Below are 72,089 nucleotides of genomic sequence, written 5' to 3'. Positions count from 1 at the left end.
TAAAATCATAAACAGCACGAAGGCGCCTTCCAATGCTTGAAAGCGCCTTGGGCACTGTTCACTCGAGGTATTTTTTGCTCCTTCTACCCTGCAAGTTAGGTTAGTCCAACATGATAATATCTAACTTACAAAATAAAGTTAGCACAATAATAATATAATTAATTTATGATTTAGACCCTGTCCTCCAAACCAGAATCTAGTTAGGATCTCAATTTATGTTTTTGAAATGTACCTAAATTGGACCTACGTCTACTATCCCCTTAATCAGGGTGCGTCCTCACTTAGTCACTCTCATCCAGTGACTTACTTTCACTTACCATGTGTCAAGTTACCTTATTGACATCAATCTGACCCACCAGGTATTCCTGCCGGAATCGCACGTCCAGACTTCGCCACTCAGGAATCGCACATCCCGATCTCCTGTCGGAATCGAACATCCAAACTTCGCCACTCGGGAAGCAAACATCCCAACTAAACTTCCTGCCTGGTGTTAGGTCCTCTTGACCTGTTAAGTTAGTCAACCTCCACATTCGGTAACAAGGTTAGATTACGATAACACCTAACTTAACTCACTTGTCATTCATCAAAACCTAAGTTAGACCATTAGTACAAATTGCATCGACATGTTGAACTCAATTAAGGGTTATGTGGTGTATAAGGGATCAAGTATAACCCAAGTAAGAGATTGAATGATTAAGCCCACATGAGTGGACTTAATCTCCATAAGGTGGGCTTACACTTGATGAACACACATACAAAATTAATTGTAATTAAGAAACTAAATCTTAATTATGTGATATAATACTCTGTAGCATTAAGGAAGAGTTTAGATATTGGATGTGGATTTAACATGTAGATCCAATAATCCATTCCATTAACATTGGCAGATTGTTAATGGGTTATGGGTTTTAAAGTGGATGGTCCATGCATGATGGACTTGGTATATAAGGGAAGAAGCCCATTGACATCTTGAATCAAGAGGGTTTTGAGAGTGTCTTCTTCCTTAGACTCTTCCCTATTGAGATAAGATTCAATTGCTGCCCAGCCCCATAGAAGATCATCTGCTACACTTGCAGTAACTCCGACGACTAATAAGATCAATGACTAATGTGATGAATTCAGATTCGACCATTTGTTTGTCGTTGCTTTCAATTTATATCCAATTTAACCTTATTTATGATGATAATTAGATCCAATTGATGTATTCTTTAGTCTGATTCGAAGTATCTATTATGCATTCAAAAGCGAGAGGTCGAATAATCAATGGCTTCATCGTATTGTAGCAATTCTAGTGGTAATTTGAAAATTTTAACATTTCATCGTCAAGCAAGTAGTAAGTTGGACCATCGGTCCTATACATCTTTCTCGTCGATCTCCAACATACAAAGTAAACAAGAAGATTCAATATCATGTAGTCATTTGAGGTACCCACAAACAATATATTCATTTAATGTACATGTATATAATTATCTACATGGTTGACTATGATATAATTCAAGGGAGGCTAAGGTTAAATATACCAAATACTATTGGACAAAGACACATATTCCAAATTATAAGAAAGGAAAATCAACTAGAACATTGACATATAGTTGTCACATTGCTAAAACCCTAAGCCAGCTAGTGCGGATTTTTTGTCGAAAACTAAGACAACTTGCTTATATATATGTATCATGCATGCACACCATTGGCATTGGGGAAGATTTTTCTATGTGAAAAGCTCTTAGCCGGCTTCTTCGGGTTCCCATTTTCATAAGCATTTGCAGGGGACATAGCTCGTTTGGGTGAGTTGCTAAGATGGGCAGCGTTTACCGGCAGACAGTCAAGCTTTCCACATGCAGCCTCGACCAGTCCTGTAGAAAATTCAAGTTAAACAAGAGATGCCAAGGATACAAATTCAGCATAAAAAGTCATTAAACTACTGATTTGTCATTGAATATACTAATGATACCGCACAAAAGGTTACCTAAGAAAAGAGGAGAAGGTTTTCCGGGCCTTGATTTGAACTCTGGATGAAATTGGACACCGACGAAATATGGATGATTAGGCAATTCAACAATCTGCGCCGCCAAAAGAATATGTTATCTACCTAACCAAATTTACTACGATGCTATTAGATGTAGAGCATTGTGTACCTCCATACGTCTTCTGGTTTCATCTTTACCAACAAATTCAAGACCAGCTTTTTCAAATTCTGCAACCTTGTCAGGGTTTATCTGTGTACAAAATTATACAGAATTAGTCAATTGAGAACAAATGAAACAGATACTGGAGCAGCCAAGTAGAACATTCTACTAAAATTTTTGTATATGAACCGACCTCATATCTATGTCGATGTCTTTCATCCACAAAGTTAGGATTGCCATACCTAAATAGAAGCTATGAGTTAGTTATTTCTCTAATAAGCAGCCAAGAGAAGAGTACACACAAAAAAAGAACACTTAAATTAACTTCAACTTCTAGTTGCCTGCTTACAGTTTTGCAGATTTGGAATCTGTAACATCAAAATATGTTCTCCTTGATCCAACTCGCATTGTACCTCCCTTATGAGTTTTTGAGCCCTTCAGTTGGCATTCTCAGAGATGTAAGACAGCAGAAGCTGTGAATGAGAGAAAAAAATAAAGTGACAACTAGATTAATCACCTCCGGCATGAAAATTATGCAGGGATTTGTTGTGTGAGGATCAAATTCTGTGCTATTTGCATCCTGCAAATTCATCACAGACCGAGCAAATTCCACCACAGCAATTTGCATGCCAAGACAAATTCCAAGAAATGGAACATGGTTTTCACGGGCATATTTAGCAGCAAGAATTTTTCCTTCCACACCCCTATCTCCAAAACCTCCTGGGACTAGTACAGCATTTGCACCCTAATTCAGAGAGAATTAGATAGGTACAACTACGAATTTAAGGATTCAAACATCTAAAAGTTTGGCATTTCAAATTGTCTCATGCATCTAATATCAGATGGTAAAAACAGGAATTCTTCGCACCTTCAACTGTTTCCATGCTGCCTTGTGAAGTTCAAGTGCCTGCACGTAGCAATCATCCAGCCATGTCAAACTAACAATAACAGCAGGAAACTAATGAACATTAAACATACTTCTAGGGTAGTATTGTCTTCCAGGTCAGAAGATGGAACCCAGTCCACCACAAGTTTCTTCTTGCAAGCAGTGGAAGCATGCAAAAGTGCCTGCGAATATGTTCAAGTTAAATGCTGCAATCAAATATAATCAGAATTGAAGACACACCAACTTAGAGAAAATAAATGAAATGCACTGATAAAAATTCACAGGGTAGAGTAGCAAGAAATTGGGTTTAGTTTCTCTGTCCATTTGCGCTTTTTCTACCTTCATCTCATTAATAGATTTATTAACTTGTGGATAAACCAACTCATATGATTATTGTCACATTTGTTATCTTGGTTCATTACTTTTCCCACCAGTACTCTATCATTTTTCCTAACTTACCACCTCATTAGTTCCACATAAATACCAATATACCTGAAAAACAATTGGCCAAAGTTTAAAAAATAATAATATATAAAAAATGAAAAAAGTGAGGTGACAAAGTGGAAAACATGCGTAATTGGAGGGGGCTGACAATGAATGAATTCTTGCCTGATAACATCACTAATACAATACCATAACTTTAGATAAAATTGTGAATTCGCTTCAAGGAGTGTAGAAATTGAGAGCTTCTATTAAAAATTTAGGATCTCAGAATGCTGGGCCTGGCTCTTAGTACGCATAAGCTTTCAGGCATAGTGCAGTGCAAAATCAACCATCATTTGCTTTTGATAATGCACCATGCTTATGTATAAAGTCTATTATCCTTTCCTAGATCCTCATGACAAGTACATTGACCTTTCATCTAGCAGCGCTTGGGTATTATTTTTCGTCACTTTTGTGCTCTCAAATGAACAATATAATTATACAAATAAAAAATAAAATTCCTTAGAAGAAAAATAAATAGAAGTCAAGCCTTCCAGAAAATAGCCAGAATTTAAACTATCTTGCACAAGCCTAGGAACAAGGATATGCAAAATCAGTAACGAGAGTATTCACCTCCAACACGGAGATGTAAGAATCAGAAAGGCCAGTATATTTTCCAACTATGGCAATCCTGACCTGAAATATCAATAAATGATCAAATTACTACAAGTAAATCAGAAATTAAGCCACAGAGATAAAAGGGAATAAGAGGAAAAGCAGAAAGCAAGTGAGAGGGCCCACAGGATCATGCAAAGCATCACAAATTCTAGCATGCACAGACCATTCTTCCAACAAAGGCTCCTTAACTATCCTGCAAGTGTTAGAGTTAGTAATAAAAATAAAATAAAATCTGTTTGTATGTATCTGTTTTTAAGCAGATAAAAAAAAGGATTTCATATCATTGGAATAGACAGGATTAGTAGACCGACCCTTGAAGGTTCAATGTCTTTATTAGAGCTTCATGTGCCTTCTGCTCCTACAGGAGAAAACAGCTACATTTTAATGCAAGTTGCAAAATAGGATAATTTATCGGAGTACTAAATGAGTCAACTAAATTGTATCACGACTATAGGTCCTACCCTCAACAACAAAGGAATGTGCCAAATGTTTGTGACATCAGGGAGTGTAATAATATTTTCAAGCTGGAATACAATTTATTAACAATTAGCATTTGGAAACAATAGCATTCATCAGTTGCAAAGAAAAGTATGGTGTTGAAACTAAAGAAAGTAATACTGGAACGTGACAAAATTGTGAAAGCTTCTCTTTTATGTTGTCATCCAGAGGCTGGTAAAGCATAAAGAAAGAAGGGAACAGTTAGTGCACAAAGAAACATTAGGACAAAGGAGTCTCAGAAGGAGATGATAGATGGTGTGTTGAGTGGAAACCTTGGTAGTCCGACAGGCCAAAATATTTGGTGTCAATCCAAGACCTCTTAGGCCCCGAACACTATGTTGTGTTGGCTTAGTTTTCTACATATATAGAAACCAAGCAATCACATCAAAAAGCTACAATAACGGTAGGGACTAAGTAGAGTGGCAAGACAAAATATCGTATATACAAAACATGGAGTGAGGTCTAGACCTGCTCACCGACTACATTTAGAACCGGAACAAGACTGACATGAACTAGGTAAAAATTCCCAGATCCTGGAAAAAGAAGAATATGGAGAAACATGAAAGATGACTTGGCAAATAAGCTAATCATAAGAAATAATTTTTCTATGCAAGTGATTATGAGAAGTATTCTCACCTACTCTGTGAGAGAACTGACTCATAGCCTCTATAAATGGCATAGATTCTATGTCCCCTGCATCAAGAATGCTACTCTCATTATGCCGTGAAAAGATCGTAGCTCCTGCACCGCATACTCAACTACTATGGGTACCATCTTGAAAATTATATTTCTCCAAAAGTGCCAAGTTGCTGAGTTGCTGGCTGATATATGATAAGATTTCACCTAATTACAAGTAATAAAAATCAAGTGGCATACCTATAGTTCCACCCAATTCTATAACACAAACATCAGCAGGGCCTTCTCTTCCATCCACAGGTATCATAGCTACACGTTCAATCCACTCTTGTATAGCATCTGTAATGTGTGGAACAACCTTAAAGGAAGAAAACAGCAACATTTTCAGGAATACTAGGAAATTAGCAAGGTATGATCTAACCAACTAATCAGTGATCTAGAGAAGTCACGGAGATAACACACCTGGACTGTCTTTCCTAAATAATCTCCCTTCCTCTCCTTGTTGATGACATGCTATTACAAAATAATACAGTGTACAGGTAAGTTGATAAAGGTAGAGATGGACATCGCGATGGAGGATGGAAAACAAAGTATGACTCCGTAAAAACTTAAGTTGCAGTTTTGAATGGCAAGACAGTCACAAATAAAATACTCATAGAACCTTCAGTAGAATCACAGTTTGATTTAGTACCTGAAAGATCTTTCCAGTTGTGATGTTGTTGTCACTAGTTAATTTTATATCAAGAAATCTTTCATAGTTTCCAAGATCCAAGTCCACCTTCAATCAAAGCATCCGTTTTGCATAATACTGACGTCTCAGTTGAGAAGGGGGAAAACAAACAGAACTTACCTCGCCACCGTCATCTAAGACAAATACTTCTCCATGCTCAAATGGAGACATTGTCCCAGCATCAGTATTCAGATAAGGATCTGCAGAAACATCTCACATAAAAACATGTCATTCCCTGACTAACTGCTTCAAATTATCACCTTTAGTCTTTCTATCCCAAACAGACGTAAAAAAAAACATATGGACGGATACTTTTTCCATATCTTATTTTCTCAGTTGGATCTGTGACCTTTATGATGGGCTGAATAAGAACTTATCAAAGATAAATAGAAGATGCATTTAATACGACGTAGTATTCACATAAAAGCATTGATTCATGAGATATTGTTGCCCTATTTTTGCTATTCTCTTTTTAATAGACAACAAAACTAAACTCAAATTGAAGATAAGTAAAGAGTTTAACTACAACTCAGAACCAGATCAACGAGCTTATTCGAAGATTTCAAAACAAATAAACAAGGAGCTATAATTGCTAAGGGCTTCCACCACCGGGCCAAGGCGATCGATTTTGGGGCATATTTACGGCCTCTATAGTAATGCACGATAAAAACACCGATTTTACATGGAAGATAGGGTTGAAATAGAGCAGAAACTCACCGATCTTTATCGCCGTGATGCGGAGTCCGCATTCCTTGAGGAGGAGCCCAATGCTGCTGGCAGTGACCCCTTTCCCCAGCCCGCTGACCACCCCTCCCGTCACCAAGACATACTTCATGGCCGCAGCTCGAAGAAGAAGGAGAAGACTACGAAGGCGAGCTCAATCGAAGTAGCCCTCTAAGCTCTTCCTCAGCGCTGCTCTGCTCTGCTCGATGCCTGTTCGAGTTGGGAAGGAGCGTTCGGGTTTAAATAGCGCTAAGTTCTTAAAAAAAAAACGTAAAATAATAAATAATAAAATATTCTTTTAATATTTTTAATTAGAAAATGTATTTATGATTTTTTTTTAAATTAATAAAAAATATATTTTAAGAACTTAAAAACTTACCAAATTAGTAGAACCCTAACTCTAGGCTAATATATATATATATATATATATATATATATATATATATATATATATATATATATATATATATATATATCCCTTATTTTAATTATGTCCCATTTTTTTATTAAAATTTTTTTTAGCCCCACCCTATTATAATAAGTTTTGGATTATAAAATATTTTTAAGCACTTTTAACCAAGACTATAGTAGTTTATAATAATATTAAAATATAAAAAATAAAGGGATTTTTCCTTAATTACCTAAGGTCGTTTCATTTTAATTTTTTATTAAAAGAACGTCACATCTCATCTCATTTAAAATGAAACAAATACTCTCATGTACATTTTTAATTTCTAACACACATATTTCATCTATATTCTCACTTAAATCCTAAGTTAAGGTCGCATTATATCAGGTTTCGTAGTTGCTACGATTTCACAATTATTATCACGTGAATATTAGGTAAGATAAGCTTTGAGAGTCAATAACTTTTGATTCAAGTTGAACCACGGGACACATAATATATTAAATTAAAGCTCATTCAGAAATCTACAACTAATTATTAAGTGAAACCTATAACAACCCAGTTTCAAGTCCAAAAAATACCGTTTAAAATATTTTCAAATGCTCTGAATAATTTTAGTCCTTTATAATTTTTTCCCCTATGTTGTAGCAACTACTAAATTATAACTACTACAACTGTTATAATTGTCGTAGCTACAAAATTATAATTGCTGCAACTGTGTCGTAGCTTAGTGTTGAGGCATGTCCGATGCGGGTGCGTGCTAGAACATGTTTCATAAACATTCGCAACAAAAAAAATAAAACAATAATAATTCCTAATTATTACATCACACACACCACATGCATATAAGGATACAACTTACCAAAAATGATCGCATAATTAAAATTTTACGAAAAGTAAATTTACGCTAAGTATACTTTACAGATGACCTGTAACGAGAAGGGCATCAACCGTAATGATGTTGTCAAACCTCGCCTCTATTCGTTTCCACGCCAAGCTCTTCAACACAACTCCTTGAGTACAAGTCTCTCATTCATAAGTTACTAGCCACGAGTAAAGAAAATGAATTAAGAGGAAGAAGAAGAGAAGCACACAAGGGAGAGTTTTTATCCCTTGTGTTGGTCACGACAATAAGAGGGAACACCCGCTTGTTGGCAGCGGGAGAGAGAGGAGATGGAGAGGAGGATTGGTTTCCAAAAAATAATCAATCAAATAATTAAACTTCTATCTAATTTTTTTCCAGTTACATCTATATATAATCCTCTTTAATGAGTTGGATTAGAAAGCACAAATCCAATCCATTATCTCTTAACCAAAATTAGCCCATTAATCTCTTGGTTTGGTTCACAACTAAACCAAGTTAGTTCATGACTAATTCATGATTAAACCAAATATAGTTCACCTCTATTATAAAAGATGTAGCACATCCATGCTTCAATTATGATAAATATTTCTACATTTGTCTTATGTATGGTCCAACCAAACATTTATCTCTTGATCTAAGAATGCTATTTTTAAACTTGTTTTACGTCTTTTAGAGACTCGTTAGTGCGTGTAACCCAATAGGTTTTCAGTTTATCTTGGTCGACCATAATTAACTACTTAATTATATAACGATCATGAATGACACCTAGCAGTACATCATGATCCTCAATTAGTCGGAAAATCATAGTTGATCTTAAAACTAATTCTAAATCCTTCAGCAGCTACAGTGAGTAATGTCTTGTGTCTTTCAGTCGTCTTATACCCACTTAGTTCAGGATATAGTCTATGTGTCTGTCCCCACTAGATTGACTACGTCACACCTAGCCCAAGTAATACTTCCTCGTTCTATGGATTCAAATTACTCATACATGTGCATAGAGTCACATACTCTTAACATGTGATGCTTTGATAAAAAACTTTGAGTAATAATTCTAACGAGTGGTCATAGGGTATATGTCTCCTCGCAAGGAACGGTGAATCCTCTGTGGGGTATTCAAACATCTTTGGATATTTTGACTTATGCCCAATCATCCCGGGTCCACACTCAATGAGGTGCTTGCTTAAGATGTCAAAGTATAAGTTTTCATTACCAAGATGGCTTGTATACCTCAAGTTAAAAGAAACTTACACTCGAGCTGCAATAAGAGTTTCACAGACATATCCACATATATAGATAACCATATGAAGTCTTACAACAAGTCACTCTAATAAACTAGTTATCATAACTATTATCCATGTTTAACTCTCGACATCCTAATGTCTCTAGCCAGTGAGAAAATAGTCGCTTGCCGAACCAAGGAGTATAACCCGTGCTAATCTTACAAAATTAATGATGTCTAAATGCATCAATTTGACGACTAGAAAATTTCAATACGTTCATAATTACACATGTAGAGATAATCACTAGTTGTGATCCAATCACAATTTCTCTCATGCTATGAATTATATTACGAATATTCGATAAATGAGTTTAAGATAATTAAATATATAATATGTACTTAAATAGTGAATCTATATTTAGTAAAAATCATAAGGTGATTGCCTTATGATATCCCTTAAAATCTAACACTTAGTTGTAGTAGCTACGAAATTGTAGCTACTATAACGTGATCCTAGATCAAAATTTAGGCGGCAATATAAGTGGGAGATACATGTATAAGAAGTGAGTAGTATACAGGAAGGTATTTGTGTTATTTTACATGGAGATAGGATGCCCTATTTGTTAGGACACTTCAAGAGTTAGCGAGGGTGATTAGCTCCAATCACTTCGTCTTGTTGCAATCGCTAACACTAGAATTTACTTGGTGTCCACTTCCTTAGGGTGACTAATCTAAAGATCCACATAGTGCACACACTCCATTATGAAAAACACTCATTCTTGGACATAATCCGGAGGTGGAGAAATGTCGTACAAACTCACAATAAGAATATAATGAAAGCAAAAGGTAAATACACAATACATGTGAAAACCTTGCTTGCTTGATCTCTTATTGCTTGTAGATGACTCTTGAAACTTGGAAAGTACAATAACACTTCTCTTCCACAACCCAAACACCGACAATAAAGATCAGAGAAGAAGCAGCTCATTTGAATCTTTGTGAAAGCCTTTATATCCACGGATTAGGGATCTTAATCAATTTGGGATAAGGTCATTGATTGCCCAATCAATTGGGGAAGATCTGGATCGATTACCCAATCGATCAATACACTTTCTGTGTTATACTTCATTAACCAATTAATTATCTGATCGATTGACACCTTCCAATTAATTACCTAATCGATTGGTAAGTAGTAAAATGTGTAGAGCTCTAAACGAGCTTCATTTCACATTTAAGACCACTTCATTCTAACATTCGAGTCAAAAGTTATGGCCTTTGGAAGTTTGTTACGTTGGAACTTCCTTATTTCATGCTAACTCCCTGTTAGATTTACAATTGCCAAGTGTCCAGTCAATCTTTCACTCACTTGGATTTTCTCTTTACCAACTTTTCGTTGGACTTCTGATCACTAAGTGTGGTCCTCCTTGATCCACTTGGATATTTCTCTTGTCTAACCTCAGCTAGGACTTTCCCTTGCCAACGTGTGGTTCTGCTTGACCCATTTGGACTTTCCTTTACCAACGTGCGACCCTCCTTAATTCACTTATACTTTGTTTTGCCTAACCGCAGTTAGGACTTTCTTTACCAACGTACGGTCCTCCTTGATCGACTTGGACTTTGCTTTGTCTAACCCTTGAGTTAGAATTTTACTTTGCCTAATCTCTGGTTAGGACTTTCCTAGTGAAGTACCCGACCCTCCATGACTTATTTGACTTCTCTTTCACACACTGTTAAGTATCCAGTCAATCTTAATCTACTTGACCGCTTCTCATATATTGTCTAAAACATATTGTCAAATATTGAGACTTAAATCCAAATTCACTCTAGCAATAATCTTCCAACACTTTTAATAAAAAAAATAAAAAATGAGCCTGATGATTCCAAAAAAAAAAAAAAATTGAAAAACGTTCTTTTTATTTTTCCCAAAAATAAAAAAGTGTTCTTTTAATTTATGCCGTCGATATGGAACCATGACTCTTTTCAATGATAAAAGTTGATCGATACATACAATCCCGTACATGTGTCACAAAAGAACGTAAAAACTATATTATCATCAACTCGAAAGATAGATAGATCGCTGGATAGAGATGTTCGATCTTCAACCAATATAATATGCAAACTTTTTCCCCCTCTTGACACTTTTATCCTTTCGCTTTATTCTTTGCTTGCCCATGGATGCTTCTAACCTAATAGAGCTACACATGGATTCCAATTGCCGCCCTCGAAAAGATGGGTCCTCGCTTGCGTATCGATAATGTAGTGGCGTAGTATTTGGATGTATTAATATTGTATAAACAAAATTATCTACTTTGGACTAGCTTGCACATACTCTAATTAGGATTTAAAGGTAGCTTAAAGTATATATAAATCGAAGTTAAGTTGGTAGCATGACGTCCTCCTTTTCTACATTGTCAATTTTGTGCTAAGTATAGGAAGCTTTTCTCACCGAAAGAAGAAAAGTGTGTTGTTTCGTGCCATAACTCTCGTGTCCAGTTGGAATGTGTCATTCTTGCATGTAATGGATAGAGGATGAGTTTCTCCTTGTAAACACCGAAATGTGACTCACGCAATTACGAGAGAAATAAACTTTGAGATTTTAAAATTTTCCATTTTAGAACTTTAAGTCTTCAAATTTGACCAGGAGACCCATTGCCATTGAAGTAAATAAATAAATAAGTATATTTTATCAATGGGAAAAGCCAGGACTAGGGATGTAAATAAATATCTAAAATTATCATATTGAAACATATTAAATCATATCAAATGAACGTTATATTAAAATTTTCAATACAATATTATACCATAACAAATTTTTTAATATTTATATCTAAATTTTTAAATATAATATATCGATATCAAAATTTTATTATAATCAATATAAAATTTATATCATATCAAATTATTTATATACTAAAATTTAATACAATATCTTGATATAAATTTTTCAATACTAAAATGAGGACTACTGTACCAAACCAATTTGATTAGGGTGGCGCTCTTTTATAATGGCAGGAGGAAGACCCATCGGTCGAGGGTGGCCGTGGTTTCTTTTTTTTTTTTTTTCGAGTAGGTCCTGGGTGAGTGGACGGTGACGATGCGGCGACTCCAACGTCAAAATCACCACGTCACGATTGCGTATCAGCATGGCGAGAGGACCCCGGCGCGAACATGTGATCCACACCGTACGCTCGTACCGTCTGTGGGACCGACTAATTTAACGCCAGTTATTGAACCGGTGAGAGGGCGTGTGACGTCGGATGGGGTCGCGAGGACGACCACTTGGAGAGGAACACGATGAACGAGGTCGTCGACCGCATGATACACGAAGGAATCGTACGGCAGGTGTCTGAACGAAAACAAGATGGAAAATCATGATTATATTTTTCAATGTTTTTTTTTAAATATAAAGTTGACATCGTCAAAACACCTTTTTTAAGAAAATATTATTAATTGATGTTTTTTTTCCTTGTGTCCACTCAATCTACGTATGCTCAGCGTCTTTCTCTACCAGCATTGTACCAAGCTCCTGGATCAAGTTGAGTTAATTAATATAGAGTAAAGTTGTTATGGTAAGATAAGGATTTGAATTTTAATAAAATTGAAAAAAAATCTGGTTAATTATAATTTTCTGATTTACCTCCTAACATATGATCGTGGGGTCACTGGGATGATAGATTTCATCTTTTACTATCATTGTAACAAGCAGTTGGTATGATGACTTATCCCAAGTAATAAATATGAGGATATGTGCTGTCTAGTGATGGGGCGATATAGAGAGGCCCATTTGACACTGGGTTAACTATTAATGTGGAGGTCAAAGTCAAAATGGTTAACGCCAGAGTGTCAAAAGGTCGAATGACGTACGATTGCAAAGGCTGGTCGGGGTAATTAGTGCCCGACCGGCGGAAGACATGTCCGAGCGGACCGCCCATCCAGCTCGGGATAATATGATAAGATAATTGAATGCTCAAGATGGAACAGCAGGATGCTGAGGAGATCGGAGAGCTTGTCCGAACGGGGAGGTCACGCTACTGCACAGTCACTGTAGGGAAGAGCAACTAAGGTTAATAGAGCGGAGGGATCCCGGCCGAGCAGCTACCCCGCTCAGCCAAGCAGCGAGACTTGGCCATCAACTGAGCGGAGTTTCGGCCAAGTAGCTACCCCGCTCGGCCAAGCAGCAGGACTATGGTCGTATCACTTGATATCCTTCTAGGAGATAAGTGTCGCTGACACGAGGCATGGTCGACAGGTAGATCGTACGACGAAAGCTTTTAATGTCTTGTCAGGGATATGCATGCTCTGTTAAAGTAAGATGTCAAAGGTACTTTACTGACAGGTCCATTCATAGGACATATTGGAGAACGCACCTATACCTAGAGGAGCGTGCACGTCACCCATTAGGGCTCTATATAAAAGGGGGTCCATCACCGGCGGAGGTACGCGTTATTCACTGTTTGCGCTAGGGTTACTGTTGCTTTACTTTCTTCCACTATTCCAGTGACTCACTTGAGCGTCGGAGGACCAACGCCGGGGACCTCTTCCTTGGCTCGGCACTGACGTTACTTGTTTTGTAGAGAGAAGTGAGGTCTACAACCCGTCAACGAAACTGCCACATCCCCAACTTTCCACCTTCCTTCTTTCGGACATGATCATTTTGGCACCATCTGTGGGAACGTAACCTGCACTTGAATGAGAAGATGGAGGATGTTGGACGATTCACCACGGTGACACTGACGCAAGAGGAGCTCGACATACTAATACAAGCTCGAGCAGCAAAAATAATGAAGCAATAACAACAACAAGTGATGGTCGAGCGCCAAATGCAGGAACCAGCAACATCGACCGCAGATCGTCAGACTGAACTCGGAGATCGAGCAGACCAAATATCCGCCTGAGGAAAGAACAAGAAGTCGACCGACACATATGGGGAGGCACCCAATGCACTGATCCCCTTCCACCGAGCGTTGTTTAGGACTGCATCAGAGGAACGCGGCCGAGCTGACAAGGACTGGGGGTCTTCCTAGGATGGTGCCCGTTCAGGACGCACGAAAAGGAAAGGCACCCAAGGATGATGATTCGCCCGGGTGGATCAATGAACAATTCTCGTAGGAGATTTTGGAAGACCCTCTGTCGAGACACTACACCCCATTGGTGACCGGAGAATACAACGGAGCTACTGATCCGGACGACCACTTGGCTAAATTTGACAATGCGGGCGCACTTCATTAGTACACCGATGGAGTGAACTGTCAGGTCTTCCTCACCACCCTATCTGGATTAGCACAATGGTGGTTCAAGAGATTGCAGAACGGATCAATCCACAGCTTCAAGGACTTTCGAACGATATTCTTACACCACTTCGCCAGTAGCCGGTGCCACCAAAAGACAAACGTCAACTTATTCTCCTTGAAGTAAGGGCCCAGGGAAGCATTGAAGACTTACATACAACACTTCAACCAGGTGGCCATGGACATCCCAGTGATCTCCTCAGATGTACTGGTAAACGCCTTCACCCAGGGGCTCACCGAGGAGGAGTTCTTCCAATCGCTCATTTGGAAGTTGTCGAGGGACTTTGACCACTTGCAAATGAAGGCAACAAAATACATAAACGTAGAGGAAGTCCAAGCGGTCAGAAGAAGGGAGGTGTCGATTGAACCCGCAGCAACGCCTGAGTGGTGTCCGCCGAGCAACCATCAACCTCCTAAGGGGCCTCGATCGTGGCGAGCATAGCCACACCACGAGCCTAGGATGGATGTCATGCAGCATGTGGCAGCTAGTCGCCCAAAGACTGCAAAAGGCAAGGTGTAGACACCACTATTCTGCTCCTTCCTGTTGGGACCGGTTGGCTAGCTAGAAGGGGGGTTGAATAGCCCTGCACAAATTCAAAAACAAACCCTTCTTAGACTTAAAGAAACACTTGCATTAAATAAAATAAGAAATAAACTGAAAGACTAAGGCTCGGAGGATTTACTTGGTTACAATCAGGGAGATTGTTAATCCAAGGAAGTGAACGCGCACTAAAGATCTCCTTCAGGCGGAGAAGCCTCGTTACAACAATGAAGTACAGAAAATGAGAAGCTAAATGGAAACTAAAGCGTGTACAAGTGTTGATTCAAGAATGTTTGTTGTTGTTAAGCTTCTGGACCAAGGCTGTATTTATTGCCTTGGTTGAGGCGTTTGGAAGGGTTCTAGACGCCTGGAGTGGGATAGATTTCTATCCCCGACGCAACGATCAACGTCCACTTCGATGAGGATAAAAGTTGGGTTCTGGGCGCCTGGACCCTCAAAGTCAACCCCGTTGACTTTTTCGATCCGGACCTTCTACTCCAGTGATGCTCACCTTGGTCCGGATCTTCCGCTCCGACTCCGCTCGCTTGGGTTATTTCAGCCAACCAAAAATAAGGCTCACCCGAACCTAATTTCGACCTTCTCCTCAAGCAGACTTCCGCTCCGGCTTCTCGTCCCTCGAACGTCGTGTACGTTCTTCTCGTCCACCGGTGTACTCTTCTGCGGCACCTCGTCTCTCTGACGCATCGAGCCCGTCGACTCTCTCCCGTGTCGTCCTTCTCGCTAGCGGTGTATTCCGCTCGACTTCTATGCTCCTAAGCTACTGCACACTTAGACACAGAGATCAAAACCAACAGGACCTAACTTAACTTGTTTGATCACATCAAAACTACCTTGGGGTACCAACAATCTCCCCATTTTTGATGTGAACAACCCAAGTTAAGATAGGGTAGAAAGAACTATAAATTTAGAATAATAAGTTTTACAATAAACTGTAAAAAGTAAAAAATTTAAAAATTTAAAAATGTAAGCTACCTCCCCCTAGACATAACTAGATTTAATTCTCCACTTCTCTCCCTTTGATCACATAAAAAATGGGGCAAAAAAAAACTAAGGGTAACTTTTATAAAACTCTGAATTTCTAAAAAAAAAATTTCAAGTAGAAAAAAAATTTCTAAGTAAACTCTAACTTTTAAAATATTGATAATAATTTTGATAGCGCTAATAATGTGATAATTTTATAAACATTTTCTAAGTAAAATATGAAAAGATTTCCTGAGTTAAATAATTTTTTTTTCAATAATTAATTTTTTAGAAAGTTTAGTAAAGTAAATCTGAAAAAAAACTTAAAAAAATCTAAGTAAAAAAAAATTCTAAGGAAAATTTTCTAAGTTAAAGCATGTTTTTGGTAAAGCACAAGTAAAAAAACTTTAAGTTAAAAAAAAATAAGAAGTTAAACCATTTTTGCATAGAAAAATTTAGAATTTTTCCAAAAAATTGAATAACTATTCAAAACATTATCTAATTTCAATTTTAATGCTTTATCAGTTAGTCAATTAAATATTTTATTTCAATATTTGACTTCCAGGCTATGGTAAGGCACTAGGCGTTCTTGGTTATTGGATCATCAACCACTTCTAGGCAAAGCCTCATAAGGAAATTAAACGTCTAATTTTCTCGATGAAAGCGCTAAGTCAAATTAAAGTTCATGTTAAACAAGACTTTGAAACCCAATATAGGTTCCAGCCAACTGGATTAATTAAATATTTTTTAGAAACATATTTCTTTAAAATTTTCCTAATTTGTCCTTTGTGATATTTAAAATACCAATTCAAATTATATCTTCTAAAACTTGTACTATATTTGCATGTATGATTTTTCAAATTTTTTATTTCTTTTTGTAAATTATCATTTTCTAGCTTTAATTTATCAAAATTTTCTAATGGATAAGATTTTGCTAGAATTACTTTTAATTCTTTAATTTATTTTTCTAATTTACAACAATCTTTAGATAATAATTTTATAAATTTAAACATTTTATCGGGAGGAAGAGATCGTACCTGACTTACTTTGTCGATCTCGTTGTCCGTAGCTCCCCCTGAATTGTTGTTTTCTTCCGATGTCGCTCCCCCTTCATCGATGCTCTTGATGCTCATTTCGGAAGAGCTTTCTTCGTATTCGTCTTGATGACTTGCCATCAACGCAAGCCTGGAGAAAGCCTCAACTTCCGATTCAAACGACGTTTCATCCCACGTCGCCTCTAAAGTCTTGTACTTGTTCGTTTGGTCAGGCTTCTTTCCTTTGTCCTTATCCTTGTTCCTTAGTTTAAGGCAGTTGTCTTTAAGGTGCCCTTCTTCATTGTAGTGGTAGCATCTGATTATCCTTTTCTTTCTACCCTGTGGATGGTTAGCTTTTCTTGATTTAAATAATTTTTTAAAATGTCTTACCATCATTACCATTTCCTCATCGTCGAGAGAGGATTCTACCTCATGTTCATCTCTCATTGCCTTGAAGGCGATGTTGTGCTTCGACTCCTTCGTACCTGCACATCTTGACTCATGCACTTCAAAAGTTGAAAATAATTCTTCTAAGGTAATAGACTCTAAGGTGACATTTGGTTTAGAGGTTTAGGAATGAGTGAATGGATTCATTCCCAAACCTTATATTTGGTTGATGGGAATGGAATCAATATTTTGAAATAAAATCCAAAAACTTGGGTATGGATGAAAGTCACCCACTCCCTTGGATTTTGATAGAATGGGAATAAGAATTAAGTTTTAGATGAAAATACTCTTAGTATATTTATTCAATTTTTCTTTCATTTCACTCTCTCTCCTTATTCTCTCTCATAATACTTTCTCTCTCATAATACTTTCTCTCTCCTCATTCTATCATCACATTTTCTCGTTCAACATATTTTCTCTCTCCTCATTCTCTCTCATCACACATTCTTTACCATTTTCTCTCTATATTCTCTCTCATCACACACACTCTCTCACTATTTTCTCTCTCTTCATTCTCTCCTATTTTTTCATCATACGTTCTCTCTCATAATACTTTCTCTCTCCTTAATCTCTCTTACCATACTCTCTCTCCATATTTTATCTCATCACACTTTCTCTCTCTTCATTCTCTTCCATCACACACTCTCTCCTCATTCTCTTTCATTACACATTCTCTACCATTTTCTCTTTGTATTCTCTCTCATCACACACACACTCTCTCATTATTTTCTCTCTCTTCATTCTCTCCTCATTTTTTCATCATACTTTCTCTCTCATCATACTTTTTCTCTCCACAATCTCTCTCACCATACTCTCTCTCCATATTTTCTCTCATCACACTTTCTCTCTCTTCATTCTCTTCCATCACACTCTCTCTCCTCATTTTCTTTCATCACACTTTCCCTCTCTCATTTTTTCCCATCACACTTTGTCTCTCATCACATTTTCTCATCATACTTTCTCTCCTCAATCTCTTATTTTCTCCCATCACACTTTCTCTCTCTTCATTTTTTCCGATCACTCTTTCTCTCTCAACACACTTTCTCTCTCATCATACTTTTTCTCTTCTCAATATCTCCTATCATGCTCTCTCTCCTCATTTTCTCTCATCACACTTTCTCTCTTTTCATTTTTTTCCATCACATTTTCTTTCTCATCATATGTTTCTCTCATATTTAACTTTCTCTTTCATCTATTTTTTTTCTCTTATTTTCTTCTAAGGGTAAAAAAGAAAATTTAGGTTCATTCTGATTGAAAATATTCAACTAACCAAACATTATTTTTAAGAATGATACCCAAGCTTATACCCATTCTCATTCCACAATACTATGATACTCATTCCCATTCTGATTCCTAGGGGAGAACCAAATGTCACCTAAGTCCTTAGAGATATAGAAGGCATCTACTAGTGATGCCCATTTTGTATTTCTAGGGAAGGCATTAAGAGCGTACTTAGCAAATCTCGGTTACTTACCTTTTCTCCGAGATTCGAAAGTCCAGTGATGAGCTCCTTGATCCTCGAGTGAAGTTGTGCAATCATTTCATCTTCTTCAAATCGTAGGCTGGTGAGCTGGTTGCGAAGTAAGTCCCGTCTCGCGAGCTTGGCTTCGGACATCCCTTCATGTAGCTCAAGGAACTTCTCCCAAAACTCCTTTGCTGAGTCGTAGGTGCCGATTCGGTTGACTTCTTGTGGCGGAAGGACACTAAGCAGATGGAACTCTGCTTTGCCATTTGCCATGTAGTTGGCCTGCTCGTTCTTCGTCCATTGGTATTCTTCCTTACCCTCGGGTGCTACAAAATCAAATTTCATTATTAAAAGTTACTCAAAGTCAGTTTTAAAGAATACCTGCATTCGCTTTTTCCATCTAGTGAACTCCCTCTCGAATTTCGGTGGGTATATGCTCGGTCCGACCATTGATTCGGTGCTTCGATTGGCGGTTAGTCCTCTTGAAGCGTCTTAGCTCTGATACCACTTGTTGGGATCTATTGGCTGGCTAGAAGGGGGGTTAAATAGCCCTGCACAAATTCAAAAACAAACCCTTCTCGGACTTAAAGTAACACTTGCATTAAATAAAATAAGAAATAAACTGAAAGACTGAGGCTCAGAAGATTTACTTGGTTACAACCGGGGAGGTTGTTAATCCAAGGAAGTGAACGCGCACTACAGATCTCCTTCAAGCAGAGAAGCCCCGTTACAGCAATGAAGTACAGAAAATGAGAAGCTAAATGGAAACTAAAGCGTGTGCAAGTGTTGATTCAAGAATGTTTATTGTTGTTAAGCTTCTGGACCAAAGCTGCATTTATAACCTTGGTCGAGGCGCCTGGAAGGGCTTCAGGTGCCTGGAGTGGGATAAATTTCTATCCCTGACGCAACGGTAAATGTCCACGTCGATGATGATAAAAGTTGGGTTCCAAGCGCCCGAAAGAGTTCCGGGCGCCCGGACTTCGGGCGCCCGGAATGGGTCCGGGCACCCGAACCCTCAAAGTCAACCCCATTGACTTTTTCGGTCCAGGCCTTCTACTCCGGTGCTGCTCACCTCAATCTGGATCTTTCGCTCCGACTCCGCTCGCTTGGGTAATTTCGGCCGACCGAAATAAGGCTCACCCGAACCCAATTTCGACCTTCTCCTCGAGCAGACTTCCGCTCCGTCTTCTCGCCCCTCGAGTATCGCGTACATTCTTATTGCCCACTGATGTACTCTTCCGCAACACCTCGTCCTTCAGACGCACCAAGTTTGTCAGCTCTCTCTCGTATCGTCCTTCTCACTAGTCGCATCTTCTGCTCGACTTCTTGTACTCCTAAGCTCCTGCACACTTAGACATAGGGATCAAAACCAACATAATCTAACTTCACTTGTTTGATCACATCAAAATGACCTCGGGGTACCAACATTTCCACCAGTCGGTGACACACAACGCACGAGATTGTTATGACCTAACCTTGATAGCAGGCCGGCTCCGCAGGGATATCGCCGTCGATCACCATCTCCTGATCGACGACAAAGATGCTGATCAGCCGGGAGAAGGGAGGAAGAAAGGACGGGGGGCCGAACCATTCCCTCATCATTCTCAGAGGAGGAACAATTAGAGTCCCGCCCGAGCCTCTGCCGAGCGGAGCAGACCTTCAGCTCGAGAGGAGGAGAACAGGAGCAACACCACTCGGGGAGAAATAGGAATGATTGTCGGTGGGCCAACCAGCAATGATTCCAACCGAGCGAGGAGTCGCACGCTCGACGACTCGAGATCCACGCTGTTGGCTACAGTAAGGAGAAGGCCGAAGGACCTGAGATCAATTTTGACCTGAAAGACTTAGAAGGAGTGGACATCCCTTACGCCGACACGCTGATCATCCGAGCGGTAATCGCTAACTATATGATTTACTAAACTTTTGTTGATACAGGGAGCTTGGTGAATATCATATTCAAGAAGACGTTCAATTAGCTTCAAATCGACCGGAACAAGTTGATGCCCGTGACGACCCCACTCTACGGATTCACAAGAAACGAAGTATTGCCGATCGGCCAAGCCCGCCTGGCCATCTCACTCGGGGAGGAGCCGTTGAAGAGGACAAGGACCATAAACTTCATTGAGATGGACACGCTATCAGCCTACAGCGTCATATTGGGCCGACCAGCACTCAATGAGTTTCGAGCAGTGGTGTCCACCTTATACTAGAAGATTAAATTTTTGGTGGACAACAAGGTGGGCGAAGTCAAAGATGACTAGTTGGCCGCTCGGCGGTGTTACGTTGAGATGGTTAAATTTGAAGCAAGGGTCACTCAGAAGAACCCTCGCTTGGAGGTGCACACTATCACGGAGAAACCTCCTACACTGATCTATAAAGACAAGGTGGAGGTTCATATCCACCCAAGCCAATTGGAGGCAACTACCTTTGTCGTCGTTGAACTGGAAAGCGAGAAGAAGGTAGAGCTCATTACTGCCTTAGACAAAATCATGATGTGTTCGCCTGGTCAACACACGAGCTCCCGGGCATCTCGTCGAGCGTGGCTCAACATGAGCTTCATGTTCATTCAGACGCTCGGCCGGTGAAGTAGAAGAAAAGAGACTTCAACGCGGAACAAAACTTGATCATCCGTATGAAGATAGAACAACTACTGGAGGTCGGTCACATCTGGGAAGTCCAATTCCTGAGCTAGCTCAATAATGTCGTGTTGGTCTCCAAGCAAGGCATCAAGTGGCGGGTCTGCATCGACTTCCCCAATTTGAATAAGGCATGCTCGAAGGATTTTTATCCACTGCCTAGGATAGATCAGATGGTAGACTTAACGGCGGGCTGCGAGTTGATCTGCATGCTCGACGCGTACCAATGATATCACCAAGTGTCACTCGCTCAGGAGGATCAAGAAAAGGTCAGTTTCATCACAGCCGATGGAACGTATTGCTATAACGTCATGACATTTAGATTGAAGAACACCAGTGCCACCTACCAGAGGCTGATGAACAAGATGTTCTAATGACAGATATGTTGTAACATGGAGGTATATGTCGATGACATATTAATAAAATCCCTCTAAGCTATTAACCTTTGTGTAGACATCGAGGAGACATGCCAAACCTTAAGGGCATATGGAATAAAGTTGAACCCAAATAAATGTCTGTTCAACACAAAGAGTAGTCATTTCCTTGGATACATCATCACTGAACTGGGCATTGAGGTGAATCCGAGCAAAGTGAAGGTGCTATTGGATATGCCCCGTCCCGTAACTTGAAAGAAGCCCAACGGCTGACTGGACGGATCACCGCGCTATCAAGGTTCATTTCCAAGTCATCCGTTCTTCAAGGTAATGCGCCAAGCAACCAAATTCCAATGGGATGTAGAGTGCGACAAGGCGCTGGAAGAGCTTAAGGAGTATCTAAACTCCTTGCCTGTATTGGCCAAGCCAAGCGCTGGCGAGTCGCTCTGGATCTACCTGTCATCCATCGAGTATGTGGTTGGCTCGATATTGGTAAAGCAGAACGGTCACGAACAACAACCCGTGTATTTTTTAAGTCATATATTGAAAGATGTAGAATCTCGCTACACCTATCTTGAAAAATTAGCATACGCATTGGTGCTAGCCGCTTGGAGACTCCGCCCATACTTCCTAGTGAATCTGATCGTCGTGATAACTAACAGCGCCCTGGAAAGAGTTCTTCTTAACTAGAGACGTTCGGGCGACTGATCAAGTGGGCAATTGAGCTAAGTGAGTTTGACATCCAATATCAACCCCGAACTGCGAATAAAGGCTAGGCCTTAGCTAACTTCATCACTGAAGTCCAGAATACTGAACCAGATGAAACCTGAAAAATATACGTCGACGGTCGTCCACTTGGCAAGGCAATAGGATCGACATTTTGTTGATTTCACTGAGGGAGGATATGATGCAGTTGTCCATTCATTTGGATTATCGGGCCACCAATAATGAAGTCGGATATGAAGCATTGATAGTTGGCTTACAGGCAACTCGACACGTCGGAGCTATAAAAATCCTCATCCACTCGGATTCTCAATTAGCCACTCAGTAGCTATCAGGGACGTTTGAAATAAGCAGCTCTCGACTCAAGCTATATACAGAAGCCTTCGATAAGTTGAAGGCAAATTTCCAATAAGTTATTATACAGAAGATCCCCCGAGCAGACAACCAGGCAGCAGACGAACTGGCTAAGTTAGCTAGTTTATTATCCCCAATCGTGATAAGTTAGCTGATGAGCAAGTCTCACTAGTGGCACATATAGATTGGATGGAGGGAATCTCCTTTCTGAGCGACTGGAGGACACCGTTGATTGAATTCCTTTGATCAAGCGACACCCCGGTAGATTAGGAAGTAGCTCTTCTATTGAAAAGGAGGGTCGGACGATTACGTTGACCAGCTTTATAAGCAAGCTTTCTCGAGGCCGCTGCTTAAGTGTGTTGGATCAAAAGACATAGAGTACATCCTCCAAGAAGTACATCAAGACTCCTATGGAAGTCATCCAGGTGACGATCACTAGCCTGAAAGATCCTTCTAGCCGGATATTTTTGGCCCATTCTTCAAGAAGACGCTACTCGAACAATAGCCACGTACCTATCTTGCAAAAAATATCACAATATCCCGCACTAACCAATCGAGGAGATGAAGGCATCCACGGTGTTTTTCCCATTCGAGCAATTGGGCATGAGTATCGTTGGACCATTTCCAATGGTGACTGCTCAGCGAAAATTCCTACTCGTCGTAGTAGATTATTTTTCAAAATGGTTGGAAGCTAAGCCACTAGCGAAGATAACCAAACATATGGTCATCAAATTTGTCTAGCAGAACATCTTGTGCTGGTTTGACATCCCTCGTCGGCTCGTCTCGGACAACGGGAGGCAGTTCGTCAGATGGAGGCTAGGGAGTGGTGTGAAGGCTATGGCATTCAGCAAGCTTTCATCTCAGTGGCTTACCCCTAGAGCAACGGCCAGGCGGAAGTCACCAACCGGGAGATCCTCAGAGGTTTATGGGCTCGGCTTGACCATGCATGAGGCAGTTGGGTCGATGAACTTGCCATTGTCCTATGGGCTCTTCGTACGACATCAAAAGAGGCGACTGACATCACACCATTCCAACTGTATACGACGATGAGGTGGTGATCCCTGTCGAGGTCGGAGTAGAATCCGACCGGGTGCAACTCTACAACGAGGGGAATGTCGAGCGAATACTCATGGAGCTTGATTTGGTGGATAAAGCCCAGGATAAAGTCGTCATCCAGCTCACGCCGTACAGGCAGCGAATAAAGAAAAACTACAACCGAAAGGTGATCTCGAGGTCCTTCCAAGTCGGTGATTTGGTATAGAAAAGAATAAAGTCGATCAGCGACGTCACCAAGCTCGAAGCCTCATGGGTGGGACCTTACAAGGTCATGCAAAGCTTAGCTCGGGAGCTTACTACTTGTAGGATGAGGAAGGAAGAAAGCTCGAACAGCCTTAGAGTGCGAATCATATCCAACCATATAGGGTCGGGTGAGAGGTGCATGGATAAATTCATATGTATTTGTATAAGTGTATGTATTGTGAATATAGGAAGAGAATGAATAAAAATTTCAAGTATTCCAGACTCTTATATCGATCGACCAAGTTAAAAATCGAGCGACGACTATAAACTCTTGTCTACGCACACCAATCGTTGAGCGACGATATTAAACCCTAGTCTACACCAATAGTCGAGCGACGACCTTAAACTCATATCTTTGCTAATCATCAAGCGACGATGATAAACCCTAGTCTTTGTCAACCGTCGAGCGGTGATGTTAAACCCTGGTCTACACCAACGGTCGAGTGGCAACCTTAAACTCATGTCTTCACCAACCGTCAAGCGGCGACATTAAACCCTATTCTTCACCAACAGTCAAGCAGCGACCTTAAACTCATGTCTTTGCAAACCATCGAGAAGCGACGTTAAATCCTAGTCTTCACTAATTATCGAGCGGCAACGTTAAATCCTTATGTACATTAATGGTCGAGCGGTGACCTTAAACTCATGTCTTCGCCAACCATTGAGCGTCGACGTTAAACCCTGGTCTTTGTCAGTGGTCGAACAGTGACCTTAAAATCTTGTCTACGTATTTCAACGGTCAAGCGGCGACCTTAAACTCAGTTTTCATTAACAGTTGAGCGATGACTTTAAACCCAAGTTTGCATCTTCAACAGCCGAGCGGTGGCTAAAAATCCGAGTCTACAGTGAATAACAGTTGATCGGGCATTCTAAAACTAAGTCTATGACAAACGAAGAGGAACGACGAATATGTAAGCCAAGAGTAAGGCTGACCAGGAAACGTGCTTCTTGAAGAAGCAATAGTTTCCACTAAAGTAAAGTCATTCGACAGCTTTGGAGTGATCTCACGGGCAAGATAGCGACTAGTTACATCGACAATTGGACGGACATGGAGCCATCCTTAGAAACCTCTCGCAAAACGTAAGTGGTTCGTAGTCCCACTCGAGCCGAGCGATGATGCATGAATAGATGTGACGACTAAGAAAATAAGGAAATGTCGAATGACGATGCGTGACAATGTTTGAATAAACATATTCAAATGAACAAAGGTATGCCGAACAGGCAATCTTACATTACCACTTAGAAAATTTTTACAAGATATCAAGGGTGGCACAAAAAGAGGCAAACTTTGCAAGAGGCGAGTTCACTTGAGGTAGTCCAACACATCATCGAGCAACGACTCGGTCAGCTTGTCCCGATTGATGACCTTGTTAGTCAGTACAAATGGAATATAGCCACCGCCCATCAGTTGGTCGAGTATCCCATCAATAGCGAGGTTGAAGAGGTGGAGCACCCGGTCAGTGAGTCGATCGTTGAATGGGTCCGAGCGGAGGTAGTCTCACTTCAGTGTCTCAAATCGGCTTGACTCGGTGCCTCAATACTCCTCCAAGTATATTCGGAAAGTCTCCAGCTCAGCCTTTAAAGTAGCCAACTCGACATCCTTGGCATTGAGTTGTTCTTGTGCAGCTGCTTGTTCCGCTGATCGGCTTTCCTACTCGGAATTCTAGCTACGACCACCTCCTTCAGGTTTTGAGCTAGGATCCGAACCTCCTTGTTCTTGATCTTTAGGTCCTTAATGGCTCGGAGCTTCTTGGTATTGGCCGAAAGGATCTTCGCCTTGAAGGAGCTAGCCTTCTTATTGAGCCTCACTAGTTACGAAGCCTGCTCAACGCTTTTGCCCCTCTCTGCCTTCAACAGCTTGACACTCTTCTGTAGATCGACCTTCAATTGAGTGGCCTCGGTAGTCAGCTGCTCCAAACGCACCTCAGATGTCGCTGACTACCGCTCGGAGTGCACAGTTGCTAGACTTCGTGCTCCAAAAATGTCAACCTCTGGCTCATGGTAAGGCTCTCGACTCAGTACTACAGTAATAGAAAAATGGTAAGAGCCGAGCGAATAAAAAGAAGTAAGTACAAAGGCAACTTACATACTCCGGTGAACATCTGGGTATAGCTGTTTGCAAGCTTCCCTAGAGAAATGACTACTGTGCGGGCCAGCACATCAGCCTATATTTGCGCGAGCGACCTTTGGATCCTTATCTGGTGTTTAGGGGTGTGGCATGCGACGTCGTCTGGGTCGCGCCACTCGTATGTTGGCAAATGGATGATTACTGTTATTGGTCTATGACCACTTAGGCTAGAAGGTTCTAAGGTATCCCTGCTTACATACTGGGATGTTGGAACTGATTGGATGCGAGACACTTGGGCTGCCGACAACGATTGTGGCAGCATGAAAGTGACTGGCAGTGTATAAATGGTCCCCAGCGGTAGCCCGGACAACGATGGTGTCCGCTCGGATGAAAGGGAGGTGTGGAGCACTGCGGCTCCTTGTTCAGGAGGAGCATGTGTGGAGGTCTCATCTCGCTCAAAGGATGGTCGCGAGCCACCTTGCGCTGGAGTTTGCTGTGTGAAAGTGGCAAAACAGGAGGATGCTTCCGCATGGTGTCTCTTACGCAGTCGCAGTGGCTCGCTAGAAGTGGTCGACTCTGAAGCCACCGGGATTGGCAGCATACAAGGCCGCTCGGGAGGAAGATCTGCTTTAGCGGCCACTCCACTAGCAACCTTCTGGTTGACTCCTCATTCGCTAGTAAACGCTTGCGTTCCTTCGGCTTCACTGAGCAGATCCTCATGGGAACCGATCGGCTGCAGGCCGTGACTCTCCAGCTCGGTCACTGACACAGTGTTGATCTCCACATCTGTGAGCTTGCTCTTACCGGCCAGATACGCCCTTAACATGATACAAGCTGCAAAAAAGAAAGAAAAATCAATTAGATTCAAAGGTGAAGAGAAGAAAGAACATACCTAGGTTGGACGGAAGCTACGTGCGGATCGGGCTCAAGCCAAACACATAAAGAACGCCTTCCAGTAGCAATTAATGAATGTGGTATTTTTGATCGGCCAAACTTGAAGCTGCATGGAGATAGTAAGATCGACTTTTGTATTTCTTGAGCAAGGGGGATTCCTCACCTCTAGCTTCTAGCCGGTCGGGATGTCTGGTCGTTTGGGAAAACGAAGGAAGAAGTAGTTGCCCCTCCAATTCTTATCGGAGGATGGTATTTTATCAAAAAAGACCAAGCCCACTTGGGCTTGGAATAAGAAGGTCCCCGACTTGGACAACTTAAGGTAATAAAAATAATGGAAAAGTCGAGGAGTTAAAGGAATATCGTGCAAGTGGAACAAGACAATGACCCCACATAGCAGTCTGAAGGAGTTTAGTACTAACTGATTAAGAGAAATATGAAAACATTTGCAAACAACAGAGAAGAACAGATGAATAGGGAACCACAGACCTGCGGTAAACTGATCTTTAAAGAAACACAAAAACCTAGTGGTGGTCCATGTGGTCGGTTGAAGGCAGAAGGAATAGCAATTTTGTAGTTAGAGGGAAATTGGTAGGCAGATTTTAAACTCTCAACGGCATTCTCGTCGACCCTGAACTCGATGGAAGTATACTAGAGCCCAGGGACGGGGACGGGGGCTTGTGAGGGACTGACCATCGAAAATAGAGGAGTCGAGGAAGAACAACAAATAGATTCGAGTAAGAAAAAGGCAAAGAAGCTTACAAAAAAGATCACTGAAGAAGAAGAAAAAGTGAAGCGTCGCGGAAGAAGGAAGAAGACGAAAGCGTGAGGAAGGAAGAAGATGATGACACAAGTAAGGTTTATAAACCCTGCGGCTGATTGACCTGATCCATCCGATCCAGGGTTGTAAAAAACTAGGAGAAGAACTTACCGTTGAATTTAAAACGGGGCCATGTGCGGCGGTAGAAAGTGGGGCACATCGAGTGCAACTAGCGGAAGACATTAATGAGACTTAATTAAAAGGTATGGCAGCGTGCTCAGCCATATTTATCAAATATTTGTATGGTCTTCAAGAAATTTAGATAGCGTCAGGACGCTCAGCCGAGGGAGTGCAAGGAAAGGAGAAAATTTGCCAAGTGTTGTCGTCCATCATCCCGACCAGGCATTGATAATGGACTGTTACACAGCCGAACGACTGAGACACCATATGCTTTGGGAGTCATGCTTTGAGCGGCAGCTACGGACCTAGCATGGCGAAACGAAGCCAAACTGTGAAGACGTTTGGGCCGATCAGAAACTAGGGAGCATATGTAGGGTCCAATCGATCATGTAAGATACCAGAGGTGCTACTTGTCTAGTCAGTCGGACTTGCAGCCTCCTTCAACTAGACTTGAGGGGGAGGCTTATGATGCGGTGATATAGGGAGGCACATCTGGCACGAGGTCAACTATCAAGGTGGAGGTCAAAGTCAAGGTGGTCAACGCCAAGATGTCAAAAGGTCGAACGGTGGACGATTGCAACGGCCAGTCGGAACAATCAGTGCCCGACCAACAGGAGATATATCCGAGCAGACCACCCGTCTAGCTCGGGATAATATGATAAGATAATCTAACACTCAAGATGGAACAGTAGGATACTGAGGAGATCGGGGAGCTTGTCCAAATGGGGAGGTCACGCTATTGTACAGTCACTGCAGGAAAGAGTAACTAAGGTTGACAGAGCAGAGGGGTCCTGACCGAGCGGCTACCCCGCTTGGATAAGCAGTGGGATCTGGCCATCAACGGAGCGGAGTTTCGGTCGAGCAGCTACCCCGCTTGGCCAGACAGCAGGACTATGGTCATATCAGTTGATATCATTCTGGGAGGTAGTGTCGCTGACACGAGGCATGGTCGACAGACGGATCGTACGGCGGAAGCTTCTACTATCTTATCAAGGATATGCATGTCCTATTAAGGTATGATGTTAGAGGTACTTTCCTGATAGGTCTTTTCATAGGGCATATTAGAGAACATGCCCACACCTCAAGGAGTGTGCATGTCGCCCGCCAGGGCTCTATATATAGGGGGTCCATCACTGGCGGAGGTACGCGCTATTCACTATTTACGCTAGGGTTACTGTTGCTCCACTTTCTTCCACTATTCCGGTGACTTGAGCGTCGAAGGGCTAACACTGGTGACCCCTTTCCTGGTTCAACACTAATGTTACTTGTTTTATAGAGCGGAGAGAGATCTACAACCAATTAGCAAAACTACAACATCCCCAACTTTCCACCTTCCCGCTTTCGGATAGAATCATCTAGGTTTCGGGTTCGAGTTCCCTTAGCAATAAATAAATCCTCCTTTGAAGGGTATGTTGACTGAGGTGTTGTTTTAGCAGCAAGCTCTTATCAACACAGTGGTACTGTGCCTCCAAAAAAATCCCTTAGAGGTTTTCTGATAAAGGGTCACTTTGGTGATGGGGTTGGTCACTATAAAAAGTTTACCTGGATAGTTTTTGGTCCCCTCGGGTCGGTGCGGTGGTTAAGACATAGGGTGTTGCCACATGAGGTCTTGGGGTTGAGTCTTGGCACGTCCGAGCATGCCCTCTCCCATGCCTTGCCACTTGACTTATGGCTAGTAGTCACCCGTGATTTACCTCCTCCGTGTTGACCTAGGGACAGGTTGGCGGGGGCGCTGGGGGCGAGCGAATTACCTTTTGCCACATGCCATATTGTAACAAGAAGTTGGTCCTCTCGGAGTGGTACCATGGTTAAGACATGATATATTATCATATGAGATCTTGAGGTCGAAATTCGGCATGTCCGAGAATACCTTCCCCCATGCTTTGCCATTTGCATTAAAGGCTAGTAGCCACCCGTGATTTACCTCCTCCGTGTTGGCCTATGGACGGGTTGGCGGAGGTGCTAGGGGCGAGCGAATTGTCTTTTGCCACATTGTAACAAGCAGTTGTGTCCAAGGAGCTATGGTGTTGTGATAGGACATTCAGGTTGTCACCCAGACTCTCACGGTTTGATCGCCAACTATGGCATATTTGTAGAAATTCTTTCTCCAAATGGAGGGCATAATCAAAGGATACTGGGCTTCTAGGCTGGCTACCACGTGCACTTTCAGATTTACCCTAGTGGTCGGTGGAAAACTTTTGTGGGACCAAGCCGGTCACCCCAAGGATAGTCAATGAGGCTAACTGGGATTATCATTTGTCCCCGGGGCTATGGTGTTGTGGTAAGACATTTAAGTTGTCACCCAGGCACCCGTTGTTCAATCTCCAACTATGGCATATTTGTAGAAATTTTTTCTCCAAATGAGGGACGCAATCAAAGGATGATGGGCTTCTGAATTGACCGTCGTATGCGCTTTCCACTTTACCCTGGTAGTTGATGGAAAACTTCCATGGGATAGGCTGATCACCCCAGGGATAGTCAATGAAGCTAACAGGGATTATCATTTTTTTTATTGTAGCAAGCAGTTATTTGAGTAGATCTCCAAGTTATAGTGCCCTTACCAGACTGGGTAATGTCGAGTCTGGGATGACTCGCTTAGCCCCATGAAAGTGGGGGGCAAAGTGGTAAGGGCACCCCAGTTATTTGTCCCTCGAGGCTATGGTGTAGTGGTAAGGGCACTCAGTTGTCTCCCAGGTACTCATGGTTCGATTCCCATTTATGGCATATTTGCAAGAACTTTGCATCCAAATGGGACTTGCAACTAAGAGATGCTAGGCTTCTAGGTCGCTTGTCGTAGGTGCTTCTCGATTTACCCTAGTGGTCAGTGGGAAACTTCTGTGGGATTGAGCCAGTCACCCGAGGCTCAACGTTACCTAGCCTGGTTAATTTTTTTTTTTTTTTGCAACAAGTTGTTGTTATTATTATATGATAAATTTATAGAATTGAGTAAGGACTGAATCTTAATAAAAATTGAGGAATTATCCTTATATGTGATGGTTAACTTCGATTTCCTGATTTACTCCCTTCTAATGGTATGAGACAGTCGTGGGGGGTTGTCAAAGTGACATTTCACATTTTTAAAGAATTGTAAGAGGCAGTTGGGTAAGAGATCAATTCCTAATGGACGCATGTTCTTGGAAAAAAAAAATCCCTCCTACCCCCTATCCAACTTGACGGTTGACTATAAGCTGACCTTATGATTTATCTCTCTTTATATAATCTGAGGACGGATTGTAAGGGGCACCTGGGGTGAGTGTAATCACCTTTTGCTATAATTGTAAAGGCAGTTGTTTGGAATGTCTGGTGGGAGCGTTATCATCTTTTGCTCCAATTGTAAGAGGCAGTTACTATAGGGATTGATGCGGTTGATATTTATATGAGTGGTTACTTTAATAGGTTTTAAGCTCAATTATCAGTAGATACAAAATGTCTTGTTGGATGACCAATCTCTCCATACAAAGGGTTATTGTACTAAGACAAATGCCCCCTCCCCCCATGATTTACCCCTTTCCGCAGAGTGTGGAACCATCTTTGAGGGGCCACCAAGGTAACGACTTCACCTTTTTATTCTAATTGTAAGAGCCAGTTGATATCTATATGAGTGTTTACTTCAATATATCTTGGGGTCAATTCTTAGTGGTGTAAAATGCTTCGTTGGGTGTCTGAATTCTCCTATGTAAAGGGTCACTAAGCTAGGGTAAAATGCCCCCTATGATTTATCTGTCTATATCTTAACGTGGGATCGATGATATTAGGTCGCTTGGGGTGAGCGATAACACATTTTTACTCTAATTGTAAGAGGCAGTGCAATGTCAGGGTGTTCATGTAGTCTCCCAAATATTCACAATTTGATTTCTAGTTATAGTATATTATATGATATTTTCTTTTAGTGGGATGACAAACTTAGAATGTTGGGCTGGTAAATCACCTATTGTGAGCACTTCTGTATTTACTATGATTGTCAGTGAGAAACTTCCATGAGACGAGGTCGTTAGAGACTATTTTATAGAATATTTCCTTAGTGAATATATTTTAGAATATTTCTTTAGTTTGTTTATTTATTTGTTTTCTAGTATTTTAGGTGTTTTTCCTATTTGTCATTTGTAATGGTATTTATATACTACATACATCATTAATAAAGTTTTGTGCATTTAACTCTCAACATAGTATTAGAGTGCTAAGCTTAACAACAATTCTTTCTTTCCACAAACCCTAGCCACACACCACTATAGCCACCACCCATAATGGCCACCACCGATGCCATCATCCATCGGCCGCCTCCCATGAATGCTCCTAATTCATCTTCCAGTCTTATGGTTCTCAACGTTAATACTCAAGCATCGTTGAAACTCACCATCTCCAATTATTCTACCTGACGCTTTACAATTCACATCTTTCTATTCAGGTATGACTTATTGGGATCTGTTGATGGCTCACATCCTTGCCCCCTTCGCAGATAAAACCTATAGACGTCATGCTCCCTCAGGCGAATCATGATCATATTCTCTAGCTCTGCCAGGATTAACGTCTTCTCAAAGCTATTGTTGGATCAATGTCTCCTACTCTTGTGCAGTTTATTTCAACATCCACTTCATCTAGAGACTTGCGCTACTCCCTCACATGGAAGGATTATGACTCATTGTCAAAATCTTACAAGCCCTCACCAAGATAATAGATCTATCACTAATTATATACAAGGCGTCAAAAAAAAAATTATTGACGCTCTTACGCTTATGAATGTCAAAGTTGACTTTGATGAGCTCTTTATTCACATCCTGAATAGTCTTAGTCAAGACTATTCCAATATCTCACATTCCTTGCAAGTTCGTGATGCCCCTATTACTTTTGACGAGCTCTTTGAGCAACTCCTTAGCTATGATACCCGGTTACAAATCTCAACACTATCTCCATCTTTGGTACCGACAACTACTCTTGTGGCTCCGATAGGTAATTCACTTAATATTCAAACTCTTGTGGTGGTCGTCAGCAAACTTTTAATTTGTATAGTCGTAGGCATAGAAGATTTTGATGATGTCCTATCAGTTGCACCCCCCTGCGTAGCCGACCATGTTCGATCCCAATCGCTATCTTGGGCATTATCAGATCTGTGGTGTCACAGGTCACTATACTCGCTAGTGCAGTCATATGACTACCTCAATGTTAGCCTTGCTTCAGCTGGCTCTGTCGCTTGCTTTAGGTGGTTGACTTTGGCACCTCTCATCATGTCACTACTGATTTCGCTACTCTATCATTGCATGAGCCTTACTCTGGAAACGATAATGTTATTATTGGTGATGGTTCTAGATTACATATTATCTACACTGGTTCTTTCTCTTTCTCCACTTTATATTTACTTTTAGTTTTTTCTAATTTTTATATTCGCCAGCCATGTAGAAAAACTTGATTTCTATCGTTGCACTTTGTACTACAAATCCCATTATATTTCTTTTCTTTGATTTCTATTTTAGGTGTTGGATCATCATACGAGGGCAACATTGGTCAATGGGGTTGGTAGAGATGATGTCTATTACTAGCCAAAATCTGCATCTAAACTATCGTTTGCTTCTGCCCTTTTTACGTTTGTCTTATCATCTGTGTCCTTATGGCATAGTTGTTTAGGTCATCCATTGTTAGGTATTTTGCTATAGTTTTTGTTTCCTGTGAATATTTTGCCTAATTTTTCTTGCACTTCATGCTATATCAATAAAAGTCATAAGCTATTTTTTTCATAAACCTAGTATTTCATCTCGTGCACTTTTGGATATTATCTTTTTTGATGTATGGACATCTCTTATTTCATCTAGAGCTGTCAGACGGGCCAACCCGTGGCGGGACGGGTCGGCCCGTGGCGGGCTAACCATTTAGCGGGGCGGGGCGGGCCAACCCGCCAACTTGGTGGGTTGGAAAATTTCCAACCCAACCCATTCTAAGGCGGGTTGCGGGTTTGGCGGGCCAACCCGCGGGCCCATCAATTTTTTTTTTTAAAATTAAAAAATATTTCATATCTTCAACATTTTACTTCGAAACAGTTTTCTACAATTAAATGTATACATAAACATGTATTTTAAATATAAATGAACACAAATGAGTACTTATGTTGGATGAAAAGTATTATTTTTATTTCAAAATTATAACAAAGAAAGATAATAAATTGGCCTAAAACTTAACTTACATGTGTTTTTTAACCCGCGGGCCAACCCAAGCCCGAGCAGGCCGACCCACGCGGGTCGCGGGCCTAGGCGGGTTGGCCCACGGCGGACTTGGGTTGATAAAATTCCAACCCAACCCACTTAAATTGTTTGGCGGGGCGAGCCAACCCGACGGAACCAACCCAAATTGACGGCTCTAATTTCATCATTTGATGAACTACGATATTATATTATCTTCGTTAATCATTTTACGGAGTATATATGGCTTTATCATTTACGTAAAAAATCATATGTATACTATGCTTTTATTACGTTCAAAACTCTTGTTGAAAATCAGTTCTCAATGACTATAAAAATTGTAGGTCCCCGTGGGTGTTTTGATGTGATCAACCAAGTTGGTTAGGTCCTGCTATGCTTGATCCCTGTATCTGAGTGTGCAGGAGCTTAGGAGCGCAGGAAGTCGAGCGGAAGACGCAGCTAGCGAGAAGGACGGCACGGGAAGGGAGCCGACGGGCTCGGTGCGTCCGAAGGACAAGAGAGCTGCGGAAGAGTACTCCGATAGGCGTGAAGAGCGTGCACGGCGTTCGAGGGACGTTAAGCCGAGAAGGAAGGCTGCTCGAGGAGAAGGCCGGAATTGGGTTCGGGTGAGCCCTGTTCCGGTTGGCCGCTATCACCCAAAAGTTCAGAGCATCAGAAGCCAAAGCTGCCTCCAGCTTGAAGGCGCCTTCAATCTGGTTGAAGGCGCCTCAAGCTGGTTGAAGGCGCCTTCAGCCTTGTTTAAGGCGCCTTCAACCTGGTCAAATAGACCGTTCATGCGCGGATAAAGTTTTATCCGTTGACCCAGCTTGGAGGCGCCTTAGACCCTCAATGGAGGTGCCTTGGAGCTTCGGGATAGAATTTCCAGGGACTATAAAAGGACCCCTGGAGCTAGGAATTAACAACAACTCAAGCATCCAACTCTGTAAGCATTTCCTAGCAACTAAGTGAGCGTTCTAAGTGTAAAAAGGCTTCTCCGCCTACAGTAAAGGAGATTCTGCTAGTGGAGCTTTTCATCGCCCTGGATTAACAACCTCCTTGGTTGTAACCAGGTTAAATTCTGTTTTACTTTACTTTCCTGTTTTATTTGTATAGTTGCTATTTATTGAGTTGAAATCCGAGGAGGGTATAGTTTATTTTTGTTTTCAGCAATTCACCTCCCTCTTGCCGGCCTCCGCTGGACCTACAAGTGGTATCAGAGCCTGATCGCCTCATAAGGACTAACCGCCAACTGAAGCACTACGATCAAGACGATGGCCGGAGAGAACATCCATCCCCTGAAGTTCGACGGAGACTTCGCCACATGGAAGCGCAAAATGGAGGTATTTTTTAAAACTGAATTTGACATTCTTTTAATAATGAAATATGGCTATGCAGTTCCGAAAGATAAGGAGGAAAACACCTGGACAAAAAAGGAGCAAGCAGATTTCGTCGCCAACGGAAAGGCTGAGTTCCACCTACTCATCGTTCTACTGCCTCAGAAGGTAAATCGGATCAGAAGCTACGACTCCGTGAAAGATCTCTGGGAAAAATTCCTGGAGCTTCACGAAGGTACCTCCGAAGCAAAGCTAGCGAGGCACGACATCCTCCGGACCCAGTTGACGAACCTCCGAATGAACCAAGGTGAGAAGGTAGCGCAACTCCAAGCGAGGATCAAAGAGCTGATCACGCAACTAACCAATCTTGGAGAGAAGTAACGAACCGGGACTCGATCCGGTACGCGCTCAATACCTTCCCGAGAACTCCCGATTGAACTTCATTAGTAGATGTGTACTACATCTCTAAGGATTTCGAGGTAAGCACTATAGAACAATTGTTTTCAACTTTTGAACTTCACGAATCTCGAATTGCAGAGCCCACTAGAGTAGAGAAAATCAGTCAGAACATTGCCCTAAAGGCAAAAGTAAACGGTTCTGACTCCGAAGCCTCAGTCGACGAATCCGAAGCGGCACTACTGGTAAGACGCTTCAATAAGTTTTTCAGTACTAATAAATTTAAATCGCAGAGGCATCATCGAAAGAAGAGGACGGTTCGTTACTACAACTGCAACGAAGAAGGGCACATTAAAGATGACTGCCCAAAGCTAAAGAGAAAGGAGAAAGAAAGGGAAAATTCAAAATACAAGAAACCAGAACCCTCCAAGCACAAGAACCTGAAGGCTATTTGGTCAGATTCGTCATCCTCTGAATCAGACATCGAAGAATTCTCGGGGTTAGCGCTAATGGCGAACCATCAGCCGGAAGAAGACTCAAGCTCAGACATGAACATGAATGAAGGGGGAGGTTCATCAGAAGAGGAAAGCTGCAGTGAAGGGGGAGCATCACCGAGTCAGGTAAGTAAAGTACGCAATCTAACCCCAACTCAGTCTTTTCAATTTATTAAAGCACTTTCTAAAGAGTTAGATCAATTAGAAAAAGAAAATGAGCATTTAAAATTAGAAAATGAAAAGTTGAAAAATGAAATTGAAAATTTGAAACATGATGCATGTTTAAATAAATTTCCTAAATCAAAATTAAGAATTTATAGAAAAATTGAACTAGTACATTAGAAACCATCAGGGTCAACTTAGAAAAGTGCCCAAAAATTATGTACCCCCTAAATATCTGATTAATCCAGTAGGAAGAAACCTTTATTGGGTTCCAAAATCTGTACTAAATTAATTTCTTTTAAGTTAAAAGTTTTAAAGACAGAAAATTAAACATTTTCTTTATGAAGGCTTTGTCTAAGGAAGTAGTTGTTGCTCCAATAACCAAGAAGGCTTAGTGCCTCGCCACGACCTGGAAGCTGAAATATTAAAATAAAATATTTAATTAACTTTCTGAAAAGGCATTAAAAAACTAGAATTAAATAATGCTTTGAAAGTTTATCAAACATTTTTTAAAATAAAAAAAAAATTTACTTAGAAATTTTTCTTGAAACTTCTAACTTAATTTTTTTTTTTCATTTTAGTTAGAATTTTTTTTTCCTGGAGAAATTCTAGAAAACTTCATTTGACTTAGAATTTTTTTTTGGGAACATTCAAAAATTAAGTTTAACTTAGAATTTTTTTTTGTAAAATTCTAAAAATTCATTTTTGCTTAGAAATTTTTTTCTGAAAATTCAATTTAACATAGAATTTTTTTTTCTAAATTTCTCACCACGTTTTTGCTGTGATCAAAGGGGGAGAGAGAAGTACACGTTTAGGAGGAGTTAGAAAATTTAAAATTTTAATATTTTTCTAATATGTGTTGCAATTTTATTTATTGCAAAACTAATGCTTAAACATGCTAGTTTAGTAATTTTGCTTTAAAATTACTTTTTGTGTCTGGTTTTACCCTAACTTGAACTTGGGTTGATGCACATCAAAAAGGGGGAGATTGTAGGTCCCCGTGGGTGTTTTGATGTGATCAACCAAGTTTGTTAGGTCCTGCTATGTTTGATCCCTGTGTCTGAGTGTGCAGGAGCTTAGGAGCGCAGGAAGTCGAGCGGAAGACGCAGCTAGCGAGAAGGACGGCACGGGAAGGGAGCCGACGGGCTCGGTGCATCCGAAGGATGAGAGAGCTGCGGAAGAGTACTACGGTGGGCGTGAAGAGCGTGCGCGGCGTTCGAGGGACGTTAAGCCGGGAAGGAAGGCTGCTCGAGGAGAAGGCCGAAATTGGATTCGGGTGAGCCCTATTCCGGTTGGCCGCTATCACCCAAAAGTTCAGAGCATCGGAAGCCAAAGCCGGAAAGAAGCAGTGCTGGAATCACTGCTCAAGGCGCCTTCAACAAGGTTGAAGGCGCCTCCAGCTTGAAGGCACCTTCAATCTGGTTGAAGGCGCCTTCAGCCTTGTTTAAGGCGCCTTCAACCTGGTCAAATAGACCGTTCGTGTGCGGATAAAGTTTTATCCGCTGACCCAGCTTGGAGGCGCCTTAGACCCTCAATGGAGGTGCCTTGGAGCTTCGGGATAGAATTTTCAGGGACTATAAAAGGACTCCTGGAGCTAGGAATTAACAACAACTCAAGCATCCAACTCTGTAAGCATTTCCTAGCAACTAAGTGAGCGTTCTAAGTGTAAAAAGGCTTCTCCGTCTACAGTAAAGGAGATTCTGCTAGTGGAGCTTTTCATCGCCCTGAATTAACAACCTCCTTGGTTGTAACCAGGTTAAATTCTGTTTTACTTTACTTTCTTGTTTTATTTGTATAGTTGCTATTTATTGAGTTGAAATCCGAGGAGGGTATAGTTTATTTTTGTTTTCAGCAATTCACCCCCTTCTTGCCGACCTCCACTGGACCTACAAAAACATTCTTCATTGACAATTCAGGTGAATTCTTGGTTCTTCACTCCTTTCTTACTTCAATCACCTTACCAAACCTTCGCACACTCCAGAACACAATAGATAGTCTAAGGCGGTGTTTGGTTTAGAGGTTTGAAAATGAGGGAATGGATTCATTTCCAAACCTTATATTTGGTTGATGGGAATGAAATCAAGATTTTGGAATGAAATCCAAAAACTTGGGTATGGATGAAACTCACCCCCTCCCTTGGGTTTTGATGGAATGAGAATAAGAATTAAGTTTTGGACGATAATACCCTTAATATATTTGCTCAATTTTTCTTTCATTCCACTCTCTCTTCTTGTTCTCTCTCATCATAATTTCTCTCTCCTCATTCTATCATCACATTTTCTCTCTCAACATACTTTCTCTCTCCTCATTCTCTCTCATCACACATTTTCGATCATTTTCTCTCTGTATTCTCTCTCATCATACACTCTCTTTCATTATTTTCTCTCTCTTCATTCTCTCCTCATTTTTTATTACTTTTTCTCTCATCATTCTTTCTCTCTCTTCATTCTCTCCTCATTTTTCATTACTTTCTCTCTCATCATTCTTTCTCTCTCCTAAATCTCTCTTACCATACTCTATCTCCATATTTTATCTCATCACACTTTCTCTCTCTTCATTCTCTTCCATCACACTCTCTCTCCTCATTCTCTCTCATCACACACACTCTCTCATTATTTTCTCTCTCTTCATTCTCTCCTATTTTTCATCATACTTTCTCTCTCATCATACTTTCTCTCTCCTCAATCTCTCTTACCATACTCTCTCTCCATATTTTCTCTCATCACACTTTCTCTCTCTTCATTCTCTTCCATCATACTCTCTCCTCATTTTCTCTCATCACACTTTCCCTCTCTTCATTTTTTCCCATCACACTTTCTCTTTCATCACATTTTCTCATCATACTTTCTCTCTTCAATCTCTCATTTTCTCTCATCATACTTTCTCTCTTTTCAATTTTTTCTCATCACTCTTTCTCTCTCAACACACTTTCTCTCTCATCATACTTTTTCTCTTCTCAATCTCTCCTATCACACTCTCTTTCCTCATTTTCTCTCATCACACTTTCACTCTCTTCATTTTTTCCCCATCATATTTTCTCTCTCATCACACTTTCTCTCTCATCACACTTTCTCTCTCATCATATGTTTCTCTCACATTCAACTTTCTCTTCCATCTATTTTTTTCTCTTATTTTCCTCTAAAGATAAAAAAAGAAATTTAAGTTCATTCCGATTGAAAATATTCAACTAACCAACATTATTTTTAAGAATGATACCAAGCTCATACTCATTCCCATTCCGCAATACTATGATACCCATTCCCATTCCGATTCCTAGGAGAGAACCAAACGCCACCTAAATGTTGTCACCATCATATAGTCGAAATTGGTCTCACTTTGTTGCACAGAGTGTTTATTCCACTCACTTTCTAACCTTATATTTTTGTTGCGGCAGTCTATTTGATTAATAACATGCTTAAGGCTGATCTTTCTCACATGTCCTCCTTTGAAAAATTGTTCACCATTGTTCCTGATCTTTTGAAGCTTCATGTCTTCGAGTGTTTGCAATTTTTGGATTGCTTCCCTACTCCCACTATAAGCTTGATCCCAAGTCAACCTCTTGTGTCTTTCTTGGCTATTCTCTCACTCAAAGTGTCTTCCTGTGCTATGATCTCTCACTCAAAAAAGTCTTTGTATCTCATCATGCTAAGTAATAGACATTGACTTTAAGCTCTCTTTTACACATGCCCTCTTGTGGGACCCTCCAACATTGATGTCACAACCTGCCACTAGCCGTAGTCGTCCGCAGCTGACTCCTTCACTGCCGCCTCTTGTCAGATCTTCCATGCTGCCTAGTGGCGACCGACCTCTAACCCATCACCTCTCTCTTCTTCTCTCACTTCCCTAAACCAACATTCCATGCAAACTCGTTCCAAAAATATCAACTACAAATTCGACCCAAAGTATATCCTTCATACTAGCCTTTCATAGTTCTGTGAACCATCCTTTGTCACATAGGAGCTCAAAATCTGAATTGGGTAAAGGTCATGCACAACGAGTATGATGCTCTTCTCCATAATCAGACCTAGACTCTTGTCCCGCCTTCGCCATACTAGAAACTTGTGGATAATCGATGGGTGTTTCACATTAAGCACAAACCTAATGATTCTATTGATTGGTATAAAGCTCACCTTATTGCCAAGGGTTTTCATTAATGTCCTAGTGTTGACTTTCATGATATATTCAACTCTGTTATTAGCCTAGTGAACATTCATATTGTTCTTAGTTTGGCTGTTAATCAGAGGTGGTGTCTTCGCCAACTTGATGTCAACAATGTATTTCTTAATGATCATCGTACAGAGGAGGTTTATATGGTATAACCTTCTAGCATGCGTAGTGCTGAATTTTCAGATCATGTGTGTTATTTACATAAGACGCTTTATGGTCTGAAGTAGACTCTGCGCGCTTGCTCTTTGGAGCTTCATGTCTTCTTGGTCTCTCTTGCCTTTATCACTTCGCGGGTTGACACCTTCTTATTTGTTTATCATTGGGATAATAGTATTATTTATTTCCTGATATATGTTGATGATCTAATCATTACAGGTAGTGATGCTTCTTTTGTTGATGTCATAGTATGTCAACTTAGCGTAAAATTTGTACCAAGAATCTTAGGGCTCTTTCCTTCTTCTGCGGGGTTGAGATTCACCCAACCTTAAATGATCTTATTTTATCCCAGCAGAAGTATGTTGTTGATCTTCTCTCCAAACACAATATACTTGACTCAAAGCCAACCTTCACTCCTATTACCACTGGCTCTCATTTTACTCTGTATGATGGGTCTTCATCTTTTGATGCGACTAAGTTCCGACAAGTGGTTGAAGGTTTACAACATCTTCATATGACCCATTCTGATATTTCCTTTGCGGACAATAACTCTCACAATTTATGCATACCTCTTTAGAGATGCACTGGGGTGCTCTGAAGTGTTTGTTTCGGTATCTCAATGGTACTAGAGATCTTGACATTCGTCTTCTTGCAGATACACCTTTTGTTGGACCGATGAATTCACTAGAGGGGAGTGAATAGTGATTAAAAAATATCGTAAAAACTCGAGTCGAGTGCACAGCGGAAGAATAAAATGATCAATGCTAACAAGAGACGTTTTACTTGGTTCGAAGCCTTAGTCGACTCCTACTCCAAGGCCCGCACTCGTCGAGTGCTTTCGTTGGGCAATCCACTAGCAATTCGAGTAAGTTTTTACAAATTGAAAGTACCAGAATGCTTAAGAAGATTAAATACCAACAATAATTAAGAAATAAAGGAAATAGCGCAGTGTTGGAGAAGCTTCAGCGTTGCAGGAGCACCGCATGGCAGAGCAAGCTTTGGAAGGCTTTGTTGTCATTGTTCTTTGCTCCAGGGTGCATCCTCCTTATATAGGAGGCTCCGGGAGCCCGGAGCCATTCCGGGTGCCTAGAGTGTGGCGTAGCCCGTCCAACCTGAGTGCTCCACGTGGCGCCATGCGTCGGCGATAACTTTTGCATTCCTGGCGCCCGGATCCCTTCCGAGTGCCCGGACCTCCGGGTGCCCAGATCCCTTCCGGGCGCCCGGACCTTTGTTTTTTCAGCAACCTGCAAAAAACATTAGTCGTAGGTAAAATACAAAACTACCCTGCAAAACAAAGCGCTAACACAGTTAAGTTATAAGAGTAATAAAAGCAGTAATTAGATTCCCTCTCCTCGAGACCGGAATCTAGTCACGATCTCAACTTAGATTTCCGAAATGGATCTAAGTTTGATCGACGCCTAATGTTCCCTTCTCGGGAATGCGTCCTCACAGTCACTCCCCTCCAGTGACTTAACTTACCTGCCAAACGTCCGGTTAGCCCTTCGACCCGTTTGGACTTCGTGTTAGACGTCCGGTCAGCCCTTTGACCCGTCTGGACTTCGTGCCAGCTATCAGGTCAGCCCGTCGACCTAGCTGGACTTCGTGCCAACTATCAGGTCAGCTTGTCGAACTAGCTGGACTTCGTGTTAGATGTCAGGTCATCCCATTGACCCGTCTGGGCTTCTCCTTCATATTTGGTCAAAGTGTTAGATCAATATGAAACTAACTTAACCTACTTTGTCATTCATCAAAACTTGAGTTAGACCATTAGTTCTAACCGCACCAACAATCTCTCCCTTTTTGATGCAATGACAACCTGAGTTAAGTTAGTGAAAAAGATGCAAGTAAAACAAGTATTTTATAAGATTTTTTAAGTTAGTCTTGTTTTTATATTTGGTATTTCGTTGTTTTAACTAATTTAAACCACTTAACCCTCCCCCTTTGATATTCATCAAAAATAACACAGAAAAAATAAGTGATTTTGGGAAGTAAAAGAAATTCATCAAAGAATTAAAGTCAGATTGACTTGGGGAAGTCTAAAGTAGAAAATATAGAACATTTTACTTTAAACTTTAGCTTTTTCAAAAATAGCTAAGTTTAAGAAATTGTTAACTTAGAAAGATAATTTTAGAAAGATAACTTTGTAACTTTTAGAGTAATTTTCAAGGATAAACTTTTACAAAATTAACCTAATTTTCAATATAAGCTTTGCAGGTTTAAAACAATTTTTAGACACAATCTTTCAAAAATAAGGATTATAAAGACTAATTTTCATATATGTCATCTTTAAAAAAAGTGAGATTATTAAAGCCAAGTTTATATAATCTAAATTTCGACTTAGTGGATAAACTCAATTTTCAAACTTAAGTTTGTAAAATCTAATTTTTAAAATTAACTTTGGAAAATCCAATTTTTAAAACTAAGTAAAATCTAATTTTTAAAACTAAGTAAAATCCAATTTTCAAATCCTAATTTTAAAAGCCAAGTTAAACTTCAATTTTCAAAACTAATAAGATTTAAATTTTTTTAAAAAAACTTAGTTAGTTAAAAAAATTTAAAATCTTTTAAGGAAATATTTTTCAAAAATTAATTTCAAAATAAGTATTAAAACAGTTAATCCTCCCCCTGAACCTAACATAATAAAAACTGTCTAATCAAATAGTTACTTACTAACTATCAGAGTATAGCATCTTTCACTTGGTTAGCCAAGTTAAGTCAACCGTAATCAGTTAGTGTTTGACTAAACTGAATAACTTAACCTGATTGATATGTGTTTTATATTTAACGCCCAGACTTATATCGATGCACTAAAATAAGCATCTTAAGTCCAGGCAATCTGCCTATGCATCTCACCCCTTTCTATGTTCAATAATCACAAATAAGGTAGTCCTAGTGTGTCGGTGAGATGCTCAAATTCTAGTCCTATAGGAACATACTTTCTAAGGAATTGAACTAGTCTAAGGCTAAAATTGATTTTTGAAATTCTAATAATGGGAAGTTTTGAAAGTTTTATCCTAGGATTTAAAAACACTATTTTTTAAAATAGTTTTTGTTATGTCAGGTTCAATTTAAAAATTGATATCACTTGTTGGATCGATGAATTTGCTAGAGGGGGGTGAATAGTGATTAAAAAATATCGTAAAAACTCGAGTCGACTGCACAGCGGAAGAATAAAATGATCAATGCTAACAAGAGTTGTTTTACTTGGTTCGGAGCTTTGATCGACTCCTACTTCAAGGCTCACACTCGTCGAGTGCTTTCGTTGGGCAATCCACTAGTAATTCAAATAAGTTTTTACAAATTGAAAGTATATGAATGCTTAAGAAGATTAAATACTGACAATAATTAAGAAAGAAAGGAAATAGCGTAGTGTCGGAGAAGCTTTAGCGTCGCAAGAGCACAGCACGACAGAGCAAGCTTTGGAAGGCTTTGTTGTTCATTATTCTTTGCTCCAGGGTGCATCCTCCTTATATAGGAGGCTCCGGGCGCCCGGATCCCTTTCGAGCGCCTGGAGTGTGACGTAGCCCGTCCAACCTAGTGTTCCACATGGCACCGTGTGTCGGGGATAGAATTTGCATTCCGGGCGCCCGGTTCCCTTCCGAGCGCCGGACCTTTGTTTTTTCAATAACCTGTAAAAAACATTAGTCCGAGGTAAAATGCAAAACTACCCTGTAAAATAAAGTGTTAGCACAGTTAAGTTATAAGAGTAATAAAAGCAGTAATTAGATTCCGTCTCCTCAAGACCAGAATCTAGTCACGATCTCAACTTAGATTTCCGAAATGGATCTAAGTTTGATCGACGCCTAATGTTCCCTTCCCGAGAACGCATCCTCACAGTCACTCCCCTCCAGTGGCTTACCTTAACTTACCTGTCAGACGTCCGGTCAGCCCTTCGACCCGTCTGGACTTCGTGCCAGCTATCAGGTCAGTCCGTCGACCTAGCTGGACTTCGTGCCAGATGTCAGGTCAGCCCGTCGACCCGTCTGGGTTTCTCCTTCACACTTGGTCAAAGTGTTAGATCAATATGAAACTAACTTAACTTACTTTGTCATTCATTAAAACTTGAGTTAGATCGTTAGTGCTAACCGCACCAACACCTTTCACTCTTCATGGCTTCTCCAATGTAGATAGGATAGGAGATCCGGATGATCGGTGTGCTACATGTGCATTTGTTATTTTCTGGGTGCTAATCCGATTTTCAAAAACTCTATCAAGCAACACATGGTTGCACGCTCTTTTACCAAGGCTGAATATCACGCCATTGGCTCTGCGGCATCGAAGTTTCAATGGATTAAGTCACTTCTAACAGAACCACTTCTTCCTATTATTACTGATGTCATGCTCTTCACAGATAATTTGGGTGTAATTTATCTCTCGGCTAACCCGGTCTTTCACTCTCGGATGAAACATCTGACTATTGATTATCACTTTGTTCATGATCTGGTGCAGTCCTCCGAACTACGAGTTACTTATATTCTTATTACTAATCAGTTTGTCAATGCACTCACCAAGTTGCTTTCTCAACCTTAGCTACTAGCTATTTGCACCAAGAATAATGTCATATCCGGGACATCATCATGTGGGGATGTATTAAAAAATATTTTTTCAAAATGTTTTGTTAGTGAATATTTTTCAAAATATTTTTTAAATTTATTTATTTCCTAGTATTTTAGGTGTTTTTTTTAATTTGTAATTGTACTTATACTGCACACATCATTAATAAAGTTTTATGCATTTATCTCTCAATCAATCATCTCTAAATTAATCAGTTTGAAGGGTTGAATATTTGATGTTAATAAAAAAATTATAATTAACAAGATACATTTCTCAATGGTTCAATTCCCACAAAGGATACGCCATGATTAAACTATCATTGAAATTAAGGCGCCATGTGAGGAGCCACCATGAATTGATCGTGATATTCAATTCCATCCCATTGGATCAAATCTCTTTCAAATAATTAAGACTTCCTGCTTTACCCTAATACCTTAGTTGTGACTTCTTTACCATGACATCTGTCCTCACCTGTCGTTGCCACTTTTATTTACCTTAGTTAGAAATTATTTTAGATTGCCTCAAATTCTCTATCATTCCAAACTTGCTGTAGGTGATCCCGGACTAAGTAGGTATCGAATCTAAATCCTCGTTGACCTTTGCATCAATTTAAAATTTAGCAACCTTGTCGTATGACTCACCCCCAACGTGGCAAAACGACAGGCGAGATCTAATGAGAATCCAACAGCTGGGGCGGCCTGTTGATAGTCAAACCTTCCAACGACGAAATTGTCGTCGGCGGAATTCCGACCCACTCGGCGTGCTTGGCGGGGCGGGAACATTGACCGGACGGTCTCAGGAACAGCGAGGCGCAGCGTCGGCAGCAGGGAAATTCCACGAGAAATTAGGTGGGGCGTGGAATAAAACCAGAGAAAAAAATGTGCATTGATTTTGATTTGCGAGATTAATTATAGAAGATTATCCTTCTCTAATGTGTATCGTTTTCTAACCAGATACCCAAACTATGGGTAAATTAATATCCACGTGCATCATTTGTTTCATGCTTTAGCAACATCCCTGTTACTATATCATAAGATCAATATGAAAAGATAAATTATGAATAATTATTAATTTTTAAAATAATATCTAATATATAAAAAGAGGTATTTATTTTGATTATATCGAGATTCAAATCTTAAATTTCATAATGACAATATTAACTACTAAATGATCCCGAGGAGAATATATATATATATACATGCATATAACTATTTTGGGCCAATTTAGAGAGGGAAAAACAGATAGCATACTTCAACAAAACAATTTCAACATGCAAATGAGATATAAGGCTCAACAGTCAGTGTGGTTAGACAATAGAAAAAGGTGGTATACCTTCACCGGCCCATATGAATAACCGGCTTTTAGATCAAACGGAGGGAGAGTGGGAAAAAACTTCATTGTGCACCTTCGGCATGTGACGTCCACTCAGGTTCTCAGAACATGGGCAGTTTGGATTGAGCCATCTCGTTTCTTTGGGACGGTTTAGTAACTAACGTATGAATTACTATCATCATAAAATTTAAGATTCGAATTTCGACATAATCGAAATAAACATTTCCTTCGTGCGTCATTTATTATTTCAAAGATTAATAGTCATCTTGTCGAATGTAATGTCTTTTCCTATCATAGTTGCATGACCCGTCTTGAGATTTGAGGATTGATATGGCCCAAAATCTTTGGGTTGGACTAAGACGCGGGATCTGTTCTAACCAGCACCCTTGCATGGCCCTTCCTCCATGTCAGATAATTATCTGATTAATTGGATTAATGGTGGTTTAATTTGCCAAGAGATCTTTTTAGTCGATCGGAAGTTTTTTTTGTAAATTAGGCTGAATATGTACCAGATCGAGGCTTTGTCGGTGATCCTTTGAACCATGAGTCACGAGTTGCCGGTCGAGGACGCCAGCGACGAATGAACAGTTGGGTGCCGATAAGGATATTAAAATTAAATTTAATTTTGGATAAAAATAATAATAAATTAATATTGAATTAGTGGATAGAAATAGAATTTGATAAAGTGATAATCTTGATAAGAATAAGAGTTCGTGGAGATAGAATTTGATGAGGTGACAATTTTAATAAGGATAAGAGTTCGTGAAGATATAATAAAGAAAAATAAAATCTAGATTCAATGTATCTGAGATTAGTACTTATCAAATAAGTCTGTAAATATGTATTTTTTTCTCAATAAATGAAGCAAGTTGATTTTTTTTTGTTTTATTCTTCTCTTCCACTTAGAGTGAATTCTTCTTCTATAATTCTTTTTCCAACAAGTGATATCAAAACTATGTCTATAGTGGTATGGTTCCCTTTCAAGTTCCAGTACTCAAGTATGATTCCCTTTCAAGTTCTAGTACTCAAGGCAAATAATTATGATAACTGGCGTATCAAGATGAAGACACTTCTTGGAGCTTATGATGTTTGAGAGATTATAGAAAAAAGCTACATTGAGCCACGTGATGACTTGACGCTATTTCCGACTGAAAAAGACAGTTTAAAGAAGAGAGATAAGAATGCTCTCTTCCTCATTTATCAAACTTTAGATGAGGATGATTTTAAGAAGATCTCAGGTACTACTTCAGCCAAGCAAGCATGAGAAAAACTCCAAGTCTCATATCAAGGTGAAGAAAAAGTAAAAAAAAGTACGATTACAGACATTAAGAAGTCAATTTGATGCTCTTCGTATGAAAGAAGGTGAGTTAGTATCTGATTATTTTTCTAGAGTCTCTACCATTTTCAAGCAACTAAAGAGAAATGATGAGAAACTAGGAGTCACTATCATTGAGAAAATTCTTCAATCATTGGATTCAAAATTTGATAGCATCACAACCATCATCGAAGAGACTAAGGATCTATAAGCCATGACCATAGAGCAACTCTTGGGTTCTTTACAAGCCCATGAAGAAAAGAAGATAAATAAAGAAATTACACAACTCCTAAAGACGACTCTTCATCCGATAAAAAAAGATGAAAGTTTCAGTAATAATATAAGTCAACGTGGAAGAGGCCGTGGAAATGGACGAGACCATCCTAATGAGCAAGGATGGGTTTCCAACAACAACAATGAAAGAGGAGAACATTCAACAAGAGGATGTGGAAGAGGGTACACAAACTCGAGGTACGATAAGTTTCAAGTTAAGTGCTACAATTGTGATAAATTTGGGCATTATGCTAAAGAATGTAGATCACCCAAGAATAAAGTATATGAAAGAGCAAACTATATGGAAAAAAGGAAAGAAGAAGATGACACCCTATTGCTAGTATATAAAGATAATGAAAGAGGCGAAGATACAATAGCTGATATCTCGATACTAGTGTAAACAATAATATGTGTGGAAAAAGAAATATGTTCGTAAAGCTTGATGAATCAGTTGGTAATAATGTGTCCTTCAGAGATGAATCAAAGATCGAAGCGAAAGACAAAGGTAACATTCTCATTCGTTTGAAAAATGGAAAACATGAATATATTTCAAATGTTTTTTTGCGCCAAATATAAATAGCAACATTTTGAGCTTAGGACAACTTTTGAAAAAGGATATGATATTCATCTAAAAGATAATATGCTTATCTTGAAAGATGGTATTGGTTGCTTGATTGCTAAGGTGCTTATGTCAAGAAATAGAATGCTCTTGCTTAATATTCAAAATGATGTTGTCAATTGTCTCAAAACTTGTTATAAAGACATCACTTGGCTATGACATCTTCGATTTGGGCATCTCAATTTTGGAGGACTAGAATTACTTTCAAAGAAAGAGAAGGTGAGAAGACTACCTTGCATCAAACATCCTGATCAATTATGTGAAACATGTCTACGTGGGAAGCAATTCAGAAGAGGTTTTCCAAAGGAGTCAAGTTTAAGAGCCCAGAAGCCGCTTGAACTTATACATACGGATGTTTGCAGTCCGATAACGCCAAGTTCACTTGGTAAGAGTAATTAGTTCATTCTTTTCATAAATGACTTTTTTCGAAAAACATGGATATATCTTGAAGCAAAAATCGGAGGTCTTCAGTATATTCAAGAAATTTAAAGCTACCGTAGAAAAGGAGAGAGGTCTAGAGATCAAAGCTATGAGTTCTGATCGAGGAGGAGAATTTACCTCATAGGAGTTCTAAGAATTTTGTGAAGCCAATGGAATACGACGACCCTTGACGATTCCAAGATCTCCTCAACAAAATGGAGTAGCGGAAAGAAAGAATCAAACCAACCTTGACATGGCAAGGAGCATTCTCAAAAGCAAGGAGCTACCAAAAGAACTTTGGGCAGAAGTAGTTGCATGTGTAGTATACTTATCCAACAGATCACCAACAAGGAGTGTGTGGGGCAAGACACCACAAGAAGCATGGAGCGAAAGGAAACCTGAGGTTTCTCATCTAAGAGTTTTTAGGAGTATAGCTCACATTCATGTGCCTAATGAAGCAAGAAGCAAACTGGATGATAAAAATAAGAAGTTTATTTTTATTGGCTATGATACTAACTCAAAAGGGTATATATAAGTTATACAATCTAGATACTGGGAAGATAATCATCAGTCGGGATGTCATATTTGATGAAGAATAAGAATGGAATTGGAAATCTCAAAATGTAGATTACAACTTCTTCCCGTACTTTGAAGAAGAAGATGTGGAGTAATCAAGGGTGGAACAAACAAGAGAGAAGCCTACTACTCCACTAGTAACACCAACATCAAGTACTCAAGAGAATTTATCTGCATCAACTTTAAGTGAAAGAGTACCATGCTTTAGAAGCTTACAAGACATTTATGAGGTAATCGAAAATCAATAAAATCTTACTTTATGTTGCTTCTTTGCCAATTGCGAGTCTATAGATTTCCAAGAAGCTATAAAGAGCAAAAAGTTGAAAGATGTGATGGATGAAGTAGTCAAGGTGATCGAAAAGAAAGGTACATGGAAGTTAACTCCACTTCCTAAAGGGCGACAACTAAGATTCGAGTTGATAATAAAGTCTTCCATGATAGAAGAAAACACATTGATATGCGATATCACTATATCAGAGAGTGTATTACAAGAAAGGAGGTGTAAGTGGAATATATAAAATCTCAAGATCAAGTTGATAAAATTTTTACTGAGCCTCTCAAATTTGAAGACTTCATCAAGATACGAAATTTACTTTGAGTTACAAAATCAAGTTTAAAAGGGGGTGTTGAAATTAAATTTGATTTTGGATAAAAAAAATAATAAATTAATATAGAGTTAGTGGACGGAGATAAAATTTGATGAGGTGACAATCTTGATAAGAATAAGAGTTTGTGGAGATAGAATTTGATGAGGTGACAATCTTGATAAGGATGAGAGTTCATGGAGATAGAATAAAGAAAAATAAAGTCTAGATTCAATGTATCTGAGATTAGTGCTTATCCAATAAGCTTATTAATCCTGTCCGAAAGTCGATCAAAGGATGTTGGGGTAGTGGCACTCCTGTGGACTTCGCTCCTGCCTGCAACATAAGTAGCGTCAGTGTCGAGCCAGAGAAGGGGTCTCCGGTGATGACCCTCTGACGCTCAAGTCAGTCTTCGACAAAGAAGAAGAAGAAGCAGTAAACGGAGCAACAAGAACTGTAGCACAATAGTAAGCTATCGCATGTAACGTGTACCTCCACCGATACTTGGACCCCCCTTTATATAGAGCTCCTATAGCGCGCACACACTTCCCAAGGCGGGCACGCGTCTCAAAGCTTTCCTTTAAAAGACGTGTCAGTAAAACGTCCCTGACACAGCACCTTAACAGGCCGAGCATATCTCTGAAGTGACAGTGGAAGATTCCGACGTACGATCCTCCATCTGGCCATACCGCCTATCAGCAACACTAGTGTTGGATCGTGAAAGTTGATAGAGGGGGGTGAATATCGATCGAGAAATTTTAAGTGAGTACGTAGCGGAAAAATAAATGAGAATACAAACACTAACAAGAATCAATTTACTTGGTTCGGAGCCTTGGTTGACTCCTACTCCAAGGCTCGCACTCGTCGAGTGCTTTCGTTGGGCAATCACTAATAGTTCATAAAAGGTTTCCAAAGTTGAGTACAAGAACTATATATAAAAAATGAACAATACCGACAACAATAAACATAACTTGAGCAGCAGGTTGTAGGAGAAGCAGGGTCGCAGAAGCACAGCGTAGTAGAGCAGAAGTTGTTGTTGTATTATGCTTCAGGACTCACCCTCCTTATATAAGAGGCTCCGGGTGCTCGGATCCCTTCTGGGCGCCTGGACAGTGATGTAGCTTAGCCAACCAGTGAGCTCCACCTACGACGGCTGTGTCAAGATGAAATTTGCCTTCTGGGCACTCGAACCAGTTCTGGGCGCCCAGACCAACTCCGGGCGCCTGGATCCCTTTCGGGCGCCCGGACCACCTTTCTCCAAAATGTCCTTCTCTTGCAAGAAAGAGTTAGTCCGAGGCAAAAATAATAATTTAAACTTCCCTGCAAAATAGAAGTTAGCACAATAGAAGAAGAGCAATAATTAGATTCCGTCTTACCGAGACCAGAATCTAGTCAAGATCTCAACTTAGAGTTTCGAAATAGTTCTAAGTTGGATCGCCGGCTAAATTCGCTAACCAAGAACGCGTCTTCACCAAGTTACTCCCCTCCAGTGACTTACCTTAACTTATTTGCCAGACGTCCGGTCAGCCCGTCGACCCGTCTGGACTTTGTACCAGCTATCAGGTCAGCCCGTTGACCTAGCTGGACTTCGTGCCAGACATTCGATCAGCTCGTTGACCAGTCTGGGCTTCTCCTGCAACATTGAGTTAGCATAATAAATGAAACAATACAATAAACTTAGGGTTACCTCCCTAGGGTTGCCTAGTTTCACTCACTAGGACTTCCATTCTCTGGCTTCACTCACCAGGACTTCCTCCACCTAGCTTCACTTACTAGGGCCTGACTTTACTCACCAGGACTTTCTCCACCCGTCGACCCGTCTGGATTTCGTGCCAGCTATCAGGTCAGCCCGTTGACCTAGCTGGACTTCGTGCCAGACATTCGATCAGCCCATTGACCAGTATGGGCTTCTCCTGCAACATTGAGTTAGCATAATAAATGAAACAGTACAATAAACTTAGGGTTACCTCCCTAGGGTTGCCTAGCTTCACTCACTAGGACTTCCATTGTCTGGCTTCACTCACCAGGACTTCCTCCACCTAGCTTCACTTACTAGAGCCTGACTTTACTCACCAGGACTTTCTCCACCTAACTTCACTCACTAGGGTTCGGCTTCACTCACCGGAACTTCCACCACCTAGCTTCACTCACTAGGGCCCGACTTTACTCACTGGGACTTCCACTTTGCCTAACCTTTGGTTAGAACTTACTATAGGTGATCGGTGGTCGTCTTGAAGGGGGGTTGGATAGACGGCACTCCCAAATCTCGCTTTCTACAATGTTAGCTTGCGCAGCGGAATACAAACAAAAACAAACAAGCTAAAGACTAAAACTAAGAAAGGAAATGCAAACCGCTAACACGTTCGTTTAACGTGGTTCGGAGATTAGGGCTCCTACTCCACGGCTGTCCGTAAGGTGGATGATCCCTATCCGTCGGTGGATTAGCCCCCGGCAAACTCTGGTTATCTCAAGTCGCTCCTTGTGGGTGGAGAAACCTCACCACAACACTCACAAGCATTTGAGAACTAGTAGCTACTAATTAGGGTTTACCACCACTAATTTCGTCAAGGATAACCAAGCTTCCAAGCCTTGGTTAAATAGGTCGCAGGTTGAAAACCCCGCCTACTAGTCGACTGCTAAAACTTGTAGTTGACTGCCCTCTGTGGAAATTCGACCGTTACATCCCAACGGCTCGATATCAGTCGACTGCTAAAACTAGCAGTCGACTGTTCCACACTGGTCGAGCGAACAGAAACATTCTGTTCGCTCCCAGTTGACTGCCCCAATCGACTACATCAGTCGACTAGTGAAACTAGCAGTCGACTGGTACCCGAGTACAGTCTCTCAGCACTCGGACCCTCACCCTTATGACTCATTTGACGCTTCCTTCGTAGCCTCAACCTCTTGCCTTCAAGTCTACTTCCTTTGGCTCTCGTCCCTCGGATGCATTCAAGCTCGCGGCTCGTCCCCAATGTCATCCTTCACGTATGCCTCGAAGTCGCTTCTCTCGGCCCTTGTCCTTGCTGCCTTGTCCACGGTCCCTCGGATGTTCCATCCTTCACCAGACCCGAAGCCGTCAACCTGAATCACATGTGTATCCTGCAAACCTGCACACTCATATACACATATCAAATACAGGGGTGAACCTAACTCAAACCTTTTGCCCAAACACCAAAACACATGGTCGCACGAACCATTTTGATTGCTCCAACAATCTCCCCCTTTTTGATGTTTGGCAATACGTTTAAGTTAGGGAAAACAAATAGCAAATATACATGCTAAAAACAATGGACTTACGATGCCAAGGCTACACACTTGGACTTACACCTCCGAATGGACTTACGATACCAAAGCTACACACTTGGACTTATAACGCTGAAACAATGCAACATGCATTGGAACCTATCCCAAGGCTTCCCCTACACCTAAGCTCCCCGTTGAGCTAGGAATTTTACTACAGGGCTATTTATGAACCTATCCCAAGACCCCCCTAACCTACGCTCCCCATTGAGTTAGGATTTCCATTACCACAAAGGTATTTTCATGTTTTCCCAACTAAACCTTACTTCTCCCCCTTTACCTAACATCCAAAAAGTTCTCCAACAAAGTCCCAATTATTGAAAACTTGTCACCAAATTGACCCTAAACTCATGCATTCATCCCCCATGGATTTCATATACCTCAACGAGTTGACCCGGTCACAAACTAATGTTGAAAACAGCTTCAGATTGGTATCAGTCGACTGCCTCAGTCGACTGCCCTTATCGAAATAGCACACAGAACCATTATGTGTCCAATTTTCACTGTTACCAGTCGATTGGTAACTGTACCAGTCAACTGGCACACTATTTTTCTCCCTTTTCAACATTCTGAACCCAATTTCAGAAATACATAGAAAATTCCACAGACATCCAAAAATCCCCAAATTTTGTGGAGAAGTCTGTTTTACCCATGTCTACTTGGGAAAAATACATTAAAAAATATATCTATCACCAATCCTAAGATTGACACAAAATCCAAAACTAGCAAAATGGTTCAATTGAACCTTTACCTAAAGTCCTAGTTTTGACTTCCTCTTGATGTATTTACCCATACTAACCCATAATGCATCTATAACATTGGTTTATATGGCATCTATACATCCAAAACCAATTATCATGCTATATGACCCCAATGTCATATTTCTAGGCATGAAGCACAACTCAATTGTGTCAAAATCCTAGATTTGAGACTCAAGTTCGTCTCCAAACCACTTGGCACATTCCATGGCTCGTCTAGACTCCCAAGTAAATCCCACCTGAGATTCATTGGCCATGGGTCCCAACTTGACTCTTTGAGCTCCCCTAGAGCTCTTAACTTTAGCCACCTCCCTAGGTGACTCATCCACAATTGCTAGGCCACATCGGTGCACCTCCGGTGGCACTTGGTTTACAAACCTAACCTTTTTAACCTTGGGCACCTTGTCCTTGGTTAATTTAACCTTACCATTAAATACTTTCCCTTTCCATTTATTGGCTTCTCCTTACTATAGTCATATGCAACCCTAGCATAAGCCTTTTTCCTAGCATTGGAGATACTAGATCGGTATCCTAAACCTGATCTATCATTGTTGGGTCTTTGGCTACCCAACACCATGCTTAACCCTTTAGATCCAACATTGAATCTATCTAGGGTTTTCTTCAATTGATCAAGCTTTGCTTTCAAAGCTTGATTTTCCCTTTCTAGGTTCCTAAACCTAGAGTTAACATATCCACCATGGACATTCCTAGACCTATCCACTTTTCTAGGCATATGTCTCCCCTTCTTGGGATTAATACCTTGGGTCTCCTTAGGTCTATCATTTCTAGAGTTATCATGAATGGATACCTTAGGGTTTTGATCTACATTAACCCTACTTCTATCATGATATCTAAATCTGAAATTTTTCATTGCTACATAATGATTATCATTATTTTTTCTAGCATGCATGGAGGAGTTTAAATTTGAATTAAACTTCAAGTTAGGATATACCTCCCTTACCCTTGAAGCTCCCCCTTAATTTGAGTTCTTCTTCTTCTTCTCCCACTTCTTTAAATGCGCAAGCTTCTTGATCTCCCTCTTCTTGGGACATTTTGTGTGATAGTGCCCCTTCTCCCCACATGTGAAGCATACGATACGCATTCTCCTTCTTTGAGCTTCTTCATTCCTACAACCCTTGTTAGTATTCAAATTAACTTGAATGGGTTTAGGAGTTACCTCTTTCTTACCCAATGGATGTCTACTCTTGTAGTACCCATTTTCATTGTACCCAAAGCATATTATGTGGACCTTTGACTTTCCTTCGGTGGAGGTGCTCGCTAGGTTGACTTCCAAGACTTCTTCTTCTTCTTCACTTATCTTAGATTCTTCTTCAACCTTTTAGGATATAGATGCTACCTCATCTTCCTCATCCACACTTGTGGATGGCCTCTCTTCATCCTTCTCCTCCTCGAAAGTTAAGCATGAATCGACTTCCGGTTGCTCCTCCTCTACTTGAGCCACATCTTCATTTTCTTCGGATTTTCTTTCTTCTTGTGTAGGCATGAGTTCTTTCCCTTGAACTTTCATCAATTTGCTCCACAATTCATGGGCATTCTTGTATTCACCTACATCACTTAACACATTAGAAGGCAAAAATATCTACCAAAATTGATATTACCTTATTGTTTGCCTTTGACTGTGTGGTTTGCTCTTCCGTCCAATGTCATGGTCGGAGTTTCTTCCCTTTCTTGTCCTTCGGGACTTCAAATGGTTCCTCAACAACCATTATAGTATCCCAATCCGTCTCGAGGAAGTTCTTCATCTTCACCATCCACAAGGGGATGCCCCATAAACTTCCTCCTTCGAACTTTAGTGGTTCTATATATCAAGCCGGTCATCCTTGTTTCCTTGGAGATTAGTCCAATGGAGAGCGACCTCGCTCTGATACTACTTGTAGGTGATCGGTGGTCGGCTTGAAGGGGGGTTGGATAGATGACACCCCCAAATACTCGCTTTCTACAATGTTAGCTTGTGCAGTAGAATACAAACAAGCTAAAGACTAAAACTAAGAAAGGAAATGCAAACCGCTAACACGTTCGTTTAACGTGGTTCGGAGATTAGGGCTCCTACTCCATGGTTGTCCGTAAGGTGGGTGATCCCTATCCGTCGGTGGATTAGCCCCCGACAAACTCCGGTTATCTCAAGTCCTTCCTTGTGGGTGGAGAAACCTCACCACAACACTAACAAGCACTTGAGAACTAGTTGACTACTAATTAGGGTTTACCACCACTAATTTCGTCAGGGATAACCAAGCTTCCAAGCCTTGGTTATATAGGCCGCGGGTTGAAAACCCCACCTACCAGTCGACTGCTAAAACTTGTAGTCAACTATCCTCTGTGGAAATTCGACCATTACATCTCAACGACTCGATACCAGTCGACTGCTAAAACTAGCAGTCGACTACTCCACACTGGTCGAGCGAACAGAAGCATTCTATTCGCTCCCAGTCGACTGCCCCAATCGACTGCACCAATCGACTGGTACTCGAATACAGTCTCTCAGCACTCGGACTCTCACCCTTACGACTCATTTAACGCTTCCTTCGCAGCCTCGACCTCTTGCCTTCAAGCCTACTTCCTTTGACTCTCATCTCTCGGATGCATTCAAGCCCGTGACTCGTCCCCAATGTCATCCTTCACGTATGCCTCGAAGTCGCTTCCCTCAACCCTTGTCCATGTTGCCTTGTCCACGGTCCCTCGGATGCTCCATCCTTCACCGGACCCGAAGCCGTCAACCTGAGTCACATGTGTATCCTGCAAACCTACATACTCACATACATATATCAAATATAGGGGTGAACCTAACTCAAACCCTTTGCCCAAACACCAAAACACATGGTCATACGGACCATTGGGATTGCTCCAACACTTACCTTTACTAGTCATCTAGTCCTGACTAGACTTTTCAAAACACATGGTCATACGGACCATTGGGATTGCTCCAACACTTACCTTTACTAGTCATCTAGTCCTGACTAGACTTTTCTCTCTCAAATATCAAGTCCCTGTTTAGGTCAACCCTTGGTCATATTGTCAAACATCAAAACCCTAGAGGTCGATTGCACCAACAACTAGCTCCTAAAAGGATGCCGAAAGATATTCTACTCTGTCTGTTGCTTGGCCTAGAGGAATAGCCGCTCGATCAAAACTCCACTGTCCCCGTGTTGTCTGCTGTCGAGCCGAGCGAGATAGCCACTCGGTCGGAAGTCCACTGTCCAAGTGTTGTCTATTGCTGGGCCGAGTGGGAAAGCCGCATGACCGGAAGTCCACTACCGCATTCTCTGTTGATAGGTCGAGCGGGATAGCCGCTTGGCCGGAAGTATACTATCCGTGTGCTCGGCTGATGTTGATTTTGTTGTTAGGCCGAGCAGAGGAGTAACTTGGCTGAAGTTGAACTCTGTCGATGCCATGCCTTGTTGTCTAGCCAAGCGGGGTAGCTGCTCGGCTCAGTTTCTGCACATCATTCTCCCTTGAGCGTCGTTTGTTTGAATGCTCCTCGTGTCGAGGGAAACGGTGGATTAGATCCTTCTCCTTGGTCGGGGCATGCTTCATCTGATCGACCGGTGCCATATACGCGTTGACTGCCTTGACTTTGACCTCCTTTGACCTCCACCGTGGCAGCAGGGTAGGGTCCCTTATCATCATCGCATCACAAGTCTCCCCCTCAAGTCTAGTCGAAGGAGGCTGTAGTCCGACTGACTGGACAATTGTGTGAGCCGATTTCCTCCCGACCGGCCTTCCCACAGACGACACCAAATATGATCATGTCTGAAAGTTGATGAGATGGATGCTGGGGATGTGGCGCTCCTACTGACCTCCTGTGGACTTCACTCCCACCTACAACACAAGTAGTGTCAGTACCGAGCCAGGAAAGGGGTCCCCGGCGATGGCCCTCCGACCCTCAAGTCAGTCTCCGGCGAAGAAGAAGAAGAAGCAGTAAACAAAGCAACAAGAATTGTAGTGCAACAATAAGCTATCGCATGTAACGCGTACCTCCGCCGATGCTTGGACCCCCCTTTATATAAAGCTCCTGTAGCGTGCATGCACGCTTCCCAAGGTGGCTCATGTCTCAAAGCTTTCCCTAAAAAGATGTGTTAGTAAAGCATCCCTGACACAGTACCTTAACGGGTTGAACATATCTTTGAAGTGACAGTGGAAGCTTTCACCGTACGATCTCCGTCTGACCATGCCACCTGTCAGCGGCACTAGCTCCCAAAAGGATATCGAAAGATATCCTGATGTGTCTGTTGCTTGGTCGAGCGGAATAGTCGCTCGGCCGGAACTCCACTGTCCACGTGCTATCTGCTATCGGGCCGAGTGGGATAGCCGCTCGGTCAGAAGTCCACTTTCCAAGTGTTGTCTGTTGCCGGCCCGAGTGGGAAAGCCGCTCGGTCGAAGTCCACTACCGCATTCTCTATTGCTGGGCTGTGCGGGATAGCTGCTCGACCAGAAGTATACTGTACGCGTGCTCAGCTGCTGTTGATTCTGTTGTCAGGTCGAGCAGAGGAGCCGCTCAGCCGAAGTTGAACTCTGTCGATACCATGCCTCGCTATCTAGCCGAGCGGGGTAACCGCTCAGCTCAGTTTTTTCACATTATTCTCCCTTGAGCGTTGGGTATTTGAGTGCTCCCCGTGTCGAGGGCAACGGTGGATCAGATCCTTCTCTCTGGTCGGGGCATGCTTCACCCGACCAATCAGTGCCATATACGCGTTGACCGCCTTGACTTTGACCTCCATAGTAGCAACAACGTAGGGTCCCTCATCATCGCCGCATTACAAGCCTCCCTCTTAAGTCTAGTTGAAGGAGGTTGTAGTCCGACTGACTGGACAATTGTGTGAGCCTATTCCCACCCGATCGACCTTCGACATTGTGTGTTTTCTATTCGAGAGGTGACTTCACCCTGCCGGCCGACCAATTGAAGTTTGTCGTTCGGCTGTAGGTGAGTTCCATTAAGTCGATCAGCATGACATGCCTTCATACTTGAGCTTCTTTTCTGAGACTTTGCTAGGCAAGCGTGATTTGGCTGACGTCACCCAGATTTCTTGGAAATCGTGCAAATCCCTGCGCATTAAGGTTGAGCGCGCTTCCATGTCGCCATTAAATGTTGACCCATGATGGTGTGCCATGTGTCACCTCCGCTGCCGCCGATTGCCTGATGTGATAGGCATGATGTGACGTTTGACGGTTTTAATTCAACGATGAAATCTTGGCCTAGATTTCCGCGACCTAGATCGGATGGCTCTGGTCAGCCAAGCTCGATCCTTATAAGCCCGCTACGTTGCTTCATTTACACACTTCTTCGAGTTCAAGTTCTCCGGCAGCCATATGTTCCCGTTTCCTTCGTTCTCCGATGATCCTCTGTTCCGGTGCATCCTTAGCTCCCCGACGACCTTCTTTATAGTAAGCTTTCTTCCAATCGCGGCCATCTTAGTGCTTTTCAGCCTTTCTTTTTGTTCTGATAGTATTCCAGCAACCTTTTCGATCACATTTCTTCCCCTCAACCTCCTTTCTATTTTTTGCTTTCGCGATGGCAAGTTCTTCTCAGCCGTCTTCCTCTGTCCCTGGACTCTGGTACAAATTCATGGAGTCTAGGTTTGATGGGGGTGATGCTGAGAGGCTGCGAGATGTCTTTGAAATTCCTTCCGATCATCAGATTATTCTGCCTTCTTCATCCGATCGGCCAAACTTTTCGCCAACCAACTATATCTGCTTCTTCGGGAATCAGTTTATCGCTGGCCTGCGATTTCCCCTTCATCCCTTCATTCTTGCAGTATGTAAATATTGTCATATTTCCCTTAATCAACTTGTGCCGAACTCCTTCCGACTGTTGTGTGGCGTTGTTGTTTTGTTTCATCTGCACGACACCCCCCTTACTCCCTGGGTCTTCCACTATTTTTGCTATCCCAAACTGTCCGATCCGGGAGATTTCCTCTTCCAGTCTCGAGTCAGTTTAGTTTTCTTCGACAAGATGCCGACCTCCAACAAGCACTGGAACGAGTAGTTTTTTCTTCATGCATCTTCCAGAGGGGCTAGACTTCCCGACCAGTTGGCAGCTTGAATTGGCGCCTCAACCTCCCCTAAAAAGCTACAAGAGCCGATCAAACTACTTGAATGCAGCCTCCATGAAAGCCGGTCAGAAATATGACATCCATAAGATGCTGCTGGAGGGTGTCCTGCATATCTTCAGCCTGAGTCCAATCCGCACCCGACTACCGACCAGCCTAGGTATGAAGCTTCTTTAATTTTTTTTTCCTTTGATGCTAATTGATTTCTCTTTTGCAACCGAAGTTATGATGTGAGCACGTCTGGACGGCAGGGCAAAGCTCAAGGACGTCGCGATCAATGCGGCAACTATTGAGGAACTGGTGAGCCGCAGCCTGCAGCCGGTCGGCTCACATGAAGAGCCCCAAGATGAGGGTGATGTGATGCCCACTGTGGTGGGCGAAGGGACAACCAGCTGGACTCTTAGTGTTGGGGCGGCTGAGGGTTAGCAACAGCCCCCCGAGCAGCTGAAGTCCGTCCGCGTTGAGGGAGCATCCGGCTCGGCTTCCTCAAGAGAGCCGTTGATCCATCGAAAAAGGTGTCACGCGGAGTCTTCTTCGCATTCCGCTTCCTCGGGGGTGAGGACTACCGAGCGGGTCGAGACTTCGACCCCTATTCCAGAGACTGCGGTCGCTACATCATCCGACCGGACTCCCTCATTAGCTGAGCTACCACAGGGAACCCTCGCCGCACCTCTGATGGCCTTCATGCCGCCACCTTTGAAGCCCTCAAAGGTTAAGAAGTCCAGCATCCGACCAGCGTCTGCGTCTCGCTTGTCTGGTCGGGCGACCTCGGCGCAATCGGCCTCGAGCGGCCAACGCCACATAACGGTGATCCTCCATCTACCCACCGAAGAGTATAGCGAGCTGAGCGTCAAGTCTCGAGGCACCGAACATTAGATCATCATCCAGGGATTGCTCGCTAAAATCTGTGAGGACACCTGAGCTCGTGCGGCGATGATGCCTCCGGGCGTGCTCGCTAACAGCCACACCTAGATATCCACTGGGGTAAGTGTTCCCTTTGTTATACTTTCTTACCTTACTTCTGCTCGTCACTGACCCCTTCTTGCTTGTTGTGTGCAATACTGGGTGGAGAGCCTGGCCATGTGCCACAGGCTCACGTTTTTGGAGGAGGAAGTAAAGCAGTCAAAGGCGTCGAGCAGTCAATCCTCTGTCGCTCAGGAAAAGATAGACGCCGAGGTGGCCAGGTTGCAGGCCACTCTAAAGAAAAGCAACAAACTTCTTGAGGCCGAACGAGCCAAGAGCGTCGGGCAGGCTACTATGCTGGAGTGGCTTAATAAACAGGTCACCACTTTTGACAACAAGATCGAGTCGACGACCTCATGGAAGAATCGAGCCATCGTGGACCTCGATGAAAAGAATAAGGAGGCCCGGGCCCTTACCCAAAATCTTAAGGAGGCCAAAGACTTTTTGGTGGTCGAGCGAAACAACTGCTCGACCGAAGAAACGACCCTTCGTGGCTAAATTACCTCGAAAGATGTTGCGCTAACCGCCGCCAAGGATGAGCTAGAGGACTCCTGAGTGGCTTTGAAGATTTACCAAGACGCCGAGTCAAGTAGGTTTGAGACCAGGAAGCAAGCCTACATCCGATCGGACGCATTCTGGGATAAAGTCACCAACCGGGCACTCCAACTGTTCTATCTGGCGATTGACGAGATGATCAGCCAGCTCCAAAAAGGAGGCCATTTATCAGCTGCTCTGACCAGCAACATCATCAGCCAGGCCAAGCTCACTGCAACTCTGCTGGACGACGCCTTAGACTATCTTGAGTGAGGCCGAGCGTTCCTGAGTGAGGCTGAGCATTCCTGTAAGATACAAAATTTTGAAGTTTAAATGCATGCTCGTTCGTTCAGACGAGCTTTACCTCCTTGCATGTTTTTCAACTCCTTTTGATTATTTCCAAAAGCTCTTGGTCTCGTTCATAATTATTCTATCAGCCGATCGACCCCTCTGGTATTTAAAGTCCATGATTATGCGGTCTCCCACTTGGCCTAGGAGTATTTTAAAAATAGCGTCGAATGGTCGCTATATTCTAAAGACTTTGAGCTTTTAAGTAGCCCAAGCTCACGGTCAGCTGTTCATCGACGCTTGCCTGCTCACTGAGCCTTCGAAGGCTGCTTAACCCGAAAGGGGGGGGGACAAGGAATCAGATAAGCTAGCTCGAGACTAGTGAAGACCGCTCGGCCCCGAACAAAGGAGATATGAGATTCGATAAAATAGCTTACGAAACCAGCAAAGACCACTCAACCTGAACAGGAGAGATATGAGAGTTTCTAACGTTGAGCCCGTGGCTTAAATACAACTTAAACCTGGTCGATCGTCACGGGAGTCTCTGACTCAAGGGTTTATAGTCGCCACTCGATTTCTAGAGCTTGTGGCTCTAATATTCTCAAACCTGGCTGATCGACACGGGAGTCTCTGACTCAAGGGTTTATAGTCGCCTCTCGATTACTGATGAAGACACGCGTTTAACGCCACTTCTCAACATTTTGATGAAGACTCAGATTTAAGGTCGTCGCTCGATCGACGGTGGAGACAAGGGTTTAACGTCGTAGCTCGATGATTTGATGTAGACCTACATTTAACATCGCCGCTCGATGATTTGAGGTAGACTCGCGTTTGACGTCGTCGCTCGATTATTTAATGTAGACCCACGTTTAACGTCGCCGCTCGACGGTTTGATGAAGACTCATGTTTAAGGTCGCCGCTCGACTGTCGGTGGAGACAAAGGTTTAACGTTGCCACTTGACGATTTGGTGTAGACTCGGGTTTAAGGTCGCCACTCAACCGTTGATGGAGACAAGGGTTTAAGGTCGTTGCTCGACCGTCGGTGGAGACAAGGGTTTAACGTCGTCGCTTGACGATTTGATGTAATCTCGGGTTTAAGGTTGTCGCTCGGCCGTCAGTGGAGACAAGGGTTTAACATCCCCGCTCAACGATTTGATATAATCTCGGGTTTAAGGTAGCCACTTGACTGTCAGTGGAGACAAGGATTTAAGATCGCCACTCGACCGTCGGTGGAAACAAGGGTTTAACGTTGTCGCACGACGATTTGATGTAGACCCGTGTTTAACGTCACCGCTCGACAATCTAATGTAGAACCGCGTTTAACGTCGCCGCTCGACGATTTGATATAGACCTGCGTTTAATGTCACCGCTCGACGGTTTGACGAAGACTCAGGTTTAAGGTCGCCGCTCAACCGTCGGTGGAGACAAGGGCTAAACATCGCTGCTCGACGGTTTGGTGTAGACTCGGGTTTAAGGTCGCCGCTCGACCGTTAATGGAGACAAGGGTTTAAGGTCGCCACTCGACCGTCGGTGGAGACAAGGGTTTAACGTTGTCGCTTGACAATTTGATGTAATCTCGGGTTTAAGGTCGTCGCTCGACCGTTGAGGGAGATGCACTTAAAGAGACCTTTGCTTTTTTTTATTCAAACTTTGCCCTACGTTCGTGAGACACACAAAAGATACAAAAAGTACAGTATTCACTTATACACCTCTCATCCAGTCCTGTAGGATTGGAGATGATTCACGCTCTATAGCTGTTCTACCTTCTTCTCATGTTCCCGATCGGTCGTAATTAATATGGTGACCCCTGTCTGACTCCAAGCGCAGATTCTTCCAAGCGCTTCTTGCTTCGGTCTTGACCATCTCGACATAGCATCGCCGAGAGGCCAGCTGATCGCCTCTGACTTCACCCACACAATCGTCCACCGGAAACTTGATCTTTTGGCAGTATGTAGACACCACCGCTCGGAATTCATTGAGAGACGGTCAGCCCAGGATGACGTTGTAAGCCGACTATACGTCCACCACGATGAAGTTTGTGGTCCTAGTTCCCCTCAGTGGCTCTTCTCCGAGCGAGAAGACTAGTCATGCTTGTCCGAGCATCAGTACCTCATTACCCGTGAAGCCGTATAGTGGGGTCATCATGGGCAGTAGCTCATTTCGATGAATTTATAATTGATCGAACGTCTTCTTGAAAATAATGTTCACCGAACTCCCTGTATCAATGAAAGTATGATGAATAGTGTAATTAGTAATTATTGCTCGGATGATGAACACGTCATCGTGAGGGATCTCCACTCCCTCCAAGTCACTTGGGTCGAAGCTAATATGGAGTCCTTCGGCCTTCTCCTTGCTGCATCCCACGACATGGATCTCTAATCGCCGAGCATATGACTTCCTGGCTCGGTTGGAGCCGCCGTCGGTCGGGCCACCGACGATTATGCCATTTCTCCTCGGGCGGCATTGCTCTTATTTTCTTCTCCCCGAGCGGAGTATCTGTTTCGCTTGGCCGGGACTCGGGAGGGGTTGGTGTCATCCCTCTGCTGATGGTGATGGCGCTCGGGCTCCCTTCTTTCTTCCTCTCACCGCCCGATCGATCGATGCCTCTGTCCCCGATTGGGAGTTGGAGATCGGTGGTGGTATCCTCTTAAGGTCAGTCAACTAACGACTGGTATCAGACCGCGACAATCTCGCGTGTTGTGGGTCGGCGATTGGTGAAAGAAGCAAAATATGGGCGTCCATACCTTGCTTCTTGTCGTTTTTGGCCGATCGGAGGCTACATGCTGCACGACATCTGTCCTAGCCTCTTGGTATGGCCGCGCTCCTTCAGCCCTCGACCCTTTGGGTGGCTGATGGCTGCTTGATGGTCGGCGGTCGGTTGGTGTCGAATGCTCGGTTGGCACCTCCTTTCTTCTGGCCGCCCGAGCTTCTTCCACATTGATGTATTCGTTGGCCTTCTTGAGTATGTGGTCGAAGTCCCTGGGTGTCTTCCTGATGAGTGACTAGAAGAAATCTCCCTCGGCGAGCCCCTGGGTGAAGTCATTCATTATGGTCTCGGACGAGACCGAGGGGATGTCCATGGCCACTTGATTGAAGCACTGAATGTACGCTCGGAGCGCTTCCTTGGGCCCTTGCTTCAGGGCGAAGAGGCTGACGCTTGTCTTCTGGTAGCGTCGGCTGTTGGCGAAGTGGTGCTGGAACGCGTCTCGAAAATCCCTGAAACTTTGTATCGAGCCGTCCGACAGTCTTCTGAACCAGTGCTGTGCCAATCCGGAGAGAGTCGTGAGGAAGACACGACACTTCACTCTGTCCATGTATTGGTGCAGCGAGACTTCGTTATCGAACCGATCCAGATGATCATCTGGGTCGGTCAACCCGTTGTATGTCCCGATTGCCAACAGGGTGGAGTGTCGAGGTAGAGGGTCTTATAAGATCTCCTCTAAGAACTGTCTGTTGATATGTTCGGGAGAAGTATTGCTTCGAGGTGCTTTTCCTTTTCGTTTATCCCGAACGAGAGCATTGTCTGAAGATCCCCACTCCTGGTGCGCTTGGGCTATCTCCGAGGGGGTTTGGAACAAGGCGCAATGGAAGGGGATCAGTGCAGGTGGCGCTTCCCCTTGTGTGTCGATCGGCCTTCGGTTCTATCCCTATACGAAAAGTTGGTCCATTCGATCTTCTGGGCCCTCTCGTCTATCGACTGCCGATGTTGCAGGCTGCTGTGTTGGCGATCGGCCAGCACCTGTTATTGTTGGTCGATCATTTTTGCTTCTCGGGTCTGAACAAGCATCTTAAGCTCCTCCTGAGTGAGTGTCACGGTGGTGAGTCGTCCAGTGTCTTCCATCCTCTCGGCTCGGATACAGGTGACGTTCCCACGGACGGCACCAAATATGATCCTGTCCGAAGTCGATGAGACGGATGCTGGGGATGTGGCGCTCCTGCTGACCTCCTGTTGACTTCGCTCCCGCCTGCAACACAAGCAACGTCAGTGCCGAGCCAGGGAAGGGGTTCCCGGTGATGGCCCTCCAACGCTCAAGTCAGTCTTCGACGAAGAAGAAGAAGCAGAAAACGGAGCAACAAGAACTGTAGCGCAACAGTAAGCTATCACATGTAACGCGTACCTCCACCGATGCTTGGACCCCCTTTATATAGAGCTCTTGTAGCGCATGTGCACGCTTCCCAAGGTGGGCACGCATCTCAAAGCTTTCCTTGAAAACACATGTCAGTAAAGCGTCTCTGATACAACATCTTAACGGGCCAAGCATATCTCTAAAGTGACAGTGGGAGCTTCCGCCATATATACGATCCTCCGTCTGACCATGTCGTCTATCAGTGGCACTAGCTCCCAAAAGGATGTCGAAAGATATCCTGCTGTGTCTATTGCTTGGCCGAGCGGAATAGCCACTCGGCCAGAACTTTACTGTCCACGTGTTGTTTGTTGTCGGGCCGAGTGGGATAGCCACTCGACCGGAAGTCCACTGTCCAAGTGTTGTCTGTTGCCGGGCCGAGCGGGAAAATCGCTCGGTCGGAAGTCCACTACCGCATTCTCTGTTGCTGGGCTGAGCGGGATAGCCGATCGGTCGGAAGTATATTATCCGTGTGTTCGTCTGATGTTGATTCTGTTGTCAGGCCGAACAGAGGAGGCACTCGGTCGAAGTTGAACTTTATCGATGTCATGTCTCACTGTCTGGCTAAGCGAGGTAGCCACTCGGCTCGGTTTCTACATATCATTTTCCCTTGAGCGTCGGGTGTTTGAATGCTCCCTGTGTCGAGGGCAACGATATGGATCAGATCCTTCTCCCTGGTCGGGGCATGCTTCGTCCGACCGGCCGATGCCTTATACGCGTTGATCGTCTTGACTTTGATCTATTTTGACCTTCTTTGACTTCCACTGTGGTAGCACGATAGAATCTCTCATCATCACCGCATCATCTATAATTATGTATTTTTTCCCATGAAGTTGGAGTTTTTTTATTTTATTCTCCTCTTGCATGTAGAGTGAATTCTTCTCCCACCATTCTTTTTCCAAGTAAGAGTTGCGCCTCGTTGACGATGGTCTGGATGAAGAGGAACAGAATCCTGAGGAAGGCGACGACGGAGCCTGACGGCTAGGAGCAGAGGCATAGTCGCGAACTCGACGTGGCCTAGTTGGAGGTCGTACGTAGCGGACGAAGCCTGGATGGAAGTCCCACCGGTTGACGCACTCCCACCGGTTGTAGAGAAGACGAGAGGGCCGGTGTCGACGCACTCCCACCGGTTGCAGAGAGGGAGGAGGTCATACAGGCGGACATCGGGCCCGTAGCGAGCTTCGCCATGAGGCGGAGAGGAGGGCGACGGCGGAGGTGGGTGGCGATAAATTGTGCCCGGAGAAGACACGTGGCAACGCGCATGGGGCGTTGGTGAAGCGCGACGCCTCGTTACCTTTACCGACCCAATTCCAGAACTCAAGACAGTTCGTTCGTTCTGAAGCCGACTGAAAATGACGTCAAAAATTGGGACAAAAATTTTTAAAAAAAACATTCTTTTATACAAATAATTCGTGTGTGTGTGTATATATATATATATATATATATATATATATATCGTTCGTTCTGAAGCCGACTGAAAATGACGTCAAAAATTGGGACAAAAAATTTTAAAAAAAGCATTCATTTATACAAATAATTCGAATATATATATATATATACCTTAGAATGATACGATCACTCTAGTCTTGGCCAAGGGTACAACCCCGGTCCTTCGACTTAAGAGGCCCTGGGCGAAATAATAAAATGAGATCCCAAATGAATTTCTAATAATATATAATTTATCTACAATGACTTCTTCTAACATTTCTATTTGCAAAATCTTCTATAATATTATCAGTTTCAAGATTTTCCAAGATGTCTTTCTCAATACATAAAATTGTCAATCTATTTAATCTTTCTTGAGACATTGACGATCTCATATATGTTTTTAATAATTTTAATTTTGAAAAACTCCATTCAGCCGATGCTACATTATCATATTTGGTAAAGTCGTTTGTAATATTTTTAATTCAGTAAATAAATCATCTAACTCAACATCTGATGAGTTGTCATGAGTTAGAGTAGATTTTAAATTGACACAATATTTTCTTAATTCATCATCATCCAAAGTTCTTAATGTTTTTGAATCAAATAAAAAACCAAAAATATTTTCAAAGGTTTTCATTTGCTCGAATCTACATTTTAAAGAAGCAATTGTCATGTCCACAACAACAATAAAATAGTCAATTCTAAAAGACTCTTCTAATGATAGTGAAACTTCATTATCTACTCTTTCATTAAATTGTTTTTTCCTAAAAATATGGCACTTTGTTGTAAATATTGGCTCTATATTCATATCTAATGCAAGATTCTTAGCAATAGTCAAACTTGCAGCATAACCATCATTCCTATACTTTTCAAAAAATGAGATTACACCTTCTAATTGTTTCATGGTAGAGTCTATGCACATAGATTTTGATTGTAATTTCTTACTCACCATGTTTATAGCAAATAAGATATCATACCAAATGACCATACCAAGTAAAAATTTACATTTTTCGATTGAATTAGCTAAACTTTCAGCTTCACTTATTGACTTTGCATCATCACAAATATTATTTAATTCAAGTAAAGCTGCTCTCACTTCCACAATTTGAAATCTAATAGCTTGAACACTTTTAATACGACTTTCCCAACGAGTATTCGACAAAGATTTGACGGTTAATCCCTTCACATTATTAAGTAAAATTTTCTATCTCTTAGGAGAACTTGAAAATAATGTGTATATACGTTGCACTACTCCAAAAAAAGAAACAGCTTTAACACAAGAATGAGTCATATCACTAAGAGTTAGATTAAGACTATGACAAGCACATGGCATATACAACGCTCTTGGATTTATTTCAAGTAACCTCTTTTGAACTCCTTGGTGTTTTCCTTTCATATTGGAACCATTATCATAACCTTGACCTCTAATATTTTCAATACTAAGATCAAGTGATTTTAACACATTTTGTAATTCGTTAAAAAGTCCTAAACCTAATGTATCGTCTACTTTTAGAAACTCTAAAAAGTATTCCTCTATTTTCACTTTATTACCTAACATATTAACACATCGTACTATAAAAGTCATTTGTTCTTGATGACTTATATCTAGGGTACAATCAAGAATTATTGAAAAATATTTCACTTCTTTAATTTTATTAATGATAACACTTTTAACATTATTAGCTAAAATAGAAATCAACTCATTATGAATTTTATGACCTAGGTAATGATAATGAATTTCATTACTTTGAATACGTCTAATATGATCTTGCATCACATAATCGAATTCAGCAATCATTTCAATCAACCCCAAAAAATTTCCATTATTGTCTTGATAAAGTTTTTCATTAGATCCTCGAAAAGCCAAACAACGTTTAGAAAGACATTTTACAGTTGCTATTATTCTTGTTATAACTTGTCTCCAACGCTCTTTTTCTTTGGAAATTTCTCATTGTAGGTCTTTATCAATTGTTAGATTTTTATCTAATCGCATTTTTAATTCATTCCAAGTGTTCATGTTAGTTATATGTTCAATAGTGTTTTCATGTTCTTTAAGTCGTTCGCTAAGATGTTTCCAATCTCTAAATCCATCCTTTGCTAGTGAACTTCTATTGTTTTCAGATTTAAACAACTTGCAACAAAATTAATAAACTTTATCCACATATTTACTGTAAACCAACCACTTTCGGTCTCTTATTTCTCCATTACTTAAATGTCTAGAATAATGAGCACAAGAAAAATGCCTAGAAGTGTCGTCCAAAGGATATATAATATATATTCATTTCTCTTATAGGCCCTTTTTCAACTAAAATATCACGTGCATTGTTATCAAAATTATCCCAATTTCTTGGATCATATATATCAAGTGAAGAAATAAATTGTTCATCAATGTCAATATTCTCATTATCTACCCTATTTAAAATATTTTCATGCTCACTCAAATTTTCTTTCTTCATTAACATTGTGAATCTCATTACACTCATCTACATCATTCACAGTCATAGTTGAATTTTGTGCATTTCCATCATCATGAGAACTTTTAATAAAGAATTTATTAATAGCACCTCTTTGTGATTCAGTCAATTGTTCTAGTTTTTTTCTTTTTTTTCCTTTTCTCACATCCAGAAAGATGTTTTTTAGGCAACATATTATAATATACAAAACCACAACAATTATAAAAAAAATAGATAATTCAAATTATTTCACTAGTAAAGGAATAATAGCACTTGGAATATGATAGTTTTCAATATTAATGGAAATGTCCTAGGTCATTAAGTTAAGCACCTCATCAAACAACACCTGTTAAAAAAAAATTAAATCATTATCAAATTAAAACTAATTAGTAAAATTATGATACTTAAAGAAACAACAATACTAATTATAACAACACAAGTTCAAGCGCATAAGTTCAAGCAGAGTAAGTACTTTAGAGGTTTCTTGAACAACCAAGAGCATAAAAAACATTATGAATTTCTATTTCTCATAGAGTAAGTGCTCCACTGCTATAATTCTCTAAGATATATAATCTAAGGGCTTCAATCATAAGTCCTTTGGCAATTTTCTCTTCTTATTTTTATAGGATTATTGATAGTTTATTTGACATTGACTAAAGGGATAGCTCATTCACCTAATTAACTAAAGGGATTTAACGAACAGAACACATAACATATCTTAAGTTGTGAAGTTCAAAATTCTAGAAAAATGCAAAAGTTATTCAGTAGAGTTGAAACTCATGACAGGTTACAGAAAGAAAAGGACACAATAAGAAATGTAGAATTATACAAATTGCATTTCATAACCTTTATCTAAAGGCAGTGTAAAGACGTGACGTTTAGAAGCTATCCCTTATTTGATGATAGACAAACAATATATATATCAAAGGAATTTACTTACCCTTGGGGAATGACTGACAGTTTGTTGGCTTTAATTTTTTTTTCAGTGGAACTAGAAAAATAACAATCTTGCAAACAAGGCACAGTAGAGCACAGTAGATTGATCTAAGGCACATGGTTCTAAATTCAGTTCAACTGTTCGCTTTCAGATGCCATCAACATAATTCATCAAGTCAGGACAACGAGACCGTGATGCAACTAATTATGCAAGCAGATTTACAAATCAACTTGTGCTTAAGACTTTAAACAATTTAGAGTTATAAATACATGTTACAATTTTTATGGAAGTCAAAAACCTAATAAAAAAAAGTCCATTTCATCTTAAATTTCTGTCACAAATCAACTTGCAGCTACTTTATGCTACTAACTACTAAGGTCACAAGATGCAGCTTAGCTAATTAGTAAAATTATTAAGAAATAGTAATTCTTCGAGTAAAGAAAAGAGCAACAGCACCTT

The 72,089-nt window shown here is 41.6% G+C and overlaps 1 protein-coding gene and 1 pseudogene across 3 annotated transcripts; both read right to left on the bottom strand.

Annotated features, from left to right (window-relative positions):
- Window positions 1–1,435: 1,435 nt before the first annotated feature.
- LOC121981225 (CTP synthase-like) lies at window positions 1,436–6,910 on the bottom strand. Of its 3 annotated transcripts, none has more exons than XM_042533646.1 (21): window positions 6,695–6,910; window positions 6,098–6,177; window positions 5,939–6,025; window positions 5,710–5,760; window positions 5,488–5,605; window positions 5,248–5,304; window positions 5,080–5,144; window positions 4,884–4,967; window positions 4,732–4,782; window positions 4,575–4,637; window positions 4,425–4,471; window positions 4,237–4,306; window positions 4,069–4,131; window positions 3,105–3,194; window positions 2,995–3,033; window positions 2,644–2,871; window positions 2,476–2,561; window positions 2,320–2,368; window positions 2,136–2,216; window positions 1,967–2,060; window positions 1,436–1,853 (listed from the first exon to the last, which is right to left on the bottom strand). In XM_042533646.1, exons 1-21 carry the CDS (start codon window positions 6,810–6,812, stop codon window positions 1,672–1,674), a joined length of 1,803 nt encoding a protein of 600 aa, XP_042389580.1. In that variant the 5' UTR covers window positions 6,813–6,910; the 3' UTR covers window positions 1,436–1,671. The 3 variants fall into 3 exon arrangements, with proteins under 3 accessions (XP_042389580.1, XP_042389579.1, XP_042389581.1); XM_042533645.1 differs by having other exon boundaries at window positions 1,437–1,853; window positions 5,248–5,352; XM_042533647.1 differs by lacking the exons at window positions 6,098–6,177; window positions 6,695–6,910 and having other exon boundaries at window positions 1,437–1,853; window positions 5,248–5,352; window positions 5,488–5,586; window positions 5,939–6,023.
- Window positions 6,911–27,067: 20,157 nt separating this feature from the next.
- LOC121979842 lies at window positions 27,068–70,887 on the bottom strand (annotated as a pseudogene).
- Between the last annotated feature and the right edge of the window lie 1,202 nt (window positions 70,888–72,089).

Source organism: Zingiber officinale, chromosome 5A, assembly GCF_018446385.1.
Source record: "Zingiber officinale cultivar Zhangliang chromosome 5A, Zo_v1.1, whole genome shotgun sequence".
NCBI classification, from domain to species: Eukaryota; Viridiplantae; Streptophyta; class Magnoliopsida; order Zingiberales; family Zingiberaceae; genus Zingiber; species Zingiber officinale.
This window is presented reverse-complemented; position numbering and strand designations above follow the sequence as displayed.

Coding starts and splice junctions, on each gene's coding strand:
- LOC121981225 (XM_042533645.1), bottom strand. CDS start 6,812: ATGAAGTATGTCTTGGTGACGGGAGGGGTGGTCAGCGGGCTGGGGAAA. Junction 4,132..4,236: donor GTGATGCTTTGCATGATCCT/GTGGGCCCTCTC, acceptor TTGATATTTCAG/GTCAGGATTGCCATAGTTGG. Junction 2,562..2,643: donor GCATAATTTTCATGCCGGAG/GTGATTAATCTA, acceptor TGCCAACTGAAG/GGCTCAAAAACTCATAAGGG.